The sequence below is a fragment of the Cyphomyrmex costatus genome, unplaced genomic scaffold, assembly GCF_001594065.2.
Source record: "Cyphomyrmex costatus isolate MS0001 unplaced genomic scaffold, Ccosl1.0 scaffold474, whole genome shotgun sequence".
NCBI lineage: Eukaryota > Metazoa > Arthropoda > Insecta > Hymenoptera > Formicidae > Cyphomyrmex > Cyphomyrmex costatus.
In genome coordinates, this window is record NW_017279009.1 from 394,329 (window position 1) to 466,417 (window position 72,089).

Genomic DNA, 72,089 nt, shown 5'->3' on the forward strand with positions numbered 1-72,089 from the left:
CCCTTTATGTAATCCATAGGTAATACGCGGCTGTGTGCGTGGCTTTCGCAAAGCACGCAGATATATAGGCGGTGATAGCTCCCGCTATGTAGCGGTTGCTTTTCCATCTCCATCCCGCCGCGGTCGTCCCGTTTTCCGCCCTCAAACTCTAATAGCTTTACAGCTGTGACCGCCCGGTGCTTTCGCTATCGCTGGAAACTTGCACTGTCGTTTGGCCGCAGTACTTTCGCTCGCGGCTCGACCTTGCGGAGATGCTTCCACTATTTCGCGTTGCACGCGAGTGATACCGTTTACTTTGCACGCGTGCGTACACACACGCACACACACACACACACACACATATACAGCCACATTCATTGACACGAAGGATCACGATTTTATTTCAAATTCTAACTTCGATTTATATTCGGACGCGATCTATTGTTTAATTCTTCGTAATTCTCAGTTTAGCTTTCGTTAATTTGTTCGTGAAATTAATATAATATATGCACACTTTAACGTAAATTATACTTAGCGCAATTGGATCTGTATAATTAATGAAGTGTGTTATTTATGCAGATTCTAATAACTAAACTGATTGAATAAATTTCGTGAAAAGACCCTCTCTTTTGAGGGTACTCGTCTCAGTAATTGAACTTTGTTAATGTCCATAATTCTTAGTCTACATTAAATATCGCGAACTTTAGTCTTTAAAGGTCGCGAATCTCGACATACCGATAGTGCGCGCATAAATTCTGGATAGTAGCTTATTATTCTTTGTTCAAAACGATAGCCTCGTACAAAAACAAGAATTATGGAATAAAGATAAATTTAAATTTTTAAACATTCGTCTTTTCCGTAAACCGAATTAAGAGAAAAGTAATTGTGAGATAAAAATATTTTAGTTTTACCGAAAGAGACAATGTGACGACTCGATTGTGTGTACGTGTTCCTAATATCTAATATTTATAACAATTGACCGAATATACAACATTTAATTTAATTCTGTTTGCGCACTAAAGAATGGTCGATTTGTGGTAAACCGAAATGATAAGAGCAGTCAAATTTAATTCTTTATTTCTTACTATACGCGTAAAAATAATATGACACCCGTTAGTTCCCAATCCCCGGTTGCACTTTCGTCGAATCGACTATAAGTAGGTGCATGCACAAAATTCAATCTCACCGTCGTCCGCCGTATACAGGGTGATGTAAAAGAATGTATATGATCGTTGGATTTTTATGACTGAATGATTCCGTAATTTTCTTGCAGTGAACACCGATTAGTGACTTTATTAATGACAATTTTGTAACTACTTGAATAATTACGATTTGTCGATTCATGCTCTAAATTAAATGGCACAAGGCATAAGAATGAACGGTATTATTTCTTTAGAAGAAATTTTTTTATCGAACAAAAGAAGAACTTCTAATTCTTAATTCCCCTCCCCCTATCTCCCCCTCTCTCTCTCTCACTAATGATAAAATTTGTAGAATAAGTATATTATAGCACATTATATCATAGTAAATACTTTTTCGGTGAGATTTATAACGGAGGAGAAATGAAATTCCTTCGAGAATAGAATGTAAGCACTGAGGGACACCTTTTTTGGGACACTCCGTATAGTCGTGCCAGAGAACGAGTCGTTTGCGGATTTCTTTCGTGCCGAAGCGCAGAACGCAAATTCTGAGAAGCGCATATAAACCAGCTGCCACTGAGACCCAGAGATTCCACACGCTTGGAATTAATATTAGCTGTGCGTCGCTAACGCAAACGTCGCCGAGAAAAATCGCACTCGCTCGTCGATTTGCGACGTTAAATAATTTCCTATGACATTCCTTCGTATCGATGCAAAGAGTATTGGCATTCTTACACGCTACTGAAAGGACGTTCCTGAATTGCGCTGGATAATTTTAACTTAACAAACTCTTCGGATGTTAAATACACAGAGGCAGCTACAAAAACTTGTACATATGAGAAACGAGACAAAGAAAGTGTTCCATCGAATCTATAAAGATACTGAAACAATGGCGCACACAAATCGCACAAATTTTGTCAAACTTCTATCATCTACGAATTGATTTTTAGAGAATACGAGCACGCATCGTACTGTTTGTCGTACATCGGGACGGAAAAAGAGATAAAACGGTTCGCGCGCCATTTTTGCCACAGCGTAATGCCGAAATTAGCGCGATGCCATCGCGAGAAAGCGGATTAACGCACGAGAAAAGGAACGACGTATCTTCAATGAAAAAATTCGCTTTTCGGAGAGAGAATTCAGACAATCTTCAACTTTCTCATCTTTGTTGCAAACTCGAGTCGAAGAAAATCTGGAATGCTGCTGTTACAGAAAATAATATCACTCTTTAATGAATTAATTATCGATCTCGAGAGCGGGAGCGAGAGCGAGAGACAGAGAGAGAGAGAGAGAGATATTGAAGAAAAACATTGGCGAATGTTGGCAAAAGTATCCTGGTCGTTGGAAAACAATCGTGGAACGCGATTTAGCAACGCGATTCAACGCATCGACTGAATCGTTAATGATAAGCGAAAGATATCGTGGAAGAAATTTCATCCCGACCGCCCGAGCGTCCTCGATGCAGCGCGGACGCCGCGGACGAATGGGCCGCGCTGTACACGAAGAGCCTGCTGGTGCGTGTGCGCGTGCACATCCGTGGGACCTTGAATCAAGCGGCCTTTGTCGCGAGAGAGCCGAAGAGCTCGGGCCGGCTCGCGCGCGAGGTCGGCGAAAGTGTACCCGAAGTTCTGCCCCTTTTTTTTTGCTCGCGGCCGCCAAGCGCGAGCGGCGCTCATTTTTGCCCTCTTCCTTCTTCTCTCGAGAAGCCTTGCAGCGCGCGCTCCGGAACTCCCTGAAGCGACGGAAACGGACGGAAGAAGATGCGTTTATTATTAGATTTCGACTCGTCCGTTTCCCTGAGCCTCGCAGAGACGGCTGTCTTAATGACAACTGCACGGCTCCGTCGACAACGATGATTGACAACGAGCGAGAGAGAGAGAGAGAGAGAGAGAGAGAGAGATGACAATGGAACTGACAGCGCGCGTTCGTCGACAACGGGAATTCCCTCCCGCACGCGGTCGATCTTGCCTTCCGCCGTCTTTCGTGTCTCGCGCTTCAATGACTTTCGATCTACCGTCAAGCGGCGGAGACTACGCGACGCCCCTGTCACGAAGGAATCGCGCTCCGATGTTCGCGCAGTCACACATGTTCGCGTGTAGTCCTTCGAGTCGAAATATATATGTCGAAATCGCGGCTCAGGGGGGAAAGAAAGAAGAGGGACGTTTGTGCGTAATGATATTTTTACCAGACTCGATTTCCTCGTGCGATCCTCTTGGCGAATCCAAAAACGGATCTTCCTTCTTCCCTGTACCCTCACGGCCACTCATAGATTCTTACTACCGCAGACCTCGTCCAAACGGACGCATCGCGGAAACAAAGAAACCGCGCGAACATCGAGGAAACATCCCGTGGATAGATGGGCGGGTGAAACAGGCAGGCAGACGGGGGTGGGAGGACCGGCACTTTGAATCGCGTCCACCCGGTTGCCAACCGACGTCGAGGTCACTTGTTGCTGTATTAGTTTTGCGTATGGTATCGTCGAACTCGCGGTATTCCGACGTCTCTCTCTCTCTCTCTCTCTTTTCCTCTCGATCTCGCCCTTGCCGCGGGCGGGAGACGCGAAGAAAAAAATCGGTCGCGGTCAAAATGTGTTGTGTTTGACGGGCGCGCACGCATACGCGACGCATTCGGCCGCGCACTGATTCGCGCGCGCAACGTACGCACGTTCGCCGGCCGGCCCGGCCGGCTGCTTAGTGTATACATATACAGGGTGTCCTGAGTGTTCACCGGGCCGAATCCCGATCGTACGGAGGTAAAGAGGAGGAGACTCGAACAATCGGGGAAAGACCAGGAAGGATTACACCAAAGTTTCAGCGAGAGACATTTCGACGGGCTTCGAACCAATCCTATTTCGAGATGAGAGAAACGATGGATGCGTGGTGTCGATTGAACGTATCCAAAAACCAGGACGCGCCACCCTGTATGCATTACGTGCGTGCACGTGCGCATGCGCGCGTGCTCTATCTTTCTTTCTCTCACAAGATACCGCAAAGTACGTCGTGACGACGTTACGAGCATCGCGTACGAGAGCCGGTCACACGCTCGTTTACAAACGGCGGTGACGAGGAGAAGTACGACGACGACGACGATGACGACGATGACGAGGATGAAGAAGACGTCGGAGTACGCGACGACACGCATCGTAAAACACGCATATCTGGTGTAGATGCGTAACGGTTCGTGTTAAGGGTAGGGGGACAAACGAAGGCTGCGCGGGGGCAACGCGGGCGGGGGTCAACGCAGGAGAGGGCGACAGGAGGGCTTTCGCAGCGTTAAACCCACCCACACAGGCGCGCGATATCGGAAATGATATAAAATTGCGTCGAGCGCGACGCTGATATTTAAATTGGTTCGCTAAACCACGGATTAATGCGCGCAACGACGTCCGAGCCCACGCATAGGCTTTGGAAAAAGAGTGCTGCGTAAAAAAATATTACGCGATTAAATAGAAGGCAATCGATTACTGCTACGATAGAATCGTACTTCTTTTTCCCCCCCTTTTTTTTTAATAAAAAATTAGTAGTTCTTATGGTAATAAAAGCGCGCAATGTATAACACGATACGTTATTTTATGATCAAATAGCTTAAAAATTGTAAAAGATACTTCGAAAGATAAAATTGGAATAATATTGTTTCGAAATACGGTTTTCCATTACTTAGGAATTAATTTAAAATATCAAAAATTAGATTAGATTAATCTACTAATATTGACATTTTTCAGAATTTTAATTGTTTAAAAGTTGATTAAAAATACCGAAAATCAAGTCAGCTATAATAAATCTGTCGGTGACAAATCTTTCAGATAAGATAGATTAGATTTCTGATATTTTCAACTATAGTACACTTATGTCGTTTGAATATTTTTAATAGAAGAAAAAAGGTTTTTTATTTCAAAAAAGATCTTTTATTTAGGAATTCGAAACTAGAATAAAGCATAAAACCTGAAAGATTGAATCTTTCGATCTATTCTGTATTCGTTTCATCGTTTTGGTTCCATCATCAGAAAGAGAACGAAATCTCTTTCTTCCATCCATGCGCTGAGATCACAAAGAACGAGGACGACAAGTTTTTCGACAGAATACAATAGAAAACCTAAGTCTAAGAAATCAATAAAAATCAAAGTCGATTATTCTTCTCACTATGATGATTTAACGTGATTGTTTGGCTAATATTATGCCTTAAAGTTTATGCTTTAGGGCTGCGAATGGAAGCCTAAAATCTTACAACCTTGCTTTAAAGACCTCTGTACACGGTCAGTAATACTGTCAATATCAACGAATATTGACATTACTATTGATTAATATTAATGTGGTTAATATTAATGGATTGACGTAGAATATTGACGATGATTTGGATTTAAATAGATGCTTTTTTTTTTCCTTAAGATCCATGTCGTCATAGATGATAATATACGTCAAATCACGTCAAACTGAAGTAAAATATTATTTATATTACCTGATCGTATAAGATTGTAAAAACTAATGCATACTGTCAGTAATACTGATCAGTAATACTGACTCAGTATTACTGACCGTGTAGGGAGTATGACTGAATTTATGTACTGACCTTAAGAGGTCGTATGCTCTAAGTTGTCGGTGACGATATATCGGCAAGAAAACTTGTGCTTTTAGGCCGCAAAAATTGAATTTTGCTCAATTCGCTCAAGTCTAATGGTTAAAGAGTAAAGATTGTGCAAATACAGTTTAGTAACACTTAACTTTAAATTCACTTATTGCACTGAAAACAGAATATAGTTATTAGCTAACAAATATGAAATGAAATAATTTCAACTAAATGTTGAGGTAATATAATTATAAAATCAAAACAAAGAGCATACAGCCACAGCGCTAGTTATGATGAGCAAATGTCCTTTATTCAAATTATACGTTAAATTTGTCTAAATTTTATCGTAAAATCGTGATTGTTTTCTCTCTCTCTCTCTTCTAATATAATTATCTAATATAATTCCTCTAATATAATTGTATATTAAACGTAATTTTACCTTTACAAATATTTAGTAATCTAAATAATAATATGTATGTGTTTATAAGAGCCGACATAGGATATAAATGTGTGAAATACAATTTATTTAAATAAATTGAAAAATTCAAGGACTCTTTTATATAACAATAATCAATAACATTAAAAAGGGCGAAGTAAGAATCAAATTACAATTAAAAATCTAAATTTTCTCTGATAATTTATTTTAATGTATTGCGAAGAATATCACGTAATTTTGTTTTGTCCTTATAGGCATTACATATTACATTTAGATTTGTATCTTTTGAGCCTGTGATTAATAATAATTAAATATTTAGTAAGTATTTAGTAAATATATTACCAAATGGTATTATCAACGAACTTACTAAATATTTATAAAGGTAAAATTATGTTTAATTATGTTATTTCACAACAGTTACAGGATGTCCCACAAGAAGACCTTTTTGAAACTAATCAACTAATCATTTTCGAATGTATTTAAAAAAATGTATAAAAAAACAAAAATTACATTGAAAAGAGTCTATAATTTTTAATGAATAATATAAATAATATTTTAAGAAAATATGTTTGTATAACAGTTTACTATATGGATGAAAAATATGCTAATAATTAAGCTAATAATTAATATTTAAGATCGTAAACATAAAAAAAAACGTCAGAATTTGGTAGCAGTTATTAAAAGAGGTTGTTAGTAATATTAAAAATGATATATTAAAATATTTTTACGAACTTGCATTAAAAAAATTGAGTTTTGTACAAATTTAAATAATGCACACTTCGTGCAAAAAATATTAATCTTTCGAATTATTAACAATGTATTATAATACATTGTTCATGAATAAAATAAATTTACATACATATTTTATTAAATTTTATTTATATCCATTAAAAATTGTTGACTTTCTTTTCAATGCAACTTTTATTTTTCCAGTAATTGAATATATGAGAAAATAAGTTAATTAGTTTCTGTGGAACACTTTGTATTTAAAGTTATTTCACTTAATATTTGATAATTATAACACTTTTTCAGTGTGTTTACGTTTTCCTGTTTCAATGTTTTTGTGTACCATGACTTTAACTTTTAATAACATTTCGTTTAATGTTGTCCTTATGTGCGACTTTTATATATAATATAATACACGTGCAACAATAATATAACGATATTTGACCACTATTAAGTGTTAGGACTATGGCAGAGAACGAGACGTAACATGCGTAGTCGTAACGTAAGGTAAGGTAGAGAAAAACGTAGCTGTCGTAGTCAGTGCTGTCAGTCACTACTACGATAGCTACGTTTTTCTCTGCCTTATAGTCCAGTCAAATTATAATTTTACCGGGAAAAAATTCCTATACGCAATTTTTTTTTTTATCGTGTAGGGGGGGTATAGAAAAGCTTAACTGGAGGTTTTCGGGACAAAATAGCTGGTGCTTTTTGAAAAAAGTCAAAAAAACAAAAAAAACGGTTTTTTTGTAATAACTCGGCTTCTAGTGAAGTAAAATCAATGAATAATAGCTCATTTTGTAGGTTTTTTCATGCTCTACAAGTTACTTTAATAACTTTTTCGTCTACGGTGGATATTTCTCGAGTTATTGAAGAAAAAAGGTGAAAATATAGTGAAAAAACACGGATAATCGACTTTAAATCGCTTCTATCTCGTTTCCTTCGAAATTTATCGAAAAATGATCTGTGAGAAACTTGTAGCATTTTTCAAGAGCTTTAATTTGAGGGGTCATTCGTTACTCTACGATTAATAGAACGCCGTACAGAGCGACGCAAAGTTGCGAGGTCGGCGCGTTCCTCGTGATGGCTCGCGCCGACCTCGCAACTTAGATTTTCATGCTGTAGAGTATGAAAAAACCTTCAAAATGAGCTATTATTCATTGATTTTACTTCACTAGAAGCCGAGTTATTACAAAAAAAACCGTTTTTTTTGTTTTTTGACTTTTTTCAAAAAGCACCAGCTATTTTGTCTCGAAAAACTGGACTAATGAGCATATATATGTATAAACATAGTAAAATTTTGCTTAAGTATCTAAATACGTAAATAATTATGCAAGACGCTCAAGCTGATTGCTAGAAAGAATGGTGACAGTTTATGGCCAACCTTACGTTACGATACGCATGTTACGTCTCGTTCTCTGCCATAGCCCTTACGCTGGAATGCGTATCCTCCTAGCGAAATCCTCCTAGAGACATCAGCGCTGATTGGTGAAAAATGTGTGATGGGGAGTAAATTTTATTCCCATATACGTATTTCCCACCAAACAACGCACGATGCCAAAATAGTTAAAATGGTGCTAGAATTCGGACATCTTGACCAAAATTAGGAATTGTATAGAAAATTGTAGAATCCATAAGTTTTCGAACGATTTGCGTTAACGTTTTCAACGCGCTTTCAACGCGATTTCGATAGAAATTTCCTGCGATATTTCTTTTCGTCTATATTTCCCGGCAAGTTTGTTGTAATTATAATTTTTTAGGAATAAGAGAATAAAGATATTACAAGAAACTCATAAAAAGAACAAAATATTACAACCCAGCAAACAAACTTATTTATCGTCGTTTTAATATCAAATGATGTTAAAGGCGTCATTTTTCCGTCAAAATGGCTGTGTTTAGAAGAAAAAGCATCCTCTCGCAAATGTTGTAAGATTCATTATTATGTAGTTAGTTTATACATTTAGATTCAGCGAAGAACTAAGAATAAGAACAGTCATATATTAAAGAATTTTACAACAGTTGAAAAATTGCTTTTTATGCTGAACGTAGCTATTAAATAACGGCAATTTACTAGAGAACTATGTACGCAAACTCTGCACAGACGAGTTTTAATTTATAAGAGCTGATAGCACCGATTGATTCAAAGATATCGTTACCGTTGACAATGGCAAATTTTACTCTCGCCTTTCGTTGACAGGTGTCATAAATGAAAAATTGTCCGCTGCCGCACTATCCATCCAAGAATCGTAGTGCTCCACTTGAGATGATTTTAACGTTCGTTGCCATTAGAACAGCACGCTGAGGTTGTTTCGCGCGAACTCTTTCCAGTAAACGTAAACATATCGATCCAAATTCGAAATCAACATTTGGCTGCAATGTAACATCCAACAAACGACGTGACACATAAGTCCACAATCTTGCTTTAAGAAGTCCTCAAGCCGTAAGAAATCGACCAATCACGGTCAATTATTTTTCTCACATTCAACTGTGGTTGGATTCTAAACGGTTTATCGGGCCGCTTAAATCAAGGAGCTGTGTGGACCTAGACTTCAAATTAAAAGCGAAGATTTATACGTAAGAGAATTGTATACAAGAAATGAGACGGTCGCGCGAGGAGACGCGCGTTCCTCCGGGAAACCGTGGATTTGGTGGTCGTTTGCGCGGGTAAAGTATATGCTGACGAAAATGGAGTAATGCGTTAAGAACCTGTTTCTCACACACACGCGCTGCGGTGCGTTAAATCGAGCCTAGGAGAGAGCGGATTTTTTTTCGGGGATCCGAACGCCAATCTCGTCGTTGTCCCGTTTCTCACACGTCTCGACGACGACGCCGACGTCGGCGTCGGCACACGAACACGTTTCTCGTTTGGCGCACCGCGAGACTCGTAAAACTTGCGCAGCACGATACGTGCATGCCGTGCTTATAACACTAACCGTGAACCGACTCGCTGTGCAGACACGGCAAACCGGAGACAGAACAGAACAGAATAGGCGGCGGCGGTGGCGGCGGCGGCGGCGGCAGCGGCGCTGCGCGGCGCGGCGGCACGATATTGGTAGTGGTGGTGGTAGGGTGGTGGTGGAGTGGTGGTGGTTCCTTCGTTGCCACTGGCGGTTGAAAGTTGAAACGACGGTGGTAGCGCCAGCGACTCGATACTGAACAAGAAAATCAAAAACTGACAGAACCGCGGCAGCTTCCGCTTTCCGTGTTTCTGATTCGCGAGGTGAAACCTCGCGAGTACTTTGATGGGAATCGCTTGTATTCACACCACCGCGAAACACGTAACCGACGAGAGTTCTTCAAAAAAATATCAAACCGATTTTTTGTGTTTGGTGGAAATTGTACAATTCTCCGCGTCCAAAGTGCTTTTCAATTCATTTCACAATCGCATCTCATATCAACTTGAAAACAATTTAATTTAATGCCTATATGAATACGTTTATCCGTAATCGTTAAAAATTCGGCTACCACACCCATAGAGGAAACATTCTGAAGAACCGCATTGTCGCGCACATAATCTACACTTCATTTTTTTCTCTTCACACTCTCATCGCTTATCCTTCTTCTCTTAAAGATGGCGAACAGCGTCGAAGTTAGCTAAACGAGGAGAAGAGAGATTCTTCATTATGATTCTCAACGTGCGATTGTATTGCAGGATACCTCACAGACTATTCTGAAATTTGTGACACACTTCATCGACGCAAATTGCGATGAATATTCTGAAGTTCTTCTTAAACTGAACAGTAACCGCGAAGATTCATATTTTCCGCGATTTCTAAAACTGTTTTCTTTTTTTTTTTATATATTTTCTTTGTCCTTCGCGCAGGATCGTCGACTACCGTTCCGCACACCACCATTTGCGCCGCTTTACTTCCTAATTCTATACACACCACGACCACCCTTTCCCTCCATCTTATTTTCTCTCTCTCTCTCCCACTCTCACACACTCATGCAAAGACGCACACTCACGCACACCACCCTCATACCGTATATGCTGGACGTCGCACGTTGAACAAGATAGAACAACACGACATGTCGCGCGGGACGGCCGCTTGTTGACCGCACGCTGGTCCAACGAATCAAACTATCTAACCAATCTACCTTTGGTTTGGCGGGCTGTCCCGTGCTGAGTGCGACGTATCCGCCACTGCGTGAGTTTCTCTCTAATCATCAGTAGTAGTAGTAGTAGTAGTGGTGGTGGGGTGGTGGTAGTACTAGTAGTAACAGTGGTAGTAATAATAGTAATGTAGTAGTGAGTACTTTTTTTTGTATGTGTCCGTACGGACGCACGCCCGGACTCGCTCGCTTGTTCACCCGTCACAGCTGCCCGCTGGTTTTCCGCACCAGTCGTCTCGCGCGCGATTCGGCTGCGTTCGGTACTTATCGGGCCGTCGTATTCCACCCGCCATGGCGGGAACACCAGGACTCTCGCTCCCAGTACCAGCACCATCGGCGGGGAGAGAGGAAAGGTGAAGGAGAAGTACGCGGAGGGAGAGAACGAGGATGGCGCGATCTCGTTGGGGTTTACGGAGCGGGCTCCGACCGATGCACGTGTGTCACGAGGGTTGCCGAGGGGCGGGGGGGGGGGATGCGCGTGCGCGTCGCAACCCCTCGCAAATGAACGAGCGCGTGAGCGAGCAAGTGACGAAGGGGATGGTACTCCGCAGCTTTCCTTCTTCGTTGCGAGTGATCTCGCCAGACGTGGTCCTGCGGATGATGTTCCATCGCGGACTTCGCGACGCTAAATAAAAGTTGTATGATCTCGATCGCTGATACAAACCCCTTTCGAAAAAATATTGTGACAAAGGAGCGTATTTGCGGGAGAGCATTTATCAGATGTATAATTAATTAATTAGAAAAATTCATCCCGCGAGTCCGTATCTCACAAATTATTTTACGAACAAAATATATAATACTGATACAAACATCCCTCTCCTCCGTTCAGCGGATTTACGAAATTTTTATGTAATCGGTCTTACTTCGCAATTTCGCTCATACCTCTTCATGAAATTACGCTCCAATTTGCGAACTACTCGGTTTCCTTTCCGGGACTCGTAAAAAAAAAAAAAAAATGGAACGAGAGAGCTCGTAAAACGTAGCTAAGCCTGAGAGACTTTCCCTCGAGCAACCAATCGCGACCCTCGGAAAGCTCCTTTCTCCCCCTCTATCTCGAGGGCTAACGATTTATTTCGGCGACCTCTCGGATTCGATATCAACGACTTTTTGGGCCCCGGGGCGAAACGCAACCCCGGCGTAACCCTTCCCGCGAATTTCTCACCTTCCACCCCCTCGTACGCGAGCAATTTCGAAAGCCGACAAGTGAAACGCGGTAACATAACATAACGCGTGGATGTGGCAAATGGAGCAGGGATACGAGTGGTCTAGCTGGCTGCGTTTGGGGTTTCGGGACGCGTTAAAATGTGTTACACGGTGATAATACCGCCACCGTGTTTCCCTGGCGCGGAAATCTCGGTCGTCCTCTCGTACCATACGTGTCGTTGCTCGCTGACTCTTTCATGAGGGTACAACGAGATGTTTATCCAGAGGTTCACGCACGGGAACGCAGATACGGGCGTAATTTTTTTCAATGGATACTATACGCACATATATTCGCTGCGGGTATATTCATCATTTTCTAGATTATTGTATTAGTTAAGCTAGATATTAAGCGGCGCGAGTATTCAATCTCACATTCCAAATTGATGATTGCACCGAGATGCAATCATTGTTGAAAAGCGAAGATGTTTTACGGAGAATAGATGTCAATGGTGTCTTCGATCAAAAATTGAAATAGCGACCTAACTTGATTCTCGTTTTAACACCATCTCATCAGTCATATGTTCGCGATCGAAGGAATTCGCGAATTTGCCCGTCGAGTCGCGAAGTGGCTTGGGGCCAAATTTAATCCCGGAAAGCCCTTCTGCCCGAGTTTCCTAGAACCCTACTGGCTCTGTCTCTCGATTTCCGCGCGTGTGCGGTTGGGAAGAACAAATCGCACGCACGCACGCATGTATGGACACACGCACGCATCGCCGAAAAGCTCGGCTAACGCCTGGAGATTGATTAACATGACAATAGCAGCTGCGCATGCAGATATAAATTAATACGTATTCTTCTTTCCGATGGAAGGACGACGAATCACGGTGGCATCGCCATATCCCTTTCGCACGTAATGATGCGGCTGCTTGATAAATCACCCTTCCGGCCCTAACTAGATCACGTTGTGCTCGATCCAAATGTCCTATTTGCAAAGAAGAAATTGAGAACCATATTCTCTTGAATTTCGCTTCTTTCGAAACGACGTGTAACAATTTCGATCGACTAAAATTCCGGAGCACTTAAAATATACAATGATGTCGACATAAATGAAGGTCAGGTTCTATACCTATAGTCAGGTATAGAAATAATTTGAAATTCGTCGACCCTATACAGCGATTCTCAACAGCATCCTAACATTATATTAGGCTCGGAACATTATGCATAAAAACGTTATGTTTCGAAGGATGGTACGATTCTATTTGTTTGTGACTCGCAATGAAATAACATAGATTGAATCTGAATAAATTTAGAAAGACTATCCTCTAGAATTATCTGATAAATATTTTACATGTTAACAATATTAGCGTTATCAGTTGCTGATACAATTCAAAAGATAGAAAAACGATAAAATGCAGAGATGATGACTGGGTTCATAATCTTTCCGGATCAGATAGGTTTTGCCATAATCTGGAGACACGATAGTGTCTCGGTTTCTGTAACCGGAATTGATGATTTCAGCAGTATTTGAGACACTCCACATGTTTAAGAACTTCTTCTAAACACAAATGACTTCTTCTAAACTATAGAATTCCATACATATGTCAGAACTTCGTCAGAAGTATAAATACCAAATTAACACTTAAATAAATACTTAAGGGGGGGGGTATGGGATAATTTGCAAAAAAAAAGCACTTTTTACACATTTTTTTTTTTACGAAACTACTAAATATTTTGCAATAATTTTATTAAGACATTGTTCAGTAACATGGGAAGTATCTTAATGAATTTTTTTATGAAGAAATATCAAGAAATCGCGGAGTTGCAGCCACTTCAGCTAGGCCATATCAAATATTATACCCCTTACGGTGTCCCGGATTAAAAATCGTAGCATCATCTGAAACACATGGGATTTGAAAAAATTAGTTGTTTGAAAGTATACCTACCAGTCAACGATGCCCTTTTATTAAAAAAAAATTTTTTTCAATTTTTTTACGATCGATGAAGGTAAAAGTACGATTTTTAGCCTAAAACAGGCGCCATTTTGTCGCTGTACAATCGATTACAAGCAAAAAATAAATAAAAGGGCATCGTTGACTGGTAGGTATACTTCCAAACAACTAATTTTTTCTAATCCCATGTGTTTCAGATGATGCTACGATTTTTAATCCGGGACACCGTAAGAGGTATAATATATTTGACATGGCCTAGCTGAAGTGGCTGGAACTCTTCATATTTCTTCATAAAAAAATTCATTAAGATACTTCCCATGTTACTGAACAATGTCTTAATAAAATTATTGCAAAATATTTAGTAGTGTCGTCAAAAAAAAAAAATATGTAAAAAGTGCTTTTTTTTTGCAAATTATCTCATACCCCCCCCTTAATGAACATATGAAATAGAAAGGGGTATGAGCAAAAAGTGTCGTTATAATATAAAATTGTTAGTAAAATTGTCATTTGGTTAAAATTATATTGTTTAATTATAAGAAACAAAACATATATGAAACAAAGAAACAATCGTTTCGACCTCTATTAGATAATTGTCAATGTAACAAAATGATTTTGCAAATTGTTAACATAGGATGATGTACGAAATTGTATAAAATATAAGAGTCACAAATAAATTATGAAAAACTGTAAAAAATTAATATAAAATTATATGCTCCTACTCGCATAATTAATGATGTATTTAATTCGGTACAATAGTAAGGCTAATTCTACAATGTGCTTTTTGTTTCCTGTTTCTTACTGTTTATCTCTGTTTGTCTCTTGGCTTTTTGATCAAGAAGGTAAGAGACAAACAACAAGAAACAGAAAACAAAAAGCACATTGTAGAATTAGCCTAAGAGTCCCCATAAAACAGTGTAAGTCGTCTGATTATAAATGTAGTGTGTGAATGTGCATAATTATTGTTTCTGTTGAAAATACATTGGTAATGTATAATCAAATAATAAAATAATAAATATATAAATAATAAATATAAATATAATTAATGTAACGTAAAAAGAGTCAAATAATAAAGTAATAATCATGAATTAATATAATGTAAAAATAAAGAAGAGACTTTAGTGGTAAATTAAAGTTGAGTAGAGTCATATTAAACATTATATTAATTTCAATCATAATGTAATATAAAAAATTTTCTGTGACGATTGCGAAGCCAGCTATGTTGGTCAAACTAAAAGAAAATTGAGTACACTAGATTAAATAAACATACATCAGAAAAAAGACAGATTCTCCCACTGTCATAACTGATCATCGTATTAATTTTGACCACAATTTTAGATGAAATGACGTTAAAATTTTGGACATTGTATCTTCCTACAATAAGAGATTGGTGTCTGAAATGATTCATATCATTACGCAAGCTCGATCTACATTCCGACTCTGTCTCAAAAACTGCTCACTCGTGTTCAACGCATTCAGAATGCATGTCTTCGTTTTTCGTTCAATGTTCGTAAATACGACCACATCTCTCCTTATTTCTCGCGCTCAGGTTGGCTAAATATTCGCCAGCGTTTCATTCTCCATTTGTACTGTCTTGTATTTCGTCTTCTGCATTCTGGTGTTCCTCGATACCTCCGAAATCTATTATACTTTGACTCTGATCTTTACTCAAATAACACTCCTGACACTCGTCATCAAGATTCCTTATCCTATCCCACACATCCAAATTTAAGGCCGCATTCTCTTACATCGCCACAAAATTTTACAATGCGATACCATCTTTTATCCGATTATCCCCTTCACTTCCTTCTTTCCGTTCACGTGCTTCAAAATTCATATCAACTTTGTAATACTAATATCACTATATATAATCCAATAAGTTATAAACATTGATACACGTTCTCTCTGTCTTTTTGTCGTACATCATACTACATTCGTAATTGTTATCTTTTTTTTTTTTATACTGGGAGGCTTCATATCAGCAGCTTTGCTGGTGCCTCGCCATTTTGTGTATACACATTTGTCTTACCAAATCTTTATAATTTTTATATGCACAATAAACTAAACTAATAATATCAAAAGACAAAAACAAGATCTTAAGGAAGGAGACCACTGTGAAATTTTCAAAAAAATCAGAAAAAATTTTCTTCTTTTAAAAAATAGTTTGAAGTAGAACAAGGAACAAAAGGTCCCAAGTATGAATTCAAGTGGCATGGCAGATTAGCGGTAAGAATAAAAATTAATAATATTGAGAGAAGGCTCGACAATAATATATAAAAATTAAATTGGTGTAACGGGCAACGAGCCAAAATAAAAACAATACAATTTAAAGGAACAAAGACAATAGGTATATTAAATTAAAAATGAATAAGTAAAATATAAGTAAAACAAACGTTTCGACACCGATCGGATCATTTTCAATGTTAACAAATTTTCAAATATTAACGAAATTATTACAATAAAAAATTCTTAAACATTATGCGATCTGTCCGGATACTTGAAAAAATTGTAATCAATCATTGAAATCGTCGGATAAAAATTGTGTTTGTCCGTTATTTAAAATTTGTTAGTTAGTCAGATATGCTGTGATAAAAAACAGTGTTACAATAATCAATATTATCTAAAAATTGTCGCATTATAAATAAAAAAACAATAAAGTTAAAAACAAGTTCGTTGCTATGTATAATAATTGAAATAAATACCTTGTCAAAAGATGAAATATCTTAAAAATCGAATGGAGCAAATTTGCACAGAATTGACAGACGATGTTTATTGTATCAAATACGGCACCACAATGGTAACAAGGAATAAGAAAACCCAAAGTTCGGTATAACTGGAAGGGAAATGTATAGCGATTAGGAAGGGGAAAGAGACCGGTATTATGTTGAACTTCGATTTATTAGTTTCCTTATAGTTTTCTCTAAGCATTGACCGAAAATTTTTATGATATTATTGTTATTATCAAAGATATTAATTTAATGAACAAAATTTGTACACCAAGAACCAAATCAAAAATTCAAAAATTTTTTTTTCAGTCAAATTAAAAAAATTTGTTAAAAAGCTCGGTCAATGCTTAGGGAATATGATACAATATACTTTAATAATATTAGTTTAATTTTGCTTTCAAATAATCCAATATGGCGGAATCGTCGACACCAATAACCATGCAAAAAAAATTTACCTTTTTTCACACACTCATAAATGATATTATAATTTTTTTTTTCTTCTGTTTATGTAAATTTAATATCTTTGATATATACTTAATTCAAATACCAAACCACAAGTTTACAGCTCTTCTATTTCGTCGACAATCCACGCTTAAAAATTGTCTATTTTTCCGGCGATTAGAACTGTTCACTCACTGTCCGGTGCTCAACTGTCCGGTGCTCAACTGTCCGGTGCTCAACTGCGTCCGGTGCTCAACTGTCCGATGATGCGATCAGTGCTCTGATGATCCGATCAGTGCTCCGATGTTCTGACCGGTCACCACTTTTCCCTTAATAAGCAAAATGAATCATTACCTTACTAACAGATTATCAATTCTCTTTCTCCTACTTAATTTTTCCTCCTTCTCACTCTTACTTTCTCCCCACTTTACCACATCTTTTTACCCTTTCCAGATTCTCTTTTTCCTTCTAATTACCAATTTAACATTTCTTACTTTAAATATCTGTTACATTATTCCAAAACTTCTAAGGGTCGATTGTTTCATCTTTTGGTAAAGTTCACCTGTTAGGTATAAGTAATATGATTACCCAATCACGTGTGCGGATTACCAGATTTACCTAACAGGTAAACTTTACCGAAAGATGGAACAATCAGCTAAGAGTAAAGAATAAATTTTGGCTCTCATTGCATTGTTTAACAACTGATAATTTTATAAATCATACTTGGATACAATTTTATAAGGTATTTACTATCGTTTAATTTAATTAACAAAAATTAATATAATGTTTAACATAACTCTACTCAACTTTAATTTACCACAAAAGTCTACATTATATTGATTCATGATTATTACTTTATTATTTGACTCTCTTTACGTTACATTAATTTATATTTATTATTTTATTATTTGACTCTACTATACTAATGTATTTTCAACAGAAACAATAATTATGCACGTTCACACACTACATTTATAATTAGATGACTTTTACTGTTTTATGGACTCTTACTATTGTACCGAATTAAATACAGTGTCAATTATGCGAGTGAGAGCATATAATTTTATACTAATTTTTTACAGTTTTTCATAATTTATTTGTAATTCTTATATTTTATACAATTTCGTACATCATCCTATGTAAATTAACAATTTGCTATCATTCTGTAACATTGATAATGACCTACTAGAGGTCGAACATTTGTTTCTTTGTTTCATATGTTTTGTTTTTTATAATTAAATTCTATAATTTTAATTAAATGACAATTTTACTAACAATTTTATATTATAACGACACTTTTGACTCGTAGTCCTCTTCTATTTTATATTTTTTAAATTTATTGAGCCTTTTCACAAACATAACTTAATAAACACTTAATTAACACATAATTAGTTTTACTAAATTAATTAATTAACAATTCCGGGTTCGTCGTATTCTAACGAAAGGTCGTTTTCCGTGCTTAGGTGTCTAAATATTTTTCTTCGAGTTACAAAAATGTTTAACATAATATAGCAATTTTATACGTGTATCAGGATATTTAGGCCAGTCAAATTAGACAAAAAAAAGGCGAATACTTTCAAGTGATGAGAACAACTCAATTCCTTTTGGGGGCTGTTGGGGGGGTCTAGTAGAGCTTATTTCCAGATTTGCGTATCATGCGAGGTTGTGGAATTTTAAGGGGGGGGGGCCCGGAAAGGGAAAATCATGTTTTTTAGCCATAAATCGATCAATTTTGATCGTACAGGGTCCACTAAGCGCTTATTCTCAAAGAAAAGCAGAAAATACGCGGAGACCCGAGCACTCGAAACGCATGTTTGCCACCGCCGCGCCGTCGCGCCGCTGCGCCGCGCCGCGCTCCCGAGTCGCCGACGATCAACAACGGACAGAAGCGCGACTTTCGGGAGGCTCCTTTGGGGTCGAATTTTCATCGAATCGAATCGACTAGGGGGTCAAATTGTTCGTTTTTTCGAACTCTACAACTTTTTCTTGTATGGCAGATCGCTATCTATTAACGGAAATAAAATAAATGCAAAATCCCGCGAAAAATGATTTTTTTTCCACTTTCACCGCTTATTTCTCGGAAAATATTAATTTTAGGTTAGGTTTCATGTATACAAGAGTTGTAGGGCTTTAAAAAAGCTTCAAAATGAGCGCTTACCAATAATTTTTTTGTTTTTTTGTTCTCCCTTAAATAAAAAATTATTGGAAACCAATATTCGAAACCAATTTTTCGTAATTAATGTCTTATTAATTAAGTGTGCTTATTTTTCGAGTTATTTGGCTGCCTAAGTTAAAATGGGTCACCCTGTATATAGCTGAGTAGTATTTTATACCTGATGAAGATATTTTCTTTTGTAAAACACGTGCTCTTGCTTCGGAAACATTTTATTGATTCTTAGCATCTTTTCAATTGTATCGATTTTTCAGCTGCTGCAAATTTTCAATTGAAAATTATTCTCTATTGAGTAATGTCGTTAGACTTTTTTGTAATCTGAAAAATTATAATTATATCTGTCACTAATATTTTATAAGCTGCATATAAGATTCTAGATGATATAAAATTAATAAAAAATTAAAGTCTTAAACGATCAAGGTGGATCTTTAATACTTAAGTAAGTCGGGGCGTGAATTTTATATGCACGTCTAATCTTGCAAAGTGCAAGCCGAATTTAATCTGTGAATAGCTAATTACTACTGTATACTGAAAAAATCCATGTATTTTTACATGGAATTACTTGTTTACGATCGAAAAATTACATAATTATGGCTAAAAGTTTTTTTCTAACTATTTTTAAAGTGAAAAATACACATACACATAATGATAAAATATATGTAAAAGTATTATTTTTATTTAAAAACAACGTATAGCTTGTACAGTATTTTTGCAGTAACTTATACAGCAATTTTACAACGTATAAACGAAAAAAAGAACAGTTTTATGCGAAAAAACAGAAAAAATGAAATTTTACGTACAAAATCTAAAATAGGCAAATTCAAGCCGACAAAGCGATTAGACATGTTTATCGAACGAAATGGGTTTCGTTGGTTGGAAATGGTTGAAATTGAAATAGATGGAAATTTTACCTGTGGATTCAACGAGTAGTTTTCTTTCTAGACGAGCAGTCTGGCCTTATTTAAACATGAACTAGCCCAACTCGTCAGTTTGTTCGGCGCGCCGAATTATACAGATTCTCTATATTTTCTGTAATTTCAGATAATATTGTTTTTTCTGTTTATATGTTGTAAAAATACCGCTTAAATTTACAGCTACAAGTTATTTTTGCATAAAAATAGTATATCTTCACCATTAATACGCGTATTTTTCACTTAAAAATTAGAAAAAAAATCTCCAGCAATAATTTTTCGGTCATAAACAAGTAATTTCCATGTAATAGGTAGGTTTTTTCAGTGCACTTTACAGAATTAGATATGTACATAAAGATCACACCAAAAAATTTAAGCACTAAATATCTAGTTTGATCGTTTAAGACTTTTATCTCCTAATTGTGTATTCACATTATAAGATGCTTCGTTTAATATCGATACAAAATTGTTTGACTTTTTTATCAAATTTTTATTATTAAAAGAATTCAAATTCTTGGCATATTTCAAATCTTAAAATTTGTACGCGGTGCATATCATTTGTGATAGTAGTCTTACGAAATATCTATCGATCACACTATCTATCCATACATTGGTGAAGCAGAATCGATCAATGAAAGTTCGGTCATTCGGTGCATTCGCCATTCGGTCTTACGAGACGATCTTGCGCCATGTGTGCCGTATTGCATCAAATACAGCGGTGAAAGCAGCTGCAACGTCGTGACGTCCATTGTCGGTATTTCGTGGGCAACTAAAAATGAAAAATCGTCCCTGGTATTCTCGTCTCTCGCTGTATAAAATCCCTTCGGCCTTTGCCCTCTGATGTTGCGAGGATCACCTGGACCGCACAAGAGAGAGAAAGAGATTCTTTGGGAAATTTATTCTCACGACTTGATATCTTTTCTCCTTTCCGTTAGTGTTGTAAAATTTCTTTTTCGTACAATTTGTATCATCTTAATTAAAGAGCGCTCGAGGCATACTGAAAAAGTACAGCAAAATATTGCGAAGATAATTCAATGTTATATTACGTCACAGATTATATAAAATAAATAAATAATAATTTAAGATATGACTCGAAAATTGTATTCTTTATGACTCGAAACACCTTACGTCCGCGATAGCGGTGGCACTACAGATCGAAAATCGGTGAATTCATCGAAGAACCCTAATGCGAGGGTGCGCAGGGTTACTCTAGGTGTTCGAACGAATTGGGGGTCATCAACCCCCCTCCCTCTCTTCCTATCGAACGCGTGCCATCATCGATGTAGTAGCCACTAAATCACCCTAACTGAAAGGGTTTAAATGCTCTTTTTTGTGCTCTTCTGCATTAGGGTAATAACCGCAGCATTCAAAGAGAAATGTAAAACAGAGATATGCTGTGTATCTTTTTTCTCTCTTTTTCATATTTTCAAATATCCTAAAATACTAATCATATACCGCAACTAGTAAATACATACACATGCAAACTTTTTTTAAGCAGATCCGAATATTAATAAACAAATTTCTAAATATAATACGTCGATTCTAATTCGAAATACCCATATATTTGCAAATATTATTAAAATATAAAAAATTATTAATGCAGAGAATGTAATTACAATGTGCCATACACAATGCACGATTATATTCTTACAGCGAAGTCGTTAAGACTTATCTTCATTATGACGGACAACGAATCGTAGCGATATCACGATCGATACTTTCTCTCGCAGAGACTCGTTAGAAACATCTGTCGCGACCTGACATCGTCGTTTCTACGTTGCGGCTGCGAAACATCAGGACAATTTCTGTGTATTGTCCTTTTGAATTATTGCTTCTCTCTCTCTCTCTACCTGAATTTTTTCAAATCCACATACGTTCTATAACATCAATCAACTCTTGATAACAATAATACTGCGGAGAACGCAAGTAAATAAACTATTATTAAATTAATGCTTAATTACGTAACGCATTCAACTGTTCGTAACTATAAGAAGATATCCAACGTTACGTAAATAATTATAATTTGCAGTTGTACATTGCGAAACGAAACGCCTTATAAGAACATAAATTGGGTAAAAAAACTCAACAGGAAATTTGGAACAGCTGTCGACAGGATAAACTAGAAAATCTCTAGAAAAAGAACAGTGTCGTTAACGGCTAATTTCGGAGCAACTTTTGTCGCGTGCAAATCTTCCAAGATCTCCCAGGGGGGATCACGTTCTGATCTTCGTTCTCGTGTTTGATAAGGAGAAATACACAGCGTTGTTTAAAAAAAAAAAAAAAATGTTATCGAAGATCTGCATAAGGGAAGTTGCGAACTAGCAATAAAAATTCTATTTTGTAGCTTTATCGATACAAAAAAATTAAGTATTTTTGAAATAACTCTATCACCCTAATTACAATCATAATTGACAAAGGTCATTGATAAAAGATTTAAAGCGTTTAACGCACAAGCACGTAAACTTGTGTGCATATCACTGTGCCATACCTTCGTGAAATTTGCGACCATCGATTGTCCTCTACACGCGGTCTTACGCGAGTCTCGTCTCGGTACACGTCGCAGGAGGCCGTGTCTGTGCGTGAGAGTGTAAGTGAGATGATGCGCGCGTGTTCGTGCGTGAGTGCGTGCGCGCGCGCACCCGGAGCACGCACTTACGCACGATCGACGCGGATCGTTCGCTCGTTGTGCGTGGCGCGCTACGTTGCCATGACGACCCCAGTGGCAGTGCCACGCATTGATCGCAGACTCCCGTTCGCTCGCTCGCTCGACGGTGCGTAGACTACGGAGTCGAGTGCGTAGAGACGTGACGGAGAAAGGAGAGGAGAATACGCGCGCTACGCATACACACACGCCCGAACGCAGCATGCGCGCACGCACGCACGAACGCATGTAGCACGCACGCACGCGAAGAGGCAGGCATCGGGGATAATGCGCGCGTACGAAGCGAACACGCTGGGCTTCCTCGCTCTTTGCGAGGCTTTTTTTTTTCGTCTTTTACAAAGCGACGATTTAGAGCGCGTCGTTTAAGCTACGGACTGTTATTATACTCGCCTATATGTACAACAACGTTAATTATTAATTCAGCTCCCTTCTACGTCTTTCATTTCCCTAGTTTTTAATCGAACACACGTTATCGTTACACATTCACAGTTCAATCGTTTTGCCTTTACTCTCTAGATTTTACAGGGTGACGCATGAAATGTCATACAGTTTGCGCTTTTTATTTAATACATTTATTTTTAGCAAAATTGGCGCAGGAGTGGTATCGAATTAATTAACATGAACTTAACTGGAAAATTGATTAAATGGTGCGCGATTTTGTACGCAATCTGTATTTCCGCTTCCTATACGTGCGGATAATCTGCTTCAAGTAGAATTGATGCGAACTAATTTCAAGATACACTTTCATCTCTTTCTCTATAAATAATGACGTAAACATAAGTTTAATTATTTTTGAACTGCGTGCATAGTGTTATCAGAAAATATAGTCTTGGACAGTTATTTTAGTTTCGATTCTGAGCGGAACAAGATACACAATACACAAAATATTCCAGTTTTTTTTTCCACAGAGCTTACACTTCGAGGTAATAAAATTGCGTCGCTGCGCCCGCGTCGCATAGCGCGATGTCAGCCGAGCAGAAGCGGCAATAGATGGACGAAAGGGTTAGCTTCGAGATTAAAAGGAAGTCACCCCCTGCTCCTCCCTTCTCTTCCATCAATCACAATTATATCCTCTCTCTCTCCCCTGCTATCGTTCATAATTACTGCTCGTGACTTTATCCCGACGCGGCGCTCGAAGCTGCCGGTCGACCGGCTCGATGTAACGCGAGAGAAAAAGAGGAAAGGGGAACACGGATGCTTGAAGCAAGATGGGGCACCGCAGACTTTTGGCACGGAGATTACTGTAAAACTCCCTCCGTCGGGGGTGGCAAGAATCTCGGAGGAGAGAAAAAAAAAGTTTCGAACCCTCCGGCCGTTGTTCCGCTCTCGTCGTACGGAAACGGAAACGAAGCCGCTATCTATCTCTCTCTCTCTCTCTCTCTTTAAAAAAGGAATTTCTCTCCGTTGCTGTTTTCGAGCTCGCAAAATTTCTACTTGGACGAACCCAGTGAAATATATTCTCCAACGCAAAATTGAAGCGCGATCGCTCGGATGCGTCCTGTTATGCAGTTCGCTTTCAGTAAATAATGTCATGGTATTCGATGACGCAGAGCGTTCGCGCGTGCACGGTGCATTAAACGCCACCGATGAACTTACGTCACATTAAAAAAAATTGTTGCCGAGTACCCAAGGTCACTTTTTTATGTAAGTTCGCTCGGGGAAAAAAAAATATCATAGGTAAAGTCTGTGCCGTCAGCGCTGACCTTACGCAGTCTGTTTTACGCGCAGAAAATCCCGATTCGTTCACATGATATTTTCAATTGACGAGCAATCGAATCGAACGATTAATGAGACAGCCAGCATCCAATTAATCTAGCGGTTTCGTGAAATTGCAATTGTGCCGGTGGTGCAACCGCCGCCCGTAGAATCGACCGCGTCGACAAACTTGACCTATCCGATCGCGCGCTCAGGAAATGGCACGGAAACGGAAATGGGTCAGACATGTGATTTGATACAAGACGCGTACGGTTCTGCGCACGTCGGAATCGAAATTAATTAAGTCACTCGCCGAATTAATGACTTACACATCTATGCGCGACATAGTAACTTTCCTCTGCTTATGTATTCGGAGCATTTTTCTTTTTTTAAATAAGTCCATAATCGTTTGCGCGGTCCATGTGCTCCGCTCGTCATCTTGCGACTTGGTATATAGGGATCAAAGGTGGGCTTCCTCTTCCTGAAACGTGACATCTGGACGCCGTGAATCGACTCGGAATCTCGATTTAATCTCGTCGAGGCCCCAGATGCGAGGTAAACCGCTGTAAATTATCGCGGTACCATTTGGCGTTTTTATCTACGGTATATAGCGAGTATGAAAAAAATGCTCCACCTTTTAAAAGAAAATCGTGATACTTTTACAACTCTGGACTTTCGATTATGAAATAGTATAGTGAATCGTAGAATCAAACGTGAGAGATAAATTCTGAGAGTGAACGTGAAATATGACGCGTGAGAAAAATTGTGAAGTGTATTTTTAACGGTTTGAAAAATTTCTCGCAAGTAAGATTTCTTTTAATTGATACATTATCCTTCGCTCCATATATACATATAGTACGCTCTATCGCAGGACGACCTCGCTTCTCTGCGCGGAAGGCCCCTTACGTCCGTCGCTCGCTCACACACGCTTACGCGCGTGCATATAAACGGAAACCCTTCAAGTAGCCTACCATCCACCTCATGTGTACAGACACTTCTGTCACGCACGAGTGGAGGGAAACGCGTAAGGTACAAGTGCACGCGTATATAGGCGCATCGTGTGTAGGTGCAACGCGTTGCACTTATGTACGTACGTACACCTACAATTCACCCTTCTTTTCGCTGGACGCGAAGGGGTGCCGAGGGGGATACCGGGGTGGCAACTCTTGAGCAGGTGCGAGCGAGTGGGTGCGTTTCTCCAAGCGGAACGGAATCTACAGCGAATCCGAGAAGCTCTAAATAGTTCCTTTCTTTTCCCTTCTCCCGAAAACGCGCTTTTCACCAACGATTTTTCCGTTCAATACGTTCGGTATCTTCATGAAAATGTTATACGTAAAAATCACGATTTATGCATCGTTTCGTAAACTCGTTGTCAGAACAGACGAGATGCCGTGAAATATTCACGCATCAAAAGCATAATCATTGTCGTTACTATTCAAAATTACGAGCGACGTATTTTGCGTCGTATTAACGCTGCGATAAAGACTTCGTGAAAGGTACGTGAAAATTGTCGGAAAAACGGCACGAAGAGCGAAAAGGGTGTCGTATTGCCCCACAACATTTCCGCGTGAAACTTGCGCGTGTCTGACCTCCAGTTCCTCCCCCGTCATTCCGCCTCTCGTCATTCGCCGCCTTCCTCTCTCTTTTTGTTTATCCTTTTCCAACTACCGCAAGTTGCAAAATCGAGATCCTTCATTTTACACCCTCTGGAGTCTTTCCTCGCACTCTTCGAACATTTAGTATATCCACCTTGATAAGGTATCGCGATTAATACCGCGATGTCGTGTTTCACGCAACATTGCCCCGGCAAAGAAGCCAATAAATTATTTAGCACGTTATAAATCATTATAACAAACAAAATCGATGTTTGTCGATTTTATATAACCTTGAGTAATAATTTATTTCATAGATTCAAGATATTTCTTAAATGATAATTCCTCTTTTTTTTCTCTGAACATTTCACGCGATTGATTGGTAATCTGATAAGTTAGTTTTACTAAAAAACAATGATATTAATAAACGGCAAAGATAAATTAATTGTCTTAATTATTTATTCGCGCATTAATATTGCGTAGAAAAGATTTTCTATTATATTACGTAATTATGAGATTTCCTTCCGCTGTCCCTTTTCGATATAATTTTAAAAAGAAGTACTTATATATTGTATAAATAAACTTAACACATGGCGATACAACTATTTGTCGAAACATCCCCTAAATATAATTTTCATATATTGTTGAAATATAAAAGAAATAATATTAATATTAAAAACTATATGTAGAATTAATGATCTATGATAATAGCGCGCAATTTTGCAATCTATCTGTGTTACAGAATACTTGGTGAACCGATGATCGAGGATGCTAAAAGATAAATAAGAATATTCGATGATGATTCTGCTGTAATCAATATAAAGTATATAAAAGATTTATATATATACCAAAATGTACGATGCGAGAGTAACGCGGCATAGCGACATCTCTCGCTGAAAGATTCTCCACCTATTAATCGCAGAGAGAAACACGTTGAGAGCGCATTTAACAGAATTATGCCGTTTGTGATTCGCAATTAACAATGGCAATTAACGATAAACTGACAATTGTGTATCCGCCTCTGTCTTACACCGCTGGTAACAGGCGTCGCGATACATTACTCGGGTATGTACTGTTCATAGAACGCTACATTATCGGTACCTACTTTCAATGCTGTTGCCAGGCGCGCTCTGTGTCGCAGAATTACAGTCGTGAAGAGAATGACGTGTACGACCGCGTTTAATAGCGCTTACCCCCTGAAATTGACCCTTTCACGTTTTATAGCACGACACCCCTAGTCACCGTATCCTTAGAAATTCGGTATGATCTGGCACGAGCAACCGTGTGGAAACCAGAATAAGTCGGTGTAAAGTCGATTTCCGCTTCCCTCGAGCGCGACTAGTCTCTTTTGCACGAATTGTTGCTGGCATCTACTCCTGTACCCCTCCGGGATGGAGCATATACCGTCACACACGTCATTTCTAAAAGCACAAAGAAAGGATTGATATTTTCTCATTATCGATCTTCTTTAAGTTCGTCATCTGGTAGCGTTCTGATGTGACATAAAAACATATGACCTCTTCTGAATTAATACTTATACTTAGAGTAAACGTGAAAATTAAAAGTAAAACGCAAATTAAATTAGAGTGATTTCTTCACAAGTATTATAATAGAAATATCCCTCTGGCTCTACGTTAGATTTATTGCTAAGCAAAAAAACAATACAAACATAAATTCTTTGAGAATACTTACAAACATTTTTCGCTTTTAACGAGCTGCGAATACTTATTTTGTCCAGGAAGATTAACAACGTACATCCAGTTGCCCTCTTTATTCAGAGCGGCTCGGGGAGCGATATATTGGGCTCGTGTGGGACACAGGGAGATGATTTCCGAATTCGACTGCCTTTTTACTCGATCGCTCTTCAGTTTCGCGTAATTCAATAACGGGTTTACACTGTAACTTCGTGGTGCTATTTTGTCTCCTCGCGAATACCTATTTAAGATAAGGTATAAATAATGCAAACCGAGTGCAAAAAGTGAATGCGTACAAGTGATCTTTTTTTATAGAAAAAAGCCTTATTTGTACAAAATAAACATTAATTAAGAAATTTATACAATGAATACACATTCTGTTTTAATATAGAACAGAATTTATTTACTTCAACTTACATTAACTAAGAAGAGATCTTTGCACGCGTTTGATTTTAGGATGGGTTTGTAGACCAAAAGAGAGAAGTGGAAAGAAAAAGCAACCAATCAGAATTCGCGCTGGCAGCCGCTGGGTTTGGCTTTCTGCAGCTTATTGTACTGCTTACTACCAGCACAAGTTTGATTGGCTGTTGATTTTTCGCCTTTTAATTTTTGATGCATTCAGAAATACACACCGAATGCCTTCAGGTATTAATTTATTCTTATTTAATATTCAGTGAATAAGGATAGAATGATACTTGAAGGCGTATACGAATACTTTTTCTACATTCAAATAATACAATATTTCATTTTTACTTATTTTTAAAATAAATCTTTTAATTATTATACATATATTTATAGAAAAAATACTATCTATTTTAATATTTGCGAATAAATTCATGTTTAAAATTAAACTTTTTAAAAATAAAGTTTTTTAAAAAAAATATCTTCTCTGTACGAATATTTTTTGCACTCACTATACGTATTATAATATATTAGCTGTACGCAAGCGAGAAGTTATTGTTTTAATTTCTTCGTGCGATATTTCATACCTATTCGTCAGCCACGATTGGTTTGACTCAAATACGTTTATGGATTCTTGCAAATAAGCACGATCGACATGTCGTTGGACATCGTGATGATACTTCAGTGTTACTTCCGGGAGGAAAGGATTTTTCTGCGAGTATGACGGTGCAGAATATTTGTAACTGCAACTCGATAAATCGAAATTCTAACTTGGTATATACAGGGTGTATTATAAAAAAAGCGGACACTAATTATAGCGCTTAATCCTAATCTAAAATTGAGTCGAAATTTCCTGAGCCATATTTTTGTACAGTTAACGCACTAGAGATATAGGTATTCCTATCCGCCATTTTGGGTCCACTTGACAGATAGATTATATTACGATTAATACGTGGTGACAATGTAAATGTATCAAAAATTAAAATAAATTGCTGTTGAGAGCCAACACAGGATGAAGGTGTGTAGTAAAATTTATTTACATATAATTTAGTTACATATAATTGCAAATTGCATATGTTTCGACCTTAATCCAGGTCCTTTTCAATGCATGAATTTTTCATGCATTGAATTTTTCATGCAATGAAAAGGACCTGGATTAAGGTCGAAACGTATGCAATTTGCAATTATATGTAAGTAAATAAATTTTACTACACACCTTCATCATGTGTTGGCTCCACAGATGTCTATAGACATCTGTGGTTGGCTCTCAACGGCAATTTATTTTAATTTTTGATTTATTTATGGAGCCTCTTATTGTTATGAATGTAAATATAGTTCAAGATGCCTTGTTGCGTTGCAATAAATTGTAGCAGCGGATTCGAAAAAGGTAACAAATTAAGTTAAGCACATTTGTTCGAAATGTATTGAATTTTTGTCCTCTCATAAGGATAATGTAAATAAAATTTGACACTTGAATACTTATACTCACGGAGAATGACCACGCTTTGCGCAGCTTTTACCATGCGACAAATCATCTAGGCTGTGGTGGTTACTTTTGGTTGCTATACCAGAAGCATGCCAAAAATCGGCTTTAGTAGATATGACCCAATTCGTTGGACAAAGTGGTACAAATATTAAGCTTTTAATGATATATACAACTTTAAATAAATTTATTGTTTATAAAAATTTAATTACAAATTAATTTAAAATCGTGCATACCATCAAAAGCTTTATATTTGAAATGTTTTATCACTTTGTCCAACAATTGGTTCATGTCCATTAACTAGTACATTTACCTTACGTGATTACACGCTGCGCAAAGCATAGTTCTCTTTATGAATACAGTAACCTCTTTATAATTACACGCTCGGGACCAAATGTAACAAGAAAGAGATTACCTTAGCTTCGCTTCAAAGCAAGACCGCTTCTTAAGTAGCCTTCTTAAGCACATAGGTATGTAGCACTCACTGACAAAAATGTTTTGATAACTATTTATTTTGTTGAGATGTAACTAACAAAAGGATTTCTTACTTTAGTAAGAAAACTTTTGACACACAACTTGACGAGATACCATATTTTTTTGCCACATCTTTAATTTTTGATCCGGAAGCAATTATCCTCAATTATCTGTTGCTTATTATATAATATTATATTCACTTTCTTTTTTGATTCATGTTTACACTTAAAAATAATTAAGCAACTAACAATTATGCAAAATAATTAATATATAAGTGGTAGGCTTAATTTCGTTTTAGTATCCAGCAAAATGGCGGCCACTGAATACTGCACTGAAACGAAATGAATGGGAACGCAGCTTGAATGCGTCTAAGGCTGCGTTCCGTTTCACGCATATATGCGCGCATTCCTCTATAGTATACGTGACGCTTACTATATAAAATGCACGCATATGTCTGAAATGGAACGCAGCTTATGTGACGCTCACTATATAAAGTGCGCGCATATGCCTGAAACGGAACGCAGCCTAAGTAGATAACTGCGCATTGTTTACTGCGCAAGCAATTGTCATGGAGATGCGTCACATGGGTTACAAACGTGTGCTTATACGGAGATCGTGACTATAAAGAAGTAAACTATAAAGAGGTTCTACTGTATGTCGCAGCACAGACTTTTTCATAACGCATAGTGCATAGTGCATGAGAGAATCAATTAAAATCCTTTCTTTCCTTCCACCTCACGGAAAAGAAGCATTTTGATTGGTTGATTCTTTTATGTATTATGTGTTATGCAAAAGTCTGTGCTGCTGCCTTACACGTAATAAGACTTACCCATGATAACGGCTACTATTGGGTGGAGGTCCATACACTGGGGCTGGCTCTTCTCCAAGAGGAGACTGCGAGTATAATTGACTATCATCTTGTCGTGGATAATCATAGCCTTGATTATAATCCGGAGGAGAACTTTTAAAAATAATAAAAAGAATATAATCGAAGATAACTCACACACACACACACACACAATCAGAATAACATTCAAATCAATGATTAATCGAGACGTATCTGAGCAAAACATTGTGTCAATTTTTCAAATGAAAGGAAAAACTTATTTTCTCTTAAAAATTACTTCAAAAATTATCATAATAACTAAACATACCAACAATCAGTCTCTGTCAAAAGTTCAGTTTTTTAATCTAATCTTTTAAAAGTCGTATTAAAGTTGTTAAAAATTCAAATGTAAGTTAAAGTAAAAATGCAAATTAAAACGTTGCAATTCCAAGTAAAAATATCAGTCAAAACGTTGCAGGTTCAAGTAACATGTCAAATGTAGTAAAATATATTTTCACAATTTTAGCACTCACAATGTTTTGTTGTGACACGTTTTCACAATGTTTTGTAGTGACAACGTCTCTAATAATAGACATGATTAAAATGAATAAGTTATTCGTACTTATCTTATTACGAATACTTATCTTTACTTTACTTATTAGTTACTCTTTTGCATATATTTGTATCACAATATTTCAGTCTTGAAATTATACCTGTAAGAGTTGAAGTTATCGCGGGATTCATCTTGCAGCGCGGTGTTAAAGTCGAAGCTGCATTTGTCGACGAGAAACTTGATGAGTTGTCTAAAAGAAAAAAAAAAAGAAAAAGAAAATGGAAAAAGAAAGAAACCGTTACCTCTGCCGAGGACGGAATACAATGAGCTGATAAAAACGAGTAATGCATTCTCTCGAGGATATTACATTCGACCTTTGGCCTCGCGCGCGAGATCTTGCTGCAACGCGTATCAAAGATACCGGCCATTCTGTCTCTCAACTGGACGACCGAGATTCGTCTCTCTTCCAGGTTGACAAAAGGTTATTTACGCAGGTGCGTTCTCAATTGGGCATTACGCAACTGTGTTAGGTCTGAACAAGCATTAGCGAGGCGAGATGCAGTGTGTTTGTTTGCGGCGAAATGACACGCGCGACGTCGCGCCGCGAGCGATAGGCTGATTCGAGTCAGCAATTTGATATTGTCAGTCTAATTGACCGTTGCTCGAGTCGTTCTTACGCACATATATAATTATCGGAAGTGACAGCTGTCGTAGTCCCAAGTATCTCCATTTAAAATTATTCACCTTGCTGCGATGAAATCGTTACGACTTATCGAAAAACTATATATATCTATTATTTCATTACACGGCGTTAAAAGATTTTGAAATTGCACGAGATGCAGAATACGATATTGAAAAAATTTTCGGATGTCCAAATTGTTTAGAAAAAGAATTTGTTTTATACGTTAAAATACCGCCGTTTTATTTGCACACTTTTATTATTTATTTCCTGCAAACTTGTTCGCAATCGTGTACGATACGCGAGTGCTCGATACGAGTGTTGTCCATGCAAATATTTGAGATAATTTCGAAACAGCGATTTGTCCAGTGAAGGAGAAAGAAAAAATCACCGGCGTTTTTAGTATGATAATGAAGCTCGATTTGGGGCTATTATAACGGGCCCAATAATTATTCAACAGAGTATGACCGCGCCAAGGCCATGGTCATGGTACGCTGAGCAACGATCTCACGGACGTTCTTACATTATAGTTGCCGCTCACTTTACGTAACTCGTCCCAACATCTTCAGAATAGAACTTGAGCGTGAAAGTGCACGCAGAAATTTAGGAAATCGAATTATAGTCGAGTTGCATATGTAGCACGAGTATAGTACAGGCGAAGGATAACTATAATGGCGCGCTCTTACACATTTCAAGTTTACGATCCCATTACGGCAAAGATGGAGTCCTTCTGGGTTGGATCGCGCTAATAAAAGACGAGAGACAAAAAGTACTTTATGCATCATTTTATGTTAGGCGAGAGTCGATTCGGCATTAAAAAAAAAAAATTGGTTATGCAAGACTATTAAGGCAAAACTCGATGCTTTCGAGAAACGGATTCTCACCTCCAAGGAAGAGAGGAGAGTTAGCAGACTTTCCCCTCCAGAAGTTTTTCTCATCGTGTGCGTCGGTCATTTGTATGCATGGAAGAAGGCGGAAGATGGACACGATGGACGCGGCGAAAGGAATATCAACAATTGAAAATGGGTCGACCGGATCGTCGCAGATTTCCACTTGTTGCGTTACCACTCGCCGCTGACTCGACAGCGATATTTTTAGGAGAGAAAAAAAGGGGGACGAAAAGTTCTAAAAGGACACTTACCGAGGATAATGATCTGGGGTTTCGCAGAAGGTCTGTCCCGGTGGCGCGCATTGGGGGGTGAGTCCTGGAGGCGCGGGTACGAAGGGTTCGTACTGCGGCCGTCCTGGACATCCGTACTCCGTGCAAGGTTCACCCCAGGTAACCATCAAGAAAAACTGTTGGTACAAAACAAGACATCGCAATAGAGACATCATTATAAAATGATTTTCAGAAAAAGAGACGTATTTCGATCAAATAGAAAATGCCTACTTTTAAATTGCCTTGTCGATTATTAATTTTATGTACGCAAAAATATTGATTCCTTTGGTATACGCCTGTTAAAAATATCTATATAGGTACAGTTTATGCACATTTTGCATTTGCGGTCAAATACACGCGGATAAAACACGAGATCTTCACTATAGTGGTGACTAAGTGCAATGTATAAACGTGAGACTAGTTACTTATTGTGAAATGTTGCACCGGCTTGTAATTGATCGTTTATCAGAATACTTCCTGTACTATGGTACAAACGCGTGCTTTTTGCGACGGTATTAATCGGTTCTGATTCAGCCTACACGTAATTCGATCGGCAGATAAAAAAAAAACCTTAGCTATTAATCAAGATGAGTCAATGGAAACCGCGATTAGAAAGATGTACGGTGTGTAATTAATAGAAAGAACGTTACATCAGCTTTAAATACAGCTTCTCGGGTATCCTGCAATGATCGGCAATTGGTTACTTTTAATATTATGTTAGACCGATCACTTACGATTGATATTAGATGCCACGCGAACGCCATTTCGATCTATGATCGTTATGATTCACCCCTCCGTGATAAAACCTCTCCTGTGGTGAGCACGGCAGGTGTCTCGGCAGGAAGGAGGCCGCGAAGTCACTTAATTGGCATCGCGTGCTGATCAATCGCCGTGCCAATGTCACCGCTGATAAACGATAACCCGACCCGACTCAGAATCACTGTCCAGAGGATGATCATAAGAGACAAAAAAAAAAAAACCCCGTTAAGGACAAAATCGGGTGTCGAGTTTCGCGCTCGATATATATTATACCTACGAATTTTTCAGATAAACGACAGCTTGTGTTCGTTGGCCGAATCTCGATCCGCGCGTCGACTTTGCGGACTTTAAGCCGAAAGAAGGCAAATTTCAATCCACAATTCGGGACTGATCACCCGTCTCCTTTATAGATGCTATTGTTGTTGCAATGCGTGACTCGTTGTCGCACCGACTATGATAGAGTATGGTCAACCATAATGGACGTCTTTCCACTTTTGGCTAACGTGATTCGAAAGTGTCCACGACACTGGGTCCAGATACTGGCGCGATTCGGTTCTACGCGCCGCGAGTCTACCTAGCAACGTGCGGGATACGTAGGTATACCTGTGCGTGTTGGCCCCTTCCTCGGGCAACGTGCACGAGTTCTGCGGTGCTCAGGGTGGGGTAGGCGGACACATACTTTCACTGGAATACGTGCGGCGAGGGATTCATCGACCTTATGACAACGTGAACTAAGTTTTTTCTTCGGATGACACGGATACATCTTGATTATGTGACGGAGCTAGTGCGTCAGGAAAGAGAAAGAGAAATGCTATTTCTTTATATTGAAGCTGAGTGTTTAGTAGACAGAAATCGCTAAAATTTCTTTTCTTTTATATGAGGCATCGTACGTGTCTTTCACTATAACTTCTTAAGAAGATAGATTGCCTTTAGTGAAAATTTCAGATCACACACACTCGCTGTAAAATAACAATGCCGAATATTTAAAGGTTTAGCGAAAGTAACTCATACTTATATTTCGATCATTCCGATTTTAAAATAGGTGATATGGGAAATAAAGTTAAGAAAAGAACATATTATAAGAAAGTATTTTTGAAAAATATATTTGGTTTAAATATGTAATAATCTGAAATTAAGTTTCCTTATTACTTACAAGGCATTTATAGTAATCTAAAATTATAAAAATAGTCTTATAATTGGAAAAGGGGGGAGAGACAAATCATTACATATAATTATATCTTATTGTTATCTAGAGTTTTTATTTGAAACTTTATCGCTAATATTTGAATAATCGATAATTTTTGAAACATTAAAAATGCTGCAACATTCTCATAAAATATGAGGATTTAAATTATTTGTGTTTGTTGTAGATAGATTACGACTAGAATATAAAGATGAATCATTCGATACGGAAAATTTCCTATAATTTCGAAAGACAAAGCTACATGAATACATCCGAATATAGCGCTTTTACAGCCATGATCATTTTTAGATTGGAGCTGCACTTGCGGTACTCATGATGGCGCTTGAAGTCCATGCTCGTATTTTAGTATGAGACTGCGTTATCTACGGAGAAATACTTGTACTAGGATTGCTAAGCCCTGCCGTATGCCGTATCTGCCGCATTAGAGCTGCTGGCATACTTCTTATCCATTCCAACTTTTAACCTAACCCTGCGGCGCAGGTGGCTCGTTCCATTCTCCATTAATCTCCGCATATACGGAACACGATCACCCAGCTCGTGTTAATGGATCGTGTGCGTGAATCTCTCGATGTGAATGGTGCTTAAGGTTTATCGGACGTTAAAACGTTTTTCACCCGTTGTGACGACTTGTTAAATCGTCGGTGTAATCATGGCGGTGACCCCGTCACGAGTAGACGATCTCGTGCAATCTGTCAGTCTGTACAATCAACGAAAATGGATGTTCAACGGTTACTTCCTGCCTTTTGTGATGCTGCAATCACTGTGGATATACTGTTGGATCTTCGTTTATGGTGTTGACGAGTACTATGACGCGGGCTTGGCAGGCATCGCGGTGATTGGCGTGCTGCAGATTTTCCTGTGCCTATGCTGTCAATGGTCGGTGCACATCCATACGTTCATAAGCTTCAGCTCGGTAAGTGACAGCTGCCTTCAATTTGCCTCAAATAACAGGCACGTGGCTCTTCGTGGCCCCGATATGTTCCATAACTTGGCAGCCATTCGAACGGCTGGTCGTCTGCTAGAGTCGGTATCACGTGATACTTCGGCGGTACATTCGAACATCGCGAAAGATGAACTGAGCGTGGAATCTCACTTCAGTTTTGTCTTGCGATATTCTTTTCTTCTATTCTGAAATGAAATTTCAGGAGGAAAATCCGTACAAAGCCAGTATAGTTAAAGTAGTTCCTACTCCAAACAATGGCAGCTCAGAACTGATTACATTACATCATACGGATGAGCAGGAACCTTGGTTCATTTTTCAAAAGACAAAATATTACTGGGATCCAGATAAAAACTCATTTAGAGGGTTGCAGTTCCCAATCGATTATTCCGTGAAATATTATTCCGAATGGAAAGGATATCTGGATCAAAACGAAATTAAGAAAGCAGAAGAAAAATATGGAAAAAACAAGTATAGTGCGACTCTTGCATCAAACGTTTTTTTGCAAGGTACCTTTCACATAACTGAAAATATTGTTTTTTTTTTTTACTCTAGATTGGACATGGTTGTACCAGAATTCTGGGAGCTCTTTAAGGAGCGCGCTGTTGCTCCGTTTTTCGTCTTTCAAGTATTCTGTGTGGCACTATGGTGCTTAGATAGATATTGGTATTATAGTATCTTTACATTAATCATGCTTATCATGTTTGAGTGTACTCTGGTACAACAGCAATTAAGAAATATGGCCGAGATTCGTAAAATGGGCAATAAACCTTACATGATAATGGTACGAATACGAATACTGTCTGCTTGTAATTTACTTATTTCTTGCCAGTTTCGTTTATGCTTATTTTTTTTTTTTCTTTTAGGTATACAGAAATAGGCGATGGCGCTCATTATTTACAGATCAACTAGTTCCTGGAGATGTTGTCTCTATTACAAGGCCTCAACATGATAATTTAGTGCCATGCGATATGTTGCTTTTGCGAGGCCCCTGTGTGGTTGACGAAAGCATGTTAACAGGTACTTTAAACAAACTAGTAATATGTTTAAATCACAGACATAGATCATAGCAACTAAGAGAGAAAAATGTCTAGGTGAATCTGTACCTCAAATGAAAGAACCTATAGAAGATATTGATAGAAGTAGAGTTATAGATATCGAAGGAGATGATAAACTTCATGTGCTTTTTGGTGGTACAAAAGTTGTACAGCATACACCTCCTAGCAAAACTACTCCCGGTCTTCGAGGTATTATTAATAGTAATTTTAATTTTTACTTAACGTTCTCATTCACTTTATTATTATTTATTTACGACATTAATGCGTGATATTACAGCGACCGATAATGGATGCATTGCCTATGTATTACGTACTGGCTTTTCCACGTCACAGGGGAAACTTTTAAGAACAATATTATTTGGCGTTAAACGCGTTACAGCTAATAATTTAGAAACTTTCGGCTTCATTCTATTCTTGCTTATATTTGCAATTGCTGCTGCCTTGTATGTTTGGATAAAAGGTAATTTGATCTTATATATACTTATTATGTAAAAATAGGGACTATGATGAATATTTACATGTACAAATTTCGATTTTAGGCAGCGAGGATCCCACGAGAAACAAGTATAAATTATTTTTGGAGTGCACATTAATTTTGACGTCTGTTATACCACCAGAGCTACCTATAGAATTATCTCTGGCTGTAAATGCATCTCTAGTAGCTCTATCTAAATTAGGTATTTAAAACAGATTCACTTTAACGAAAACTTAAGGATGTACCAAAATAATTATTAAAAAATTACAGATTTTCTGTATTATATATTTGAAAGTAATATAAAAAATTTGATAGAGATTTATAAAACCTGGGTCAAAAATAATTTCAATAAGAAATACATGTGTGATACAGTTTTAATCCTATGTTACGCATTAAAATTATTATGCCTGTTTGCAGGTGTATTCTGTACGGAACCGTTTAGAATTCCATTTGCCGGCAAAGTTGATATTTGTTGTTTTGATAAAACCGGTACACTTACCAGTGATAATTTGGTTGTAGAGGGTATCTCGGGTATGAAGTAAGAAACTACTATTTGTTTTATTATTTTTGAGTATTCTTTCGTTCTATTAGAAAATATAATTTTCAATCTTTTACTTTTTAAGTGGTAAGCCAGACGTGATCCAAATATCAGATGCATCTTTGGAAAGTATTCAAGTGCTCGCCACATGTCATTCTCTTGTCCAATTAGACGATGGAATCGTTGGGGATCCACTAGAAAAAGCTACTCTCAAAGCTATCAATTGGAATCTCACGAAAGGTAGGTATAAATTCGCAAATAAAATATAATATAAAAATATTAATACATTGTTTCACATGCTAATGTTTTATTTAGGTGATTCTGTAATTCCTAAAAAGGGCAAATTTCCCGCATTGAAAATTCTACAGAGATATCATTTTTCATCAGCTTTGAAAAGAATGTGTGTTGTGGCTGGATATACTCTTTCTGGAGCTTCAGACGTGCATTACATAGCTACGGTAAAAGGCGCGCCAGAAACACTGAAAAATATGGTGAGCACAAAATAACACTTTTCCACAATTTTGATTGATTTTTATGTGTTTTGTAATATAATTTGTTTCATTTCAGTTATCTTCTGTGCCAGAAAATTACGATTCAATCTACTTGTCTCTTTCACGACGCGGTGCAAGAGTTCTCGCTTTGGGGTATCGAAAACTTACTGGTAACTTCTCCTCTCAAGAATTAAGAGAATTAACTCGTGAAAAGTTAGAGAATAATCTCACATTTGCGGGATTTGTCATCATCAGCTGTCCTCTTAAGTCTGACTCGAAAGCTGTTATTAAAGAAATCGTCAATTCATCACACTCGGTATGACGCTTGTCGAAACGTCGTTAATAATCTTTTTTAGAAATCTAAAAAAAATTTATATAAAATTATCAAAAACTGAACGAGTTTAATATATTTATTTAGGTCGTGATGATAACGGGTGATAATCCTTTGACGGCTTGTCATGTAAGTCGCGAGCTACATTTCACGAAAAAACCTAGCACACTTATACTAACTAAGATTAATGACGAATGGTTGTGGGAGAGTATAGACAAAAAGATACTTCTTCCTCTAAGCGTGAAAAATATTGAGTCGCGCAAAGAAATTTGGAAAGAATACGCGCTTTGTGTAACGGGTGAAGTACGTAAATTAAAAAATGTCAATTTTTTTCTATTAGAATTCGATCGTTTGTTACTGCATACTGAAATTTTCTAGGGCTTATCGTATCTGAAAGAAAAACAACGGGAACTTCTTAGGAATCTCTTGCCGCACGTCGTAATATTCGCGCGATGTATACCGAAGCAAAAAGAATTCATTGTTGTATCACTACGATCTTTAGGTTATACGACGTTGATGTGCGGTGACGGAACGAATGATGTCGGAGCTTTGAAACACGCACAAGTGGGTAAGTAATGAAGAGAGTGCAGTAAAATTTGGATGTACTTGTTTTTTTTTTTTTTGGTAGGTGTCGCAATTCTGTCCAGTCCACCCGAGAGAGTGGTTACTGAAAAGCGAGAAGACCCAAGGAACGATACTTTGATGTCACTCATGAATAACGGGCCAAGAAATAATTCGAGAGTTGCACCGGGGGGCTCTCGCACAAAGTTGCAGAAGATTTTGAAGGACCTTGATAACGAGGTACAAGAGCAATCCACGATCGTAAAACTTGGCGACGCTTCCATCGCGGCTCCCTTTACTAGCAAAATGTCATCCATTCAATGCAGTAAGGATCACGGGATATATTGTTAAATTTATTTATTCCCCTCGGAAACACAAATATTTATATACTTGCAGTATGTCACGTGATCAAACAGGGGCGCTGCACGCTGGTCACCACCCTGCAAATGTTCAAAATACTGGCGCTGAATGCACTGATACTCGCCTATAGCCAGTCAGTGTTGTATCTGGATGGAGTTAAATTTAGTGACGCGCAGGCGACTTTGCAGGGTATCCTTCTGGCGGCATGTTTCCTTTTTATTTCACGATCAAAACCGCTGAAAAGTCTCTCACAGCAAAGACCGCTACCAAATATCTTTAATTTGTACACCATTGTAACTGTATTATTGCAATTTTCTGTACATTTCACCTGTCTCGTTTATTTGGTGAAAGAAGCCACCATTTTATCACCGAAGTAAGTTGTGTCTATTGTAAGTTTAATTGGAATCATTCTCTCCCGACCATGTTCTTCAAATTATTTCTTTTATAGGGACAATAAATTGGCAGCCATCTTTAACACTACCAGTGAAGTGAATTCATCAAAACAAAATGACAGTATGGAGGAAGAGCCGTTTGAGGCAAATTTAATTAACAGTACTGTATACATAGTTGCAATGTCTTTTCAGGTTTCTACTTTCGCTATAAATTATCGAGTAAGTTATCTATTATATTCTAGCACTCAGTTAAAAGATGCAATATCATTATACAACAAACGCTAATTATATTATGTTCTGACAGGGCCAGCCATACATGGAAAGTTTAAGACATAATAGAACTCTCTTGTACAGTCTTGTGGGCAATTTTTCCGTTATTTTATTGCTGGTTTGTGGATTCTTACCAGATTTCGCGGTGCAGTTCGAGATTGTAGACTTTCCAAGCCAAGTAAGTTTCATGCGCAAAAATATATGTATAACTAAACCTAATACAATTTATTTGCCGTTAAAATCTATTTGTCACATATTTATAATATTTGCGTGTTACAGTTCCGTACGATACTGGTTCAAGTACTAGTCGCGGATTTTGTCTCCACGTATATAGTCGATAGAGTTTGCCTATGGCTCTTTGGCGAAGGAAGACAACACAAACTGTGATGAACTATCTTTTATCGATTACAGACTGTATCAAAGTTTTTTCTATGTAACTTTTGTTACTGATCTTGTTCCACGTTAAGAGCTGACAATTTTTATATTTAAGGATCGATAATGTACCTGTGAATACACATAAATTACTTGTCCCCATGTGCATTTTGTATTTTATGTCGTCGTATGTGTACTTCCTTTTTTTTTTCTTTTCTTTATTTATATATTATGTATGAAAATGTAATGTGAAAATATAAATATATATCTGATTATTATTCGCTTAATTGTTCACTCTGTGCAGTCAACTTTTTCTCTGTGGAACAAGAAACAGCGCTCTGGCGATCATTATTTATTGTCAATGAAGATATTAATCACGTTTGATATTCATTAATAATTATTTCTATAATAACTGTATTGTCTTTATATATATATATATATATATATATTTATTAATGACGAATAGTTTCATGGACAATTTTAATATATATCAACATATTAAAACAAATATTGATCGCTTGAGAAGAAAAAAATATGCGTGTATGTACATAATTTGTAGATAAACAATTCTACTATTTTTCATAGTGCAATATTCGCACTTGGTGCAAGTTTGGAACACAAGTATAAAAATATAAATTTATATAGATATATTTTATACAGAAACACGCACACAATGCTCACGCGGTTGTAATTGAAATTTGTTCGTAATTGAACAAATAAAACATGAAAAGCTTACGCGAATGACTTTGGTAATTACAATATTGGACACAATTATACATAGCAGTTTTATATATAAAAGATTACATTCCACTTCGATGATGTTGCGTGTTGTGTAATATAAAGAATTTCGCGTTTGCAAATTAAGCATAATGATTATTAGCTCTCAATTTTCATTAGCAGTATGTAATTCTCATTATTTCATCATAAAAAAGAAATAAAGAAACTTTCGTTTATCGATATATTGTGAATTGAACTAAGCGTAATTGTATTATTATACATTTATAATATTAATAAAGAAAATGTTCATTCAAAATAATAATTAGAATTATTTTTCAAATTGATATTAACATGTTAAAACATTAACAGTGTGCAGTTAAAATTCAAGAAATAACACGAAAAGAAATTAAATTGACGTAATGCATTTAATTTGTATTTAAATGGCTAAAGAGATTTGATAGGTGAAAGTTTAGAAGTAGCAATTAAAAAATTTACTTTTAAAATGTCGTTCTTTTTTTATATACGTATCTATAGACGATATTTTACTGTCAGTTCTCAAGGGAAAAGTAGATGAAATTGCGAAGGTGTTTAACTAACTACATGAACGTCTACATTTACTGTAGAAAAAGAAATAGATAATAATTAAGTTTTCTGGATGTGAAATTAATTAGGGATAACGATAAAATGACTTCTGATTTATTTAAAAAAAATTTGATACAGAAAAAAACCATCAGAGAGAGCAGGTCTAAATAGATAAAGTGAATATTTAATAGAATATTTATCGGACGCGTAATATATATTATACCTTTTTTGATCCTCGATCTTTTGTCCCCCACTAAGTATCATTCCTACATAGAAAACTACGGTTACTACGATCAAATGTATCGCTCATTTCTCAATACATTTTTTGATTATAAGAACTGTGACTGTGATAATTCATCTTAAGGTTATCACAATCAAATGTATTGATGGACGGAAGTTATCATTATTTCCGGTTGTGGCAACCGTAACATTTTTTCTGTATATCATAATGACACTATTATAATCAAATAATTCTTGATGTACCTGATCTACCAATCAAGATTCCTAGTTAATAATTCTGCCACATAATTATATGAAATCTGCGAGCTAGTACATACTTCTTGGCGGAAAAAAATTATATATAAATAGATGGAAGATCTTAGAACAAAATCTTAGAAATTCTTAGTTTTTCGTAGATATTCGTAGTAGGATGTAAAATAATGTTGTTTGTTTAAAAAAAAAATCAAGAAATCCTTCGCCCTTCCCGTATACGTTCTCTCTGATGTCACATTATAAACAGGGTTGGTAAAAAAATGTACTTTTTGTTTCCTGTTTCTTGATGTTTGTCTCTTGTCTTCTTGATCAAAAAGGCAAGAGACAAACAGCAAAAAACAGAAAACAAAAAGCACATTGTATAATTGTTTTAAGTATGTTTTTTTATAATACAATTTAAAGCGTATTTGAAGCATTAAAAACATGTTTAAAAAAAAAAACATTAATCTTTGTCAATCCTAATTATAAGTGTGTATTTTATAAATTTTTTCGTATCTTATATCGATATCTACTAAATATCTACTACGACGAATATCTACTAAAACCTAATTTCCAAGAAATAAAACAAACCTCATTTTACGTCCCATTACGAATATTTACGTATATATATATATAATATCTACGTATATAAATTATGTATAAGTATTTCTATACTTTTTCGTAAAACAATTTTCTATCAAAGCTTATTTCGGTTCATTTATACTAATAAATAGTTGCAAAAAAGGATGTTAAATTTTAATTGTTTCTTAGTTAACATGAAGTTTCAAGAAATACATATAATACAAATTATGCATCGTGGAGAAATATCGGGAATATAAAAGAAATAATGAAAAATTACAAGACTCGATATTCAAATATAACAAACCGATACAAAGGTAAATGAGAGTCAAATTGTAATAACAAAAGACATCTTTTTAAACGCAAATATATTAGTATAAAATTTAAAATATAAAAAATTTTAAAGTTAACGCTACAAATATAAAATATATTGTTCATGTACACACATTTAACAAACATGTTTCAGCCTTGTATTCAGGCTCTCTTGAAAAATACAAAAACTAACGCAGCAAATCATTAAGTATGAGCGCAACGGTTTTGTTAAGAATATAATATAAAATTAAATTTAAAAATAAATATAAAAAAATAAATAGAAAAATAAAAAGTAAAGTTGATGTGAGATGAATGGTTGATCAGAGAAAATGAAATCACTTGTGTGTTAATATAAAAGAAATTATAATTAAAGAAATTAAATTTTGACATTTTACTGAAAAAAAGTTAAGTAAGACAAATATTAAAAAACTTGGAAATTAAGTAATAAGGACTATATTGTTATTGAAACATTATATATAATTTGTATAATGACTTTGAAACGCTTGACGAGCGACGAAAAATCCGATACAAAATGATTGTTAGTTCCTAATTCTATAACTTGGAATAATGAACATGTTTATCAAGTTATATGTGTGTTTGCACTAATAATACAGTCTTTTATTACTTAATTCCAGTAATCATCTTGATATCTTACTTAGCAAGATTTTTTGGGTTTATTGTCTGATAACAATTTTTCCATGTTTTCAATGTTTTCTCAAGATAAGCGATATATTATACATCACTCATTTTATTTAAGTAGCCCTTTAACAATACATGATTCATATATTTCGGAAATTTTTACGATAACAAAAAAATTCCTCTTTTACCAACTGTATACCATATCTTTTCTGTTAGTAGGAATTATGCATTTATTAATAGGTATATGTGGAACAGTAAAATTCATGCCACTCTATATCACCATATGGTATACACATAAAACTAATTTATGTTTCAATCTATAAAATCTGTTCGATTTTTCAATATATACGAAATATAAAAATCGGACTTTTTAATCGATCTCTCGCAATGACATCACATACCTAATATGGTTGCGGAGAGTTTTAAGCCCATATTATACTACATATTGGAGACTAATAGCATTCTCGACCGTAGCCCAGCTCATGTTTGAACTGACTTGGGTTATTGGATTAATGATGTTACATACTTAATGGTAAAGCGTGTGACGTCATTCAACTCATGTCGATTCAAAGCCACTACGGTCAAAAACGCTACAAGAATTTCGCATTAGAGATTAGAATTCGACCCCAGTCGGATAATTAATTTTAATCAGTTTCGTTCTAATCGACTAAATTTTTCGATTCGCAATATCAATTCTCAGTCTCCAATGCGTATAGTGTGACACGAGCTTTAGGCCGGTATTTACCGGTTCTTATATTTAAAACCGTCTTAATTACAGTCTTAAGATATCATATGTAAGGCATAATTAGACAGAGTCGTACTAGAATTTGAAGACATTACTTAAATGGTCTTAAAGTGAGAACCGATTATGACTATCGGCTTAATAACTTCAAGTAAAATTCCTGAGTCAGTCTCTTGATCGATAACGCTTTAAATCGTTGCGAGCTGTCGTGCCTCGACTGTACGCACTGACTGTGCTACTGTCAATGGTGCCTTTTTTTAGCGAAAGTACGCGTGATTTGTGTCTCGCTACGTAATCGTCGCTACGGTGTCGAGACTGTCGAATCGCGGCTCAGTCGATCGCGGTCGTCGCTTACGAACACGTCCCATTTTGCTCGCGTCTACTCGCGTATGATGGCCGGTTGATATCTACGCTATTGAAAAGCAAGGACAGTGGAGAGCATATGTCATCGTTGTTGAGAAACACTAGGAACACGTACTCTTGGCGTCATCGCGCGGTGAAATATCGCGCCATGTGTCTCATGAAGAATCAAACGGTCAAAAGTTCCCGACAGGAATCTATCGCGTGAGAGATTTTGATATTCAGTCGGCAAATTTTTTAACAGCAATTTGAAAACTTTGGCTCCCTTCCCCTCCATTGATTCTGTTCGTCCGAGACGACGGAGGCTATATGATTATATTGATGATGTAATTTGTAAATAATCAATAAAAAAGATTTATGACTTGAAGGAAACGGAGAAAGAAGGAGAGAAAGAGAACGAAAGAAGTAGGAGAACAGAAGAAGTACCGATATTGTTTGAAAAAAAAAAAAAAAAAAACGCAATCACTTTGATTAAAGGAAAAAAAGTTGCGCTGTTTGAAATCACCGCCACACAGTGTAGCTGTACCTGGTATAACAGAAATCTAGAATCAGACTGGAATGAAATAGTTTCGAGTTTTAATTTGCACTCCAAGGTAAGTAATGCGTCAATTTCAAGTATACATTTAAAAAAAAATCAAATAACATAATTCTTTTGTCGAAATGAGACTATAGAGAGGGCGAACAGGATCATTTTTTTAATTCTTTCAATGCAGCGTGCATGTATAACATTTAACGTTGAATATCAGTGTAGATTTAATTTCTCTTTTGCTACCAAACCGGTTGGATATATGATTCAGAGGTTTTTGTCAGCCTGTCTCCCAAACTGCAGCACGAAAAGTCAATCCAGATTGTCAGTACAGTTTGTGAGAGATGCTGCAAAAGCAGATATAGTCCACTTGAAAATCTTCGGTAAAAATAGGACGATTGAATTTTAGATACTACCTGTCATATGACACTTCGAGTACTATACGCGTATTCGCGATAAAGCAGCTATAAAATCCATTCTTCGTGATTGCTAAAGATAAAAGAATTTTTTATGTTTCTTCAATTACGATTGCAATTCTTAAAAATCATCAGTTGTGTGTTTTTATTATATAAAAGGAAAACGGACCAACAAGAAAAATTTAGAAAAAGGAAAATCTGACAAAAGCAGAAGATTACACGGATACATCACGCAGCTCTTACCGATTGTTGATTAAGGAAAATCCGTGGCATCGCTGTATCATTGTATCTGTAGTATTCGAAATCTTACTGCGGGACATTTTCGCGAATGTCCTCGTGAATCACGTAATTAAGTGTACTAAATATAAGGAATGACTATTAATAACAACAGAAGCATGTATCGTCCGTCGACTATTTGAGTGTGCATATAATGGTCGGTAAATGCGAATTATCCACTGTTGATGCGATTAATTACATTCATTCAGCACATGCTATACTCTATAAATAATCATGATAGTAAGAAGTACTCCAATCAAAATGGGGTTGAAAAATTTCGAATTTGATAAAAAATCCTTAATTCAACTTCTAAACCTTTCGTGTTTTTTTTTTTTGGATTTTTATTATTGAATTTCATTATTATCGAATTCCATTATTTTGACGTTGATGGACGTGACTGCCGGACTTTATATATAGAATGATAACGCGCGAGAGATCAGTCCAATTGTAGCTTTCCCCATCATAGATCTGCCGAGCCAAATTATTGTTCATGAAATGCTATTTTGGCTACTTTCATAAAAGCGTGGCGATTACATTTCGCAAAATTGACAAATGTGCAAGTAGTTTCTGAAAAATTTAACACAGAATTGAATAGCCTTGTTGATTTGAATATTAATTAGCAATGCAAATTGCTCTGAGAACGGTAATGAAAACCGACATGGTCTCACAATCGGTTTACCAATGGACTTTCCGCTTGTTAACGCTTGCAACTTGGCAATTGACCCTGATTGATCGGAAAATAACAGAACTTTGAACTCGTAATTCCATGTGACTAGAAATACTGTCAAATAAATCCTAACACCATCAAGAATATTTTTTTATAATAACGTACATGGGAATATTCAAAATGTGATGGAATATAAAAATAGGAATGTGAAACACACACACACATAGTGTCCCATGAAACGCTTAAAAGCTCCTAGGATCATTTTAAGCCTAAAAAATGCCAAAATGTCGAAAAAAGTTTTTTAACATAATAAATATCAATAATTTTATCTTCGCATGCATAATATTTATATCGATATTAATAAAAGGTGTGACAATAAACTTTCTCTTCTAGTACTTTATATTGTAACACACTTTAACGTATAAATTTTAGGCGGTATAATACACTAACTTTTAAATGTTTATCATATAATTTAAAAGTTATAGCTTCGACATTTTAGTATTGGAATTTTCATCTTAAAATAATCTCAAGGATGTACTCTTAAGTGTTATTACGAAAGTGTTTTTACAAAATACTGTAAATAAAACAACTAGAAATTCATAATAATGTAGCAACTTTTAGTCTCTAATTTTGAGTCAATTCTTTTTAGCCGTCGTTGAAAAGCCCTTTGATTAGATCATTCTCCTCTGATTAGACGGTAATCTAATGTAGGAGTAATTATAAATCACTTCGCTCATTAATGTAGAACGGAAATACGAGATTTGAGGGATGGCAAAGCTGTGAAACTGAGAACACTGTTACGATTGTCATTCAACGTTAACAAGACCAAATTACTAGCACGTGCGAAGAAGTCACAGGTCAGTGGCTTCTCTAATAGGGAAACGTTAACGATGGCGAGGATTAACGATATGCAATATCCTTTGCGATCGATTAATGACGTGTGACGTACATCTTTTATAATATATTTTTATTATCACACCTGATACTTAATTACTACCTACATTGATAGACGGGCAGCAAAACGCGACTTATACAAGGTGAATAAGAACCGCAATATTTTTGGCGATGCGCCAATCGATAGTCCTTGCAGTAGGACTAGTGGATTAAAAATATCGCCGACTTTGTAACCTGAGATAATATGACTCACAATTTTGAAACTGGTATACAAAAATACACAATATAATTTTTTTACGCAGATCTAAAAGTAAAATGATTGAAATAATTTTTTTATTCGTTTCATCAAACATGAAAAAGAGAAAAATCAACATAATTATTGCAAAAACCTTTGTCATGACAAGCAGTCCGCGTGACACTTATAATTGACATTCATTAGATTAGTAATTAAATCGCATACAGCACAAAATGACAATTTGTCTCGAATTAGTGGTGGTATTAATAGCTTGATTAATAAAAAGATTACAAGGAAAAAATTAAGAAGTTGAAATATAAAGATCTTTTATTAAAAAATTTATAAGAAATAGATTATAAAATAAAAATGACTAGAGACAGATAATACATTATGTATTCATATATGTATGTTATATGGTGGTAAATTAATGCACTGATGGTAATCAAGATATACTAAGAATATAATAGAATTGTATTTTATAATGATTATATATTGCGGTACACGCGTGCTTGAGAACTTAGTTAAGCATAATGCATCATTTCGAATGCATTGGATAGATTTAACTGTTTGATTTCAGTAAAGATGATAGCTATATCAGAAAGAGGATACTTCCATTGGATCGATTGGCTGGTGTTTGCACTTATGCTCCTCGTGTCTGCCGCAGCCGGCTTATGGCACTTTAAAAGAGCGCAAAAGTCGAACACACAAGACTATCTGCTTGGAGGAAGAAGCTTAGGACTCTTTCCCGTGTCCGCTTCTCTCGTCGCCAGGTAAGCTTGGTTCGTCATTCTACAGGATTTAAGACTATTAAATGAAAAAAGGGAATAAGGAATGAATGAAAAATGAGGAATTAAAATAATCTGAAACGTAACAGAAGAATTAAAGAATTCGTTGGAGCGTCAAAAAAATTAAACATTTTTAACATTCTTTCATCGGTCTCATAAATTTCCCGTATTAATTCAGAATAAAAACTCTTTTAATATTCCCGTATAACAATGTTCATGTCAATTTAAAAAATTAACATTACATACACGGAAAAAAAAGATATTGCCGAAAGTATCTAAAAATTTAGCTAGATACAGATCTAAAATTAATTTTGTTGGACCATCAAAAAAATTGTATAGAATGTCAAAATTTTTTGTAGCATTGCTCGTCGTATTTGGGATTCCTTTAAAATTATTCCAATGGTCCAACAAAATTATATTTTTAGATCTGTATTTAGCTAAATTTTTTAATGTTTCACTAAAACCGTTCTTTTCGCGTAAAAAATGATTCGTAGCTCATTTATCGTGTAATTCGGGCTTGATTAATTAATCATGCAGAATATTTAATCCGATCGTAACTATAGTTTCATATCAGGCGTGACGATCTTGGGTACTCCGACGGAGATCTACAACTTTGGTACGCAATATTGGATCACGATTATTTCGATTCTTTTTTCCGGTATCGTGGTCGCTACTGTATATCTTCCTGTCTTTTCTACCCTACAACTTAACTCGGTTTACGAGGTTAGTTCTTTCTATTTAATTCCATTTATTATGCCTCCTGATAAGGTATAATTGGGTACAATTTTCACTGTTCTCTTCTTTTATAGTATCTGGAAATTCGATTCAATCGCACTGTAAGGATTCTTATTTCTTCAATTTTTGTTTTTGACGTGGTAAGTCTACATCCGGCCTGTTTTCTACTTTCATGACAATTTCGGAAAATAAATTGAATAAGAATCAATTAAAATTTCAGATTCTTTACCAATCCATTGTAGTCTATGTTCCTGCACTGGCGTTAAATCAAGGTATTTTATGTAACTATATTATTCATGTTAAGACTTTAACCTACTTCCATTAAGACTTTCGATGATTCATTGCAGTGAGCGGCATCAATATACACTTGATCGGAGGCATCGTATGCGTCGTATGTGTTTTTTACACCGTTCTGGTAAGTTGCAATGCTGTGTGTCACCTAGTTTTTTTTTTGTTAGTTTTGATCAACTTATTATTCCTCTTCTTCACTTACTTCGTAAATTAAGATAAAAAGAACAACTGGAACGAAAGATCGTAAGATTGTCATATTATACTTGAATGTTGAAACAAGAACAGTATACGCAGGGGGGACGGAAACGGTTGTGGCGGTCGGAAGCCTAAGCTAATTTTCCGGGGGAGGCTCGTTCGCCAAATTCCCGCGGGATGGCTGGAGTTCCTCGGACACGGTCTACCGTAGGAAACAATTTTCAGTGGACAATGCCGCGAAGAATCTCACGCGAGAGCCTTAGTACTGGAAATGTTTATGGACGGAAACTGAAAGCCCGACAATGGCGCGGGGAAACAATGGCGCGGAGAACGTCGAGCGGATGTTATCGTAGCAGCGGATCACAAAGCCGGCGCTGAAGTGATTAATCGCGGGATCGCGCGCCTGTAATTATCCGAGCAATTTGTTGGATCTCGTATTAATGAGAATTTATCGTGGTTGAGTGGCTCTTTACAAATTTGTTTATTATATGCCGCTTGCGCACGCGCGAGCATGCCGTAGACTGTGTGCAATTGCATGCGCTCGAAAAAGTATTCGCCACTATCGCATTCTTCAGAAATAGTTAATACAGCTGCGGAAACATCGTTTTTTATCGGGAGATTGAGGAAGTCAAATAATCGTCTATAATGATCAAATTTCTAACTTACTTTTAATCTGATATGGTTGGTGCAAAAGAGTGACTGATTAAATACAGATGCATATATGTAAGTATGAAAACACATGCGGATTAAGGAAAATTAATGCATTAAATTCAAGAGCATCTTGATAAAAAATGAAATATATTTTACTGTATATTGCACTCGTTATTTTGATGTTTTATTAGGGCGGTATTCGAGCAGTGGTTTGGACAGATGCATTACAAGTCGGCGTGATGGTAGCGGCGGTTATCACAGTTGCCTCTCTAGGAACCTATCAAATGGGAGTGTCTGAAATTTGGAATAGGGCCATCAATGCCAACCGTGTCGAATTTTTTAAGTAAGAATTCAAAGAATGTTATCGAAATTATATCACACGCAAGCATACTAAATATTTTCTTGTATTCTTTTGTATTGTACAGCTTCGATCCATCGCCGTATACGCGACACACTTTTTGGACGGTACTGTTTGGTTCTTGGTTGTATAATACCGCGTATATCGCTGTCAATCAAACTATGGTGCAACGATACATATCATTAAAAAACACAAAGATATCTCAAATGTGAGTATACCGATCACTTTAGCAACTTTCATGCTAATTTTATTATAAAATGATAAGAAATAATACGTAATATAAATTTAATGTATATATGTATGTCTTATTCTCTATTATATCTTATAATACAATTTATAACATATATATAATAAATTAAGTATTAGTTAGAGAGTCAGAAGAATAAATCATAAATAATCAAAAATGCCAATATGAGCCGACACTGGTTGACAATGTGTATGATAATATTTCTTTATTGCAATTAAATATACGTTTCGATCTCTGCTTGAGATCCTCTTCAGTACATTGAAAAGTTTTTAATGATGTATACATATAATAATAATGTATATAATAAAGTTTTTAATGATATATATAATAATACAATAAAATGCTCAACAAGAAATAACAATAAAATGCTCATCATTCATCATTTTAGCTTCCGTTGGACTTTGCTTGGTTCACTAATAAAGTTCATGGAAGACAATTTCTTTTGATTGTTATACGAATTACGTAAACAATTCGGGAAAAAAATACCGAATAAATCGTGTATCGTTCTATGCATACATACATTATATATATATATACACACACACGCACATACACACATATCACTCAAATTTATATCTATATTAATAGACGTAGTCAATGTTGCAAATCTTTACATATCTCAATTACAGATCCATTGTGATATTTACCATTAGCATAATGGTGTTTATTTCAACATGCTGTTGGTGTGGATTAGTCCTTCTCGCTTGGTGGTCGCCACCGAAATGTGATCCAAGAGTTTCCGGCTTAATTACAGCCGATGATCAATTGTTGCCGGCTTATGTCATGGAAATTGCCCATCATTTACATGGAATACCTGGTCTTTTTATTTCTGGAATTTTTGGCGCAGCACTCAGGTATCACAAATTAAATTAATATATTATAAATATACATTGCCTATATAATATGAGCGGTTTCTAGTCAATAATATGGTTTACGTCAGCTAAACTAAAACAACGAATAAATGAGCTTTATGTTTTTGTTTAAATTATATAAGTACAGAAAATTAATAAAAAAATAATAAATTATTTTATTTATTTACCATCAACTTTACGCATAAAAAATTGTCCACGCGCGCGTGTCAATTTATTTACCAACAAAATTAAGATAGGCAATTAACTGCATTGACACAAGTGCGTTCTAACTGAATTATTATGTTATTGTCTAAAATGGTCTTTTTGTAAATATTATTTAAACACTAACAATCGGAAGTTTATTAATAATTTACTTATAAGTATTTGATTTATTTTTGAAGCACTGTAGAACTATTTGTATCTTAATATAATTATCATAAGTAAAATATATTCATTTGCTAAGATGTTTTCGTCAAATAAATCAACATCATTCGGTTAACGATATTTACGGAAAGGAAAATTTTCTTAAAAATAAATTTTATTTAATAAAATTAGTGAAACAAAACACGCGGACAATTTTTTATGCGTAAAGTCGATAGTAAATAAATAATTTATTATTTTTATCAATTTTCTGTACTTATAATTTAAACAAAAAAAAAACAAAAAGCTCATTTATTCGTTGTTTTAGTTTAGCTGACGTAAAACTATTCGGCTGGATGAGAAAATTAGCAATTTTAATGCTCATTTAGTTGTTGATCTGTCGCGAGCAAATGTGAAAATTGTTCTTTTTCTGCAGTTCATTATCAGTAGGCTTCAACTCGACGTCCGTTGTGATTCTGGAGGACTTCGTTAAAGGATGCTTTAAAATGAAGCCCAACGATCGTTGTTCCACGATTTTCGTGAAAATCCTTGTCATTTTTTTCGGTTTAACAGCGCTATGTCTGCTTTTCTTAATCGAGAAACTAGGTGGAGTTTTAGTTGTGAGTGTTCAGTGTTATTATTTCATCACAATCTATATAAAAACTTAAAAATGTTTTAATTTTTATTACTGCAATTAATAATGTAATTTTTATTATTGCAATTTAGATGACGGGTAGTTTAGCCGCTGTCGCTGCCGGAACTTCCTTTGGCGTTTTCACTTTGGGTATCTTGTTTCCGTGGGCAAATTCCAAGGTATAAATTCAAATATGATCAACTCTCAGATGGATAAATTATTTTCCAAACAAATTGTAACAATGAAAAAGTCTATCGTTTCGTGTGTATCTGTTTTGTACAGGGTGCCTTCGTTGGTACTATTGCAGGATTTATTATGTCTGGATGGGTCAGTTTTGGTGCGAATGCGGCTATTGGTTCTGGTATCATAGTGCCGAAAAAACTTCCAGTGCCACAGTGCGAGGGAAATATGAGCCAAACTTTCTTAAAGCAATTTGAATGGCACAAGTGAGTCTCTACTACTATTTGATCTGTATTAAATTTATTGATTCTAAGGATTAACAAACGCATACGTTGTGCAGTGAAGACAATGTCTTCCCGTTATATCGGTTGTCTTACCACTGGGTTGCTCCTATTGGCACGTTAGCGGTACTTGTGGTGGGTGCGATTGTCACCTGTATGACAGGTGCACGAAATCCTTCATCGATCGACAAGAATTTGCTCTCTCCAGTGATTCATAGGTAATTAACTCATTTAGAAACTTTTGCTACAATTTTTATTACAAGGAAATAAACGTCACTCTTAATTTACAGGTGGTTACCAGAACAAAAATGTTCAGAAGTAGATGGATGTGTGCCTATATCAACCGATCTACAAGTATCAACGAATTTATTATCGGTTATTCGCCAAAAATCACAACCCAATTAACAATAACGTCCTATAGAAAACATAATAAACGTTTTTGCAAATATATCATTGTTATCATGGATATGTTGAATTGATAATTAGGAGACATTTACAATTTTTATTATTGGTTTTTATAGCTAATTTTTCCTCTTTTTCAAAATATGCATTTATAGAAATTTATATATAAAATGGATCTCTGATTATTAAAATTATATGTTTCAATTTTGAACAATCAGACCAACTGAATTTACTATACGTAATTAAATTGCATGTTAATGTATAATACAATGAGTTAAGTATGTAGAAAAAAATATGAAGTGATATTTTTCATATGTCGGTATATATATACAGGTATATATAAATCGCAATAATATAGATAATGCAAATTATTATACATATATGCATTTTTTACAGAATAAATAGAAATAATAAAATACTTATTATTATGATCATCCTTTAAATGTCTGTCAAACCTTATCTTGGTTTACCGACAAAGTTCACGAAGAATAATTTTTTTCTTTCGGTGGCTATATGGGATTATATGCAAACACTTATCCTCGAAAAAAATAAAGGAAAAGAATAATGATCGAATCGTACATTTGTTATATTCAAGACACGAATTCGTTGAAAAGCCACTGCTAAATGATGCATTTATTTAATATCTCGATGAATCCCGTCGTTCGCACGAAAGAGCCAGGAATTTTTCGCACGAAGTCCATGCGTGATCGTCACGGACAGCACGTCCTAAAGAAAATTGTGATTCGCAAGTTGCGTACAGGCTTTATTAAGCGCACTTCATATGCCATTTGCATTCGTCTGGGCGGCTGATAGATTCGGAATTTCCACGTACGCCCTACGCGTGTGGCTTATATTATATCTATATATATCTGATATATACATATAAGTATCTATGTATTTGTATATTATATGTATGCGTATGCATATAACGCGGAGAAAGCGGAGGAGCGGAGACACGACGCGCGTAGACTCGAACGCGTTCGCGTTCGCTTTGGAGACGGACCAACCGGGGAGGGATGGTCGGGAAGAGACCCGGGGTTGAGAGAGCGAAAGGGGTAGAGTGGCTGAGGTGGCGCGCTACAGAGATGGATATAGACAGATAGAGGTGGATAGAGAGAGGTCGCGAGGCTTGAATGGGGCTAGTTTGAGATAGTTAGCGGGCCTTCAGGGGCACAATCGGCCGCGATTGGCGGGCCTACAATCACACGTCGCATTATATGTCCATCAGCACGGCGGATCTCGCAAATACGTTATAGCGTGAGCGAACGAACGCGCGCGCACACTAACGCGCGAGTCGTCGTCCGCTCACCACAAAAATACTGCGTTCCGTTTCAGCATTCGTCGCTTTTTCTTGCGAATGTTTCTGCATTTTGGCATTGTCCGTTTTATCTCTTAAACGTTCTAAACATTGCCACTGCTGTCACACGCGACAATTTCATCCTGAACGTATCCAGTCTCAGAAGGCAGCTCGTTTAGCCAAAGTGGACAACTATGAATCTCGCTGAAGAAGGAACAATATCTCTATTTTATTCACGCACGATGTATCTATACATAAAAACGTTCTAGTAGCAAAAATTCTTGGCTGCACAATTTTATCCCACGCACCCGCTCTGGAGATACACTTGCGAGAGTCGCTGGAATAGCGGTTAATAAATTCTTAATACATGGCTTTTTCGGGAGCGGCGCCGATGACTTTCGTTCGTCCATCCGAGGAAAATGTTCCGCTCGAGAGACGCAGACACGGGACATTCGTCCGGGGGCGAGTTGTCCCGTATGCAAATTCGTTTTATTGTCGCGGCACAGAGAGCGTAGTCGAGCAGACGTGGACCCATGTAAACGGTCATCTTCGCTACCCGCCTTAATTTCATTCATGCCCCGCTACTCTCCGGCTACCCCTCTCTCACCGCCCCACTTTAATTACTGCCAATTGCCCTTGCCGCACGCGAATTATGTCATTTCCACATGAGCAGCACTTTAGCGAAATTTTCGCTAGGTAGTCAGAAATGAGACGACTGCAGTCTCGTTCTCTTCCCGTACTCCCCGCGCGCTCTTGTGCTCCCTCGTCCTGGTGTAGCGTAATAAGGGAATAATTAATTAACTCCACTCCCCCGCGTTTCGTTTTTGCGCTTCGACCCCCGACGGAGTAAAATTTACGTGTGTCCCGCGTATTAATTAAATGTCGTATCTTTCTCTCTCTCTCTCTCTCTCTCTCTCTCTCTCTCTCTCTCTCTCTCTCTCTCTGGTTTTTTATGAGAGCGCAGCGCGCAATCGTAATGGTTGATTGAAAATAATCTGAGAAGCGAGTATAAAAAATGCATTACGCGTATACGATGAGGATACGCGAGATTATAAAATATTTTTGAGCTGTAACGTCGTAGAGAAACAGTGACAAAATATCTGTAGGCGAAAGGAAGAGACCATTTGTCCTTCTAATTCAATTATTCCTTGTTACAGTCGTATCTGCACAGAGAAGCATCCCTCTTCTACTCGAGTTATTAGGCGGCGGGAGCACGAGCGAATTCCCAGCGAGCGGTCAGCGGCGACATTCCGGCGTTGCTGCCAGCACGAATGAAAATTTCACAGTCTCTCGATTCGCCTCCAATTCGAAGGATCGCCGAGATCCTTCGGTCACGTCGAATCTCCCGTCGACCTACCCTCTGGTTATATGGATCGTCGCGTATCTACACGTTGACGGGGAGGATGGGCAGAAAAATAAAGCCCCTGTGCCAGAAGGCTAGACACGATTTCGAAAGTGAATCACGCGAATTAATCTTGTGGAAAATCAGGTCAATCGTGAGATCTCGATGGATCGCTCTGCGCACTTGTTGTTACGCCAGTTGGATCAATCGCCGAAGAAAGCCAAGTAGGATCGAATAGCATTCGTCAATTCGATGGCTTTTCTTATGATGTAGCGCGGGGAAATTTTTGCTATGCGAGACTCATTGTGCGTTATGATGTAATTAAGTCCTTGTCTCATTATGCTGTACTTCCGGTACATTATTTAACGTATATAATATTTCTTCTTTTTTTTTTTGTTTCACATTTAGTTATGCTTATAGCTACGAAAAAGATTCTTTAATGACAACACCAGTTTGTGTTTTTTTTCCACGTCCCGACGACATGTTTCGCTTAATTGCGCGGGTAGTTGTAGCACATCGTGTAGCACATTAGCGGATACGAAGGCACCGCGTTATCACACCTGGGCGATTTTTCTCCATTAGCGGCATTGTTTCCGCACGAGTGTGTCGCCGGCCCGACCACGCGAGTCACGTGAAACTGATTTGTAGCTAGAGCCAGGTTTATAGAAAAAACATGGTAGCCTCCAGCGGCGACAGAACGCGAGGCGCAGCCTTGGTAGTGTCAAGTTGTTAGTTACTAAACAGAAGTTATCTCGCAGCTGAGCAAGAACCATTGATAGTGCAGAATTGAAGTACATAATTGAATCACGTGATAATTCTCAAATTATTATAAAGTATAATATATCGAGATATCACTTTAATTATATATTTAAAAGGATTATTTTTTGAATTCACATTGAAAGAAAAACGGAACGCCATGGCCATTATGATCACTCTGCTTGTATAGTAGAAATATCGAACTCGATTATTCCGACCGTTATCTTACATTATACGGAATGTCTCAGCTTAATCTTTTCGCGTGATCATTTTCTGAGTTAACAGTTATTGGAAAAAAAAAAAAAAAAACGCGTGAGTTGATTATAGTAACGATCGAGTTAGTCTGGAATATTTGCGCGCAAATATCTCTTAAGCGTGGTAGTGCGATAAAGGATTTCCGAAGGTAGTTTAATTTGCATCAGGCCGGCCGGTTGTATTAAAGCGACTCGGATAAGAAAGGATTTCGGGCGGGAGGGGGGGGGGGGGGGGGCACCATTAATTCTCACGGAGAATCCGCCTTGCTCTTCTTTTCCGACGTTACGGCAGTTAGTCGTCACTTAGCTAGTTACTCGCTTACTTAGTCCACTTATTTTAATCGGGCGCTCGTCCGCGCCGCCTCAACCCGATTCTCCGCTTGTTTTTACGCCTTATCCCTTAAGGCTAATTCATTAATTAATTCCGTTAGTACCCTACCTACCGCCGCTGCCCCCTCCCCCTCCTTCATCCTGTGTTCCACCGCGTCCCGCCCCGTTTCTCTCCCCGTTGATGCAACTCCAACGAACCTCTTGAAGCACGGGTGGGTGCTCACTAATTAAAGTAATTACTAAATAAATTGCAATTACACTAATGGATCGAGCACGACGACGGATACACTCGTCAGGAACTGTCGCCGAACTTTTCCCCGGTTATGTTGTCGATTACGAGATACCTGCCGATGTCGGTATTCCACTCAGATGTGGTCGTCCTCGTCGTCGTTGTCGTCGTCGTCGTTCTCGTCGTCGGCGTGACCCTTCTATCTACTATATAGGCCAGGTAAAATTATAGCTTTGTCGTCGTCGCTAAATCCTTGGGCGCGGGTCAGTCGCCATGAAGGTGAGAACTTTCTTCGTGAAATTATCATGAAGAAGAGCGTAGTAGTAGGCACTTGTCGTTTATACGTCACTTGTATTGTACCTCGAACCTCCCTCGGTGGTATAAATCTTTCAATTCGTCTCCAGATATCGGCGACAGATCGCAAAATACGTTTCCGCTATTATGACACGAAGCGTGACACGTTCTATGAAATGATAAAGGAAGTAATAAAATATTTGGAAAACGTTGCGCGCGGATTTGATCGCTCTCGGACGCTGCTGAGCGCGCTGGCAAACACAGATAGTGCGTCAACGTGTTAATGGGACTATCAGTCAACATACACGTTTGAGTGACGTCTCAATCAAACACCAACGCGTATTTTGAATTCGCGTTACACCGACCATTCCGATTTCCGCGTTCGATTTAGCGTCGGTAACGTTCTTCAAGAACGAGAGAGCGAGTTCCCTTCTCCTATGCGTGGCTGCTCGATGAATGTGCATCGACATTAATCTGCGACCGCGCGAACTAAATTCGAAAGAGAGATAAACTTTATTATATCATCCGCAACCACGATAAAAAAAGAAAGAAAAAAAGATGAATCTCTGTATCGGATTTATTAGTTGGCGACGCTCTCCTTTCTCCTTCGGCAAAAATGAAGCAGCACGCTCACAGGTGCGCGAACGCACGCCTGAAAGTATGTTATGTCGATCGAACCCGACGATCGCAATTATCCAGTAGGTAACGATTCCCGAAGGGCCGCCGCTAATTAATATAACCGGCGACAATTCATTCGCGATTGACAGGAAAATGCGTCGAGCGCGCGGCATCGCGACCGGTCCGCGTGCTCGTGATGGGGTGAAAGGGGCTCGAGGAGGGACAGAGGGGCGCGCGGAGGGGCGGACTGGAGGCTCGCAATTTGTCAGGTGACAGCCGAGAGACTGGAATAAATGGACAATTACACAAATACAATGTTTGACGTCATTTCAATGACGCGAGAGACACCTGTGATTGATTGTTAATTGCCTCGGTTTGTTACCCTGACCAACGACGGGATTGGTGGGGACGTGCGCGCGAGAGGAGGCGGGGGGAGGTGGTCCAGAGCACGATGGATACGAATAATTTAATTGAATCGATCGACGCGCGGGAGTGTTTTCGCCGCTCCCACGCCACTTCTCTCTGTTCCTCCTTTTTATTCAAATCCCGCTCATTTGTCTCGCCGGTGCTTTCAGATCTGTTTGCGACATTATCTCTCGCGAGAGGGAAGGGAGAACGTTGACTCTCCTCTCTCGTTTATTGCAGCGACAAACTAAATTACTGTTTATCTGAAGAAGTTACACTTGTTATCAGACAATAGGATTGGGCGAGTTCTATCTCTCTGGAATTTGCGATAGAGATTTACCGATTCCTATAGTCCCGTGTGCGTGTGCTTAGCGTCACAGTTTTGCATTTGTTTCTTTAAATAGTAAAGGCTGCGAGATGAGAGAAAGAGAGACGGAAAATCGCTGGACCCAGACTCTCGTTTCGCAATGTTGTTAAGATACCATTAGTTATAGTGAGACTGTGAGAACGCACTTTGGAGTGTATCCATTGTGCAGCTTAGTTAAACAGGAAGGAAGGAAGGAAGGGTTACGGTCGTTCCCGTTTGTCTTCGAGCGCGCGGAATCTTCGCGCCAAATCCCCGAGGAGGATCCAATTAACTCTCTAAGAATTCGATTCCTCGTCCACGCTAATTCCAAGATAGTGCTCCGGCACTATCAGATTAGAAAAGACAATATTTGCCGCGGTGCTTGTAACTCTAATCGCGTATCGCCCAGCAGATGCTCCTTCAATTAATAGCGGCTACTGTTTGCTTCCTTCCAGAACCTTCCCTCGCACCTGCTGATTAAACAAACCGACTGGTAAGATACACCCAGTAGGTATCAGTTAGGAAAATGAAACAATCGCCAGTGTACTTTTCGGAAAGCTATGACGATTCAATATTATTCAAGTTACTATATGTATATAACTTGAAAGGGTGTATGTATACACTCTAAGTACGCTGAAAGATTTTAAAGGTGATTCCTCACGTAATTCAAGACGAAAACTTCATACGACTATATGTCCGAAACGCTTTAGTTTCAAAGATATTGTATTACATTTAAAAAATTCAAAATCCATTCAAGTTATTTTAACGAAATTTTGAACATATACAAAATTTTTTCAAAGTAATTCAAATGGTTTTCGAAATTATTAAAAAAAAACAAAATTTTTTCTTCTCAACTTTAATACTCTTTGAAACCAAGCCGTTTCGAATATTTTTGGTCATATGAAGTGTCTTGTCTTGAATTTGTGCGAGAAATCACTGTTTAAAATCTTTTAGTATACTTCGTATACATCCTATATGTAGATTACTTACTTATCACAAATAGAAATAATTTTATAATCGTTTGTAATAATCTTATAATTTTAATGTAATCTCCTGGCACCTTGTAAGACTGGATGACATTACGCTTGTTAGGACCAACGTCGCGTTTCAACTTATTCCACAATATATTGTTGGAAGTTCTCTAAGCCAAAATACGCTATTCCTTCTTCATAAAAGAGAGATGGAATAAAATTGAAAATATAACAAGACAATATCGATATAATCATAAGAAAAGCGAATCGTATATTATTTAAACTATAATAATAACTTGAATATCGACAAAGTGTTTCCTCTCCGAATAAATTTTAAACAGTAATCAGATCGATTTATTAATCGTCACAACGTCAAATATTTTCGCGGCGTACGCGCCTTATTTATTATTTCTCTCACCGAATATTTGCGACTCGATTATCGACTGTTGACTTTACTCCGGGCATTCGTGATGACGCGTCGTGCCTCGCCGCGATTCACAGTCCAATAATTATCCGTTTTCTGTTTGCATTGTTCTCAGCGTTCTCCAACCCACAATTTAAGGAAATTTCCATAATAAGCTACGGTTAAGAGTAATGTTAGCCGAGGCATAAATCCCTCGCGCCCCCTTTTCTCCACCTTCCCATTCTTCATCCACCCACAAAGGAGGCTTCCTCCGACTTCCCCCCTTCTACTGCGGGCGAAGATACACTTCGCGATAAGAACTGCTTTTTATTTCCATACAATTATATCGACGATGTAACCCACCGGATCCATGCTTTGCATCTATGCCTTAGGCGCGTCTAACGAGGAAACGTATGGACTTGTGCGTCTTCTGGACGTCAAATATGTTGCAAAATTAAAAACAGAAAACGTATATTTTTGTAAGTGTGCGATATATTAAAAATCCGTCGAATTCAAAATTCATATACATCTCGCTGTACAAGTATCACTGTTATTTATCATTCGAATACTTTCCGCTTCACATTTTTTAATATCTAAGATTCTCTAAAAATAAATTCCTCATCGCCAAACTATACGCTCGGCCAAATATTTAAATAGTCAAACAATTATGTAGAAATATAATGCATCGAGATCTAAAATCTATTTAGCATGAGAGCGTACAGAGAAGAACAAGGATGTCGGTTGACGCAAATCAGAAACGATCGAGACTACGTCGCGATCTCGTAAACTGGCAGCGGCCAGTTGGCAGGGTGATATTTCACGGTAACGGTATTTAGTAGAACCGTCGCGACTGTCATCCGCGATGAAACGACGGAGGCAGGGAAGGCATTAAGCGTAATGAATTACCAAGCGAGCGGAGTAATGTGTCTTAATTACGGCCTGCAGCACAATAATTATGTAATTAGGCATTGTTTGCCGACCAGTCCCTAATCACAATCCCGATGTCGCAGCCTCGTCACGGCTCGAGGTGCAGCGACGTGTTATCGACCGACAGCTTTGTCTCCGCTGTTGTTCACTCATACGCAAATCCCGCATATTTCATTTGAAACAATCAAATTGGAGCTTTCTTAGCTGTTTCTGATAGACGTGTAAGTAATGATGTTCTGTTCTCATGTGTTGAATAATATTTTCGAATTAAATAACATTTGAAAATGAACGTATAGTCCAAATAAATATCGATAATTCACGTTATTAATTTAAAATTTTTGATAGATCATCTTTCCCTCTCATCTCTCATTCCCAAATATTTTTATCGTGAAAAACGCAAAGTACAGTGTCTTTCTGATTTATTTAACCCTTTCGTGAAATATCATGAACGAAAAGTCCCAATACTATAGTTGGGATCTCCCGACTAATTCCAACTCGCAGTCATTCTACATCGGATTCGTGTGCTTTAGAATTAATTGGAAATATAATTAGCAAAAAAATCGTCCATATCGTTTCGTAAGTATAATTCCCGACACGCGACATCGCTCTTAGCTTGTAAATACCGAGGAGCTCGTGTTCATGCTCGATATATAAAGCGGACATGATTATTCGAAAGCTCAGGATCAAACGCGGCTACGGAAACAGCAGCGACCGACTGACGGAATAACTAATTTATCAATTCTTCGCTTCGGTTGGCTCCGATACCTGTGGCTGTATTTGCGAACGCGTGTAAACAGGACTCCCCCGGAACTCTCGAAACATGCAGTCGCGTCGTCCTTGTGTTTGGAAAGCTGTCCTCCTTTGAAGGCTTCTCTAGCGCGAATCCCGCGATCGTATATTCGTCTATCGGAATCCTCTGTTGCGAAACAATTACTGCAAAGAAGCTCTCTTTCTCTTCTCCTCGCACGATAACGATACGATCGACTGGTATCCCCCCCGCTTGTGAGGGATGTTAAAAGTTAGTTTTGCAACGTCTCATATTTTATATATATATAGCAATAGTCACCATGAAACAAACCGCGTGTACCGTAGTTACGTGGATTTAGTTTCGTGAATAATTGTCCAATTAGGAAGTAATAATACATCTCTTGCCGTTAAACGACTCCGAGTTAGAATTAGTGGGAGTCTCAAATAGTATAATAGTATACGGGTCTTTCATTATGACATTTCGCGAAAGGATCGGATGAGACGGAATAACATCGTGTGCGTTCCGTGTGGTCAACGTGCGGCAATCAGCGATTTCTAATTATATTTGAGAAAAGCTCCCGATCGAACGATATCTTACGAAGAATCGCGCTCGACGCTTTTATCTTCTCTCGATGTCACTTTCGATATTTTTAAACAATCTTGATAGAGCGACGTGCACGTCTGACGAAAGTCGTAAATCGATTTTAATGGTAAACTGATCCCGGCCGTCGAAGATTTATACTGTCTGGCTTTCAAGCGCGCGTAAAAAATGAACTCAAATACAGGTTTAATTAGTGTCGAATAAAATTGCCGGACTGGCTGTGATTGACTGAAAGGCTCGTCGAAAAAGACATTCGGATATTTCATTATGCCAGAACCGAACCAACGTCAATTATGCAAATTATGAGCATACGCATACACGCGCGCTTTCACAGAGGATCGGCCCAACCAAGAGCGAAAAATTCATTTATGAGCTTTTTGCGAGATGAAATATTTTTTTAGTTAATCGTGTTAGCCTGTCGTTGCGGTCCGCCGTGACCCCTCGTGACCCTACCTGCCCTCTGCTCTCGCCCTCCAGGGCAAATTCTCATAAATCCATCGACTTTCCGATATCATCCGGTTTAGTAGTTGCACTTGTTAAATCTTACATGGCTGTATAACTGAAGGAGCTGTTATATGAAATTAATGGTGGGGTAAAATGATGGATTAATAAGTGTTTGATAAAGAAATACTCTATAGTCAATCGATTCCTCCTTTCGTATTTCTCATCGTATGTTTTCTTCCTTTATACATTCTTTTATTTCTTATATTTTCTTCTTTTATTTCGTGCATTCTCTTAGTCAGTTTATCTTTCCTCTGTACATACGCGTTCTTTCCTCTTCTTTTCGTCTTTTTTTTTTTTTCGCTCTTCTCGTGCATTCTGTTCAAATTCGCGCGAGCACGCTTCGGAGTTAATTGCAAATATAATTAGCAACTCGAGTCATAAACGAGGCCGTTTGAATGACTGCCTCGGCGTTCTCACAACCCTGTTTGTCTATGAAGTGTATCTCGCTGGACATAACGCACGCGGTCAAAGTAGCGAAACCAATTGCTAATTATCCATGGTACGGCATTTAATTAAGCCGATAGCCGATGGCAGCGATATCTAAATAAACCTAAGAACATAGGCATTACGCTGTTTGATAATTTCATTATATCACAACATTTTGTTAAATATCGCGATCAATATATTATTAATGTTTCAAACATACGTGAGAATGAGAAACAAGGTGATATCAATTTAAAAAGCCTGTTAAATATATCTGTTCTTGCTTTCTACGTACAAAATGATTGTCACTTTCTGCGTAGAAGTACAAGTCTATATAGTCACCTCAAACGCACACAAAGACACTCTTATTAAGAAAAGCAACGAGAGCCGAGCAAATTTGATGTTGCGATGCATAAAAGCCGAGCCTTGATCGCGGAAAGAATTTTTCGAATGCTGCGGACGCGAATACAAAAGCGAGCGCGAGAAGACAGTCCAATATTTCCCGGTGGGAATCGACAGGTGTCCCCCGGGTGGCGGGCTTCCCCTAAGTAGTGCTTACTTGGGGAATTATGTCTGTCACGTCTGTCCGTTTGCCCGATTCATTTCACATCATCCGTCCGCATTCACCTTTCGTGCTCGCACGCTGCTTTTCCTCCGATTGAAGTTGGCTTACAGCGTTCGTGCGTACCGAAACGCAAATGCTGTCTCAATAACGTTGCGCTGGCGCGCTCTCCCTTCGATTCGCGAGTGTGCGGGAAGATTCCTCACAATACGTTCGGATGGAGGTAACGTAAGCTCTTGGGGGTCGACGCGAGCTCTCCGACGACTCTTTGTAACATAAGAAGCAGCCACGACCGCTGAAATTCAATGAATTACCTGGGAATCGTGCTTTTGAAATATGAGCTTTTCATTTTGCGTGCGAAGCTTAGTGACGAATAAAATGAACGAAATATCGCTCACAAATGCGTATTTTTTTAATATTTTTGTAACAAGCTAACGATCGAGATCTTCGAAATTAAAAGACGTGTTCGAAAAAGAAAAAAAGAAAAAATTACGCTGTATTACGTCTTTAAGATTATCCAAAGCAATTAGCAATCGTGCGTCTCGTTGTCTAAGAGAGACTTTTACTTCTTGAGTTCACGAGAGATACATTTTTTTTTTGTATACACGATAGACGAGTGATGCGGCACCAGCACGTATATAGATATCGCGTGTGTATCGAACGGAAGTGAGGAAGAGGGAGGAGGAAGAGAAGGGAATTGATTTTAGCGCTGGGCTTTGTGAAATGAAACCCGGCCGAGCCATCGCCATTAACAACGATAAAAATAATCCAATCCGACGTTTGTTTGATCTATCAGCGCCTATATTTCGTGCACGCTCTATTCGGCTGATTACGATCCTTCTCGATTTAGGTGGCGAACAGCAACGCTGTACCGTGCCGTGGTCGAGCCGAGCCGAGCCGAGCCGAGCCGGACTGGATCCCCGCGTGCGGGCAGTCGCAGTCCGCGCGAGATCGAATTTATCGAATTGTGCTCGTCGAACTATATTCGCGATAGTAATTTCAATTACTAACCACTTTCCGTCACTGCGTCGGATTTTCTTTGTCGTCGGACCCAACATGATTTGGATTAAGCTAGCTCCTACACACACGGCGTACACACATCAATCGGTGACGAATGCACTGACCATCGCTGCCGCATCGGTGTTGAACCGATGTTGGGCACACGCGAATATATCATATGATATTGGGTATATCATATAAATATTAGTTATATGTAATGTATAGTGAATATCCGCTAATGTTGTAAAAAGTGCACAGCGACGTAATTTCTGCAAATATACTTTGCAGTTATTTTCTATGTACAATTTTTATCAAATAATAAAAAAAATTTATCTGCCGACGAGATTGTGAATGTATATTATTTTTTCTGACAAATATTTAGTATTATGTATCTTTAAAAAAAAGTTGTTGATTTATTAAATACACAAATTCTTTAACAAGGCCATTATATATAATTAATATAAGTTGTGCATGACAAAGGAAAAATGTACTATAAATTGTCTATTTGCAATAATCTAGGCATATCAACATTATTTTAAAATAACCTTTTTTTTTTTTTCAGAAATTAATGTTAGTCATATATAATTTATATATAAATATAACTAGATTGATGTTCATGTTATATGGAGTTAGCTTCGCAATCTTTGATTAACGAAGAGGATCTTGTTTTCGTTGTAAGAATTTTTTTTCGCGTTTGCTCCAATTTTATTTTCCGGCACGTTTTTCACATTTATCAATTATGTATCGCCAATAGTAAGTTTATGCAATGTACAAGAGGAGGAAATGGATTACACAGTTTCATTGAATAATTATATTTTTCCGGTTATTACTATTTTTTTAATAATATTCTTTGACAGATAAAATGTAAAAGAGAGTGGTGAGCATAGCTGCAATTTCGAATCATCGAGATAATCGCAAAGTACGTTTTTCCCCATTTTATAGCGATATTATGTAAAACAGGGAACGGGCGAATACGGAGAATCAGGCGGCGTGGTATTGAATTTTGTGCGTTAATTTATTTGAAAAAGTTAATGATGGCAGCCGGCCGATCATAAAAAATATTCGGCCAAAAAATGGTCGGAATACGCAAAATGAAATGAAATGAAATGAGGAAGCAGGTAACGCATAAACTCGAAGCGCTGCAAACGATATTTAATTTCTCGCTTCTGTTTGATGTAACGTTTTCGAAATAAATAATTAAGATAGGTCGTCCGGATGGCGAGAGAGCTTTCAATTATGATTAATGATTCGTGCAAAATTATACTCAAGTATATACAGAAATATGCATAATTTTTTCCAGAAAACAAGTTAACGAAAAAAATATATGAATTTGTTTTATTTAAAATAAAAATTACGAATGACTAATGAGATTTATTTTCAAGATTAGCGATTCTTGTTGCAATCTTGACTATGGATCGTATATACTAAATGAAAGAACGACGAGGAATGGACAGATAATTATCATAATTACATAATTATAATAATTGGACACACTCTTAATTTATCTATATGCTAATTACTTCACGCCAGCCCATCCATAATCCTTACGTATGAATTATTAATCTGCACTATACGTGAGCACGGCGATTACTTATTAAAAATAAGCTCGCGGGGGCGGCAAAATTCAACGAATAATCATTCGTCGACAAAGCGAAGCCGGTGTCGAAAAAAAAAGCCCGCGCTACAGTCACCCAATCAGCAGAGTCATTTCGTCGACCTTAATTGGTCAATTCAAAATCTATCGCGGCTTTATAATTTGCGCAGGAGATTCGAGTTCTCTACTGATTAAATTTCTCATTATCTCCGAAAAGTCGTTCAAATACCAGAAAAAGAAAATAAGAGCAAGAGAGATGGATATCTTTTTTATTGTACTTAAAAATTATAGGAATTCTTTTCTATATATAGAACACATCTTTCCATTTAATCCCTCGCGCATTACCTGAAATATTCAGGTACTCGTCGCTCCACTTCTTTTGAACAAACTTGTTTATGGTGATGGTGACTGGTGATGTCATTCGTTTCTGTTTCGAGTAGTTGAACGCCTCCTAGGGATAGAACAAATAACTTTGCTCTCTCCATAGCCGTACAGTTCTCGCGAAAAGGCAAGCAAACGTTGACATAGAAGGCGGCGGAAAGAGTCAGAGGAAGAGTGTAGGGAGGGGGGGGGGGAGAGGGGACGAATTCATTCGTAATTCATGGAGATCGGCCGACGGCCCCGTCAAAACTTCGAATATTCGTCCATCAAACGTTTTCCCCGTCAACTTTCGCGGTGTCTAACGGTTTCCACCCCCGCCCCCCTCCCGTCGGTCCAGCTGACGGCTCTTCCCGGAGAAAATGATAACCTCGTTTCCGACCACTTTGCGTCGCGCCACGTACGAGTTTCACGAACTTCCCCCCCGTCGTGTACCTGACGTAATCGCGTTACTCTCCCTCGTTCTCTCTCTTCTCGTTCTCCCTCTGGTTGTGTGCCGTTCTTGCTTCTTTTTCGGCGACGTCGTGGTGTCGGTACAACGTCAAAACGTCCTACGTGACCACTGATACTGAGAGGGTGATGCCGTATCCCATTTGGCGTGTCCTGTTCGACGATCGAAAACGGCCTCCTTGTGAAAACGAGCGGCGCGAAAAATTCGCATCGTTCGATTCTGTCATTTGATATTCATCCGGTTACATTTATTATTGACATTCATAGAACAACGTTGTTGAAAGTAATGCGGCGAAAGTAAATTAAACGTCTATAAATATTCCTCTGTTAATTAACAAACGATCATACACACCGGACGGATATGTTTCGTGGGTTTTACAGCATGTATGTGACACGGAGGAAAAGCGGTGAAATAAAAATAAAAAACGTTTACGCACGAATCCCTCTTGCACCGTGAACCACCCCTGTGCTGCCCACATCCTTTTATTTCCGCTTTCTCTCTTGCTATTCGAGCTGCCTCGAAAAATATTTTTCGCAATATCAAAGTTTACCGGACACTATATTTACGTACAGAGAGATTTTACCGCCTTATCTTACGTCATTAAGGAGATTATCGATCTGTGGTTGATCAATCGACCATAGTTCGATCATTCTTTCTTTCGTTTTTATAGGAAAAGGTATAATAATAGCGCGTTAATCTCTTCGCGATTACCATCTTTTCTCCTCATATATTCTTTGCCGACGGATGAAACAAGTGTCAGTGCTGGTGGGTGGATTATCCCCATAAAAATCCGGGAGAGCGAGAGGAGCAGGCGCGATGGAATGGCAAGCGAGGGGAGGAAGGGGCTCAGAGGGGATGGAAATTACGCGATGCGCCGGAAACGACAGAAAATATAAACCAGGTGAAATTTCGCAGGCAGGGAATATACCGATTCGGTGTCGGAGTACAAATACGAGAGACTATTCCATCCCCTCTATCTCACCCCTTCCTTTATCCAGCGGCTCTCTTTCTTCCTGTCAGTCGCACCGGCGGTGGCGCGTCGTTTTTACTGCGGCCTGAGCGCCGCGGCGTTAAATGTTCCATGCCGCCGAATATTCGCATCGCACGCTTTCCTGGGATATCCCTTTATTTTGTCGGAATAAAGGCATAAACTCGCGATTAGACGGGGAAAGGGGAGCAGCGGCGACGCGAAAAGCCACCCGTTAAAAACAACTGCTCGCGTTTCCGCGTGTTTGTCGTGCATTATCGAAGAATTTTGAGAGGATCTCGACCGAACCGATTTTTAATTTGTAATTTTCAACATCTTTTTTTCCAAACTGTCATGAATAAGTGAGATTATTGTTTCAAATCGATCACGATCTTGAATAAGTCAGGTGTCCCGTTACATTTCCCATAGGTTGTTGTTGTTGTTGTTTGACCAACGAGACCGTCCTTTTCTGTGTGAGACAGTTATCCTCGCTTGCGAATCCATTCTTATCAATTTTTCGGACGGTTTCTATAATGATGGTCAATTCGCGGAAAAGGAGAGTACAGCGTTCTGAGAGAACGACCGCGGCGACAATCAGGTCTCAACCGAGATCGATACATCGATCCCGAGGCGATGGGTACTACCGTGACTCGAATTGAGTCGGCGGTTCGTGAATAATTTGGCGAAAGACAAAAGTGACATCCCGATCAATTGCGCCGTGTCAACAAGGATCTTGGCAATGGAAGGCAAACAGTCAAATATTTGATAGCCGCCTGCCCGAAATTCAAAAATATTCGACAAAAATACCGCCGCCGGGCCCGATAGAATGATTAATTCGTATCCTCTCGCGAATCTTCTCTGACCTTTCTGCTCCTCCCACGTGTTTGCACTCCTCCTGCAATCTTACTCACTCGGAACCAATTATCGTCAGCTTTTGTCCGATGGCTGTTTCGTGCCTAGTTAGTTAATCTCGTCCAGGTCTGAAACAACGAGTTCGAAAGCTGGGGAAAGGGGTTTTTTTAATATGGGTAACGTTATAGTCGGCCAATTGATTTCGTAATAATTTCGCAAAAAATATACAACAGGAGAGCTTTATTCTCGAATTCATATTTTGTCATTAGTAAATTATTTCGTACAATGCGCATTTAAAAATGTAGAAGAGATGCAAATGTTATCTCTTCGCAGTCCATAAGCAGGCGGCAAGCCATATATGATACGGTAAAAGGTAAGATAAACGTTATGAATCCGACTATTTACTCGGCGAAACCGCGCGATAAAGATTCCGCGGTGCTATACCGATCGTTTCGCGAGATCGTGAAATATTCTCGAGTCCTGGGCGGAATTGTACTTTGGAAGCGCGTTTACTGCGCGTGAAACGAGGCCTTAGCGGCGAGTTCTGAATTTTACAAAATACGTTGGGAGCAATGTACTCCCTCGCGATATGCGAGCACCTTCACGCCGACGGAATATTCTTTTCTGTATGAGACATTATGTGATGTGGCTTTCTTTATACTGCATTACAGCAAAGTTGCCAAACTATCTCGCTAAACTATTGCGCGTTTTTCACGAGGACTTTCCGACATACTCATATAATTAAACATATTTCTTTTCTCTTAGTTATTGAAAAAAATAAATTGGGTGGTTCAGTGTATAGCCAAACTAATATAGCTTGTTGGGCGAACTCAACATCTATATAACTGATAAAATTTGATGGTCCAATAAAGAAATTATTATGTAAGCAGTTATCGATATGCTAATTCTTTGTTATAACGAAAATTGCTAATGTAACAAGTTTTCTTCATTACAGTAACAAAAAGTACACACCATCATAACTAGCGTATTTTGTTCAAAATATTTAATTTATACATTAAATTGATTTTTATAAATAGATATATCTTCGCTGTGCCATCACAACAAAGATGATTACCTATTAATTGTTGATTATATTCAGCTATAACATTTTGCTGCTTTAAACAAAAAACTAACCGTTCTATATTTACAACTGTATAGATTTGTTAAATCAATAATTTTTCATTGCTTGA

At 37.7% G+C, this 72,089-nt stretch overlaps 3 protein-coding genes across 3 annotated transcripts; 2 read left to right on the plus strand and 1 right to left on the minus strand.

The window, feature by feature from the left end:
* Positions 1–26,959: 26,959 nt before the first annotated feature.
* On the minus strand, positions 26,960–34,310 carry spz5 (spatzle 5 Toll-1 receptor). Its single transcript, XM_018545035.1, has 7 exons — positions 34,247–34,310; positions 33,495–33,649; positions 31,835–31,924; positions 31,125–31,256; positions 28,926–29,081; positions 27,935–28,177; positions 26,960–27,663 (listed from the first exon to the last, which is right to left on the minus strand). Exons 1-7 carry the CDS (start codon positions 34,274–34,276, stop codon positions 27,492–27,494), a joined length of 978 nt encoding a protein of 325 aa, XP_018400537.1. The 5' UTR covers positions 34,277–34,310; the 3' UTR covers positions 26,960–27,491.
* A 1,326-nt stretch (positions 34,311–35,636) lies between these two features.
* LOC108777915 (manganese-transporting ATPase 13A1) lies at positions 35,637–41,418 on the plus strand. Its single transcript, XM_018544912.1, has 18 exons — positions 35,637–36,388; positions 36,621–36,886; positions 36,971–37,199; positions 37,282–37,435; positions 37,510–37,662; positions 37,751–37,933; positions 38,013–38,150; positions 38,366–38,486; positions 38,572–38,726; positions 38,802–38,977; positions 39,054–39,293; positions 39,396–39,611; positions 39,687–39,876; positions 39,937–40,194; positions 40,266–40,602; positions 40,678–40,840; positions 40,926–41,069; positions 41,171–41,418. Exons 1-18 carry the CDS (start codon positions 36,125–36,127, stop codon positions 41,276–41,278), a joined length of 3,495 nt encoding a protein of 1,164 aa, XP_018400414.1. The 5' UTR covers positions 35,637–36,124; the 3' UTR covers positions 41,279–41,418.
* Positions 41,419–46,055: 4,637 nt separating this feature from the next.
* LOC108777903 (sodium-coupled monocarboxylate transporter 1) lies at positions 46,056–54,657 on the plus strand. The gene is made up of 14 exons (XM_018544899.1): positions 46,056–46,258; positions 49,257–49,449; positions 50,028–50,187; positions 50,274–50,339; positions 50,420–50,471; positions 50,547–50,614; positions 51,528–51,679; positions 51,762–51,902; positions 52,571–52,795; positions 53,589–53,772; positions 53,879–53,965; positions 54,069–54,232; positions 54,307–54,465; positions 54,538–54,657. The coding sequence occupies exons 2-14, from the start codon at positions 49,262–49,264 to the stop codon at positions 54,650–54,652; spliced, it is 1,761 nt and encodes a 586-aa protein (XP_018400401.1). The 5' UTR covers positions 46,056–46,258; positions 49,257–49,261; the 3' UTR covers positions 54,653–54,657.
* Positions 54,658–72,089: the final 17,432 nt, after the last annotated feature.

Coding starts and splice junctions, on each gene's coding strand:
- spz5 (XM_018545035.1), bottom strand. CDS start 34,276: ATGGCGTTCGCGTGGCATCTAATATCAATC. Junction 31,257..31,834: donor GATAACTTCAACTCTTACAG/GTATAATTTCAA, acceptor TATTTTTAAAAG/TTCTCCTCCGGATTATAATC. Junction 29,082..31,124: donor AATAGTAGCCGTTATCATGG/GTAAGTCTTATT, acceptor ATCGAGTTGCAG/TTACAAATATTCTGCACCGT.
- LOC108777915 (XM_018544912.1), top strand. CDS start 36,125: ATGGCGGTGACCCCGTCACGAGTAGACGATCTCGTGCAATCTGTCAGT. Junction 37,934..38,012: donor CTTGTATGTTTGGATAAAAG/GTAATTTGATCT, acceptor TTTCGATTTTAG/GCAGCGAGGATCCCACGAGA. Junction 38,727..38,801: donor CAATTGGAATCTCACGAAAG/GTAGGTATAAAT, acceptor TGTTTTATTTAG/GTGATTCTGTAATTCCTAAA.
- LOC108777903 (XM_018544899.1), top strand. CDS start 49,262: ATGATAGCTATATCAGAAAGAGGATACTTCCATTGGATCGATTGGCTG. Junction 50,615..51,527: donor GTGTTTTTTACACCGTTCTG/GTAAGTTGCAAT, acceptor ATGTTTTATTAG/GGCGGTATTCGAGCAGTGGT. Junction 51,680..51,761: donor AACCGTGTCGAATTTTTTAA/GTAAGAATTCAA, acceptor TGTATTGTACAG/CTTCGATCCATCGCCGTATA.